Source organism: Rosa chinensis, chromosome 5 (assembly GCF_002994745.2).
Source record: "Rosa chinensis cultivar Old Blush chromosome 5, RchiOBHm-V2, whole genome shotgun sequence".
Lineage (NCBI taxonomy): Eukaryota > Viridiplantae > Streptophyta > Magnoliopsida > Rosales > Rosaceae > Rosa > Rosa chinensis.
The window spans coordinates 51,447,855-51,508,802 of NC_037092.1; the positions used below are offsets into that span (position 1 = coordinate 51,447,855).

At 37.6% G+C, this 60,948-nt stretch overlaps 2 protein-coding genes across 5 annotated transcripts; both read right to left on the reverse strand.

The window, feature by feature from the left end:
• Positions 1-17,873: 17,873 nt before the first annotated feature.
• On the reverse strand, positions 17,874-21,701 carry LOC112164572 (serine--glyoxylate aminotransferase). The gene is made up of 6 exons (XM_024300804.2): positions 21,551-21,701; positions 20,122-20,358; positions 19,467-19,751; positions 18,842-19,208; positions 18,476-18,686; positions 17,874-18,182 (listed from the first exon to the last, which is right to left on the reverse strand). Exons 2-6 carry the CDS (start codon positions 20,324-20,326, stop codon positions 18,045-18,047), a joined length of 1,206 nt encoding a protein of 401 aa, XP_024156572.1. The 5' UTR covers positions 20,327-20,358; positions 21,551-21,701; the 3' UTR covers positions 17,874-18,044.
• Positions 21,702-22,806: 1,105 nt separating this feature from the next.
• On the reverse strand, positions 22,807-40,324 carry LOC112164570 (protein CHROMATIN REMODELING 5). Of its 4 annotated transcripts, none has more exons than XM_024300802.2 (31): positions 40,013-40,324; positions 38,502-39,292; positions 38,247-38,311; positions 37,215-37,643; positions 36,886-37,110; positions 36,605-36,688; positions 35,665-35,724; positions 35,474-35,577; positions 35,158-35,209; positions 34,144-34,207; positions 32,680-32,773; positions 32,481-32,568; positions 32,241-32,375; positions 31,192-31,383; positions 31,026-31,093; positions 30,128-30,221; positions 29,885-30,009; positions 29,730-29,793; positions 28,430-28,642; positions 27,757-27,999; positions 27,543-27,653; positions 27,298-27,384; positions 27,016-27,195; positions 26,731-26,811; positions 26,374-26,610; positions 25,829-25,984; positions 25,532-25,709; positions 25,259-25,440; positions 24,272-24,622; positions 24,085-24,178; positions 22,807-23,767 (listed from the first exon to the last, which is right to left on the reverse strand). In XM_024300802.2, exons 2-31 carry the CDS (start codon positions 39,244-39,246, stop codon positions 23,325-23,327), a joined length of 5,244 nt encoding a protein of 1,747 aa, XP_024156570.1. In that variant the 5' UTR covers positions 39,247-39,292; positions 40,013-40,324; the 3' UTR covers positions 22,807-23,324. The 4 variants fall into 4 exon arrangements, with proteins under 4 accessions (XP_024156570.1, XP_024156569.1, XP_024156568.1 ...); XM_024300801.2 differs by having other exon boundaries at positions 37,215-37,646; XM_024300800.2 differs by having other exon boundaries at positions 38,247-38,314.
• Positions 40,325-60,948: the final 20,624 nt, after the last annotated feature.

The window sequence follows — 60,948 nt, forward strand, 5'->3', positions numbered from 1 at the left end:
TTAAGGCTTACCTTCAGCAATCACTGGCATGGATTCCATCTTATGCTACAAACACGAACACTGAATATGGCCTTCTGTTACTTACCAACTTGCTTCTCAATGGACAGAACAATATGCAAAACGTCGGTAGTAATCAGGGACCAATTCATCTGTATATATAGGAGACTTAACCCTCAAGAAGCTTCCCATTAAAGCTATCCATATCGGTTTAGGTTTCCTAATTAGATTCTTAATGTAACACTTCATTGTAATCTTTCTTGTAGACTAAGAATAGGATTACTTACCTTAATGAATAGATACACTGCTTCATTAAGTTACAAGTATTGATTTACTGTTTGTATCCATGTTAAACTAGGATTGATATTAAGCTAATCATCAATTACTTTATGATGATATGTGTTATGTCCATATTTGATCTTACAAAGTTTGGCCGCCTGATTTATCACTGTGTGTTTGCCTTGACCCTGGTAATTAATTAAGCCGGTCCTATTATTACAATCTTTAACCTAAATGTTGAGTTAATCAATTTAAATTTACAGGAAAAGTTAAAGGGAAAATCGTGCCTATTCCATATAAAGATTGCAAGCAATCGTGTGAAAGTACATGCGCTTGTACACTTGTTTATCCACCTGAGTTGTCACAGTGTATTTGCCTCGACCCCAGCCAACCAGTTCATGACAATGCCATCGACTTTCACAACCACAACTATGGTCCGTACACCTACATAACTAATCAATCTTAATTTCTATTAACATTACATATATGGGATATATGATGTCATAATTAAAATTCTGCAGAGTTAAGCACTGGAAACGACAAAGGCAGCCAACCTCGTACTGTTCATTAAGGAAGGAATGCATTGATTTAATTGTCTTCAGAGACCGGCCGGCCAGCTATGTCCGATCAAAACCGTCTACTTCCACGTACGTACGTAGTGAAGTGTGCATGCAGAGAGGAATTAATGGTTGCCCTCCCCAGATCTAGCTAACACATGCAAAGCTAGCTAAATGCGTTGAAATAAACTTTACCAGTGCTTTCTTTGGATTTGTTCCTTGTGATGTATGCCCTGGTTAATTTTACTTTGCTTTAATCATATGTTCAGGTTTTTTTTTGTTTTCCTCTTACATATCAAAAGAATGTGTACAGGCGTCAATAGATCGTGTCAAGGAAATAAAAAATCGAAATATGCAAACCCAAACCCAATATTCATAAATGTGTCATAGACTTCAAACTTGAACCCAACTCATTTATAGAGTAACCTGTATCACCCATGTAAGTTGTAACCCATTTAGTAAAATAGTCGTACGTGCCAGTATAAATCACATCACATACGTACAAATGAATTCGGATAATATACACGTCTTTTGCTCACATGCAATGTGTAAAAAAGTTTTTTTTTTTATTATTATTAATGAAAGTTATTTGAAGGAAAAAAAAAGGTTATCTGAATTGTGGAATGTTATTGCAGACATAGATTGTCTGAAAAAAATATCAGAAATTTTTTGTTATTTATCATACTACCACTCAATTATTAAAACTTAAAAAAATAATATAAGATCTAAAGATTTTATTGTCTTTTCACAGCCATTTTAGCTAACAAAGTCTCTTCTTTTAAATATAATAATATAGATAACTTATTTTAGGCTAAAATAAACCACACGATATGCCTTCAGAAGAATTGTGACCAAAGATTTACTCACCTAAGGGACTGTAAGAGGGAAATGCATCTTAACCACATGTATTAAATATAAAAGAAAAACTTATAACAACTTATTTTTTTCAGCTGTCAGATCCACTTGTCATTCACAATCTGTTAAAAACTGACTCTTAAGTGAGCAGGCCTTAACAATAGATTTTCTCACATAAGGGACTGTTTTAAGGGACTGTGAAGAACAAATGCATCTTAACCACATGTATTAAATATAGAAGCAAAAATTATAACAACTTAAACTGTGTATTTATTTACAGCCGTTAGATCCACTTGTCCCTCACAATCCATTTTGCTCACCTTAGGGACTGTTTTAAGAGACTGTGAGGGACAAATGCATCTCAACCACATGTATTAAATATAAAAGCATGTAAAAGAAAAATGGGGGAAAAATTGGTCTACTCATTTGATTAGATAGTCCTTTTATATAGGGTGAGGATTACAATGGTAATAGCAATTACAATAATGACAATAATGGATGATTGAAATGTAACCGCTAATTCCCTAATTCCCTCCTCGTCAGTTACTTTGACGAAGACATATAACGTGTTTTTCCTTTAACACTCCCCCTTGTACCAAGTCAAAGACGAAATAGTGTATGAATTGTTGCCTCACTAAAAACCTTGCCAAGTAACAAAAAAAAACCATTGGGAAAAATAGACCTTGGTCGAAGGAAAAGTGCACAACGCACCTATTACATTTGCTGATGACATGTGTGTGTTAGAGCCCCCCTGAAGCCTACACCTCCCCATGATCCTTACATCAGTCAAGGGAACTTGGAAAGTCTTCGCATTCCTATGTTTTTCACATGTTTCTCAAATATGGCCTTAGGCAATGATTTGGTAAAAAAAATCTGTCACATTCTCCTCAGACCTTACTTGATTCATTTGAATCTTGAGGAGAGCATGTTGTTGCTGATTATAGAAAAACTTTGGCGATATGTGTTTGTATTATCACCCTTGATATAACCTAGTTTCATCTGTTCTATGCAAGCTGCATTATCTTCATAAATGCAAGTAGGCTCTTCAGTGGTAGAACTCAAACCACCTGTCGCTCGAATATGTGTAATGATAGCCCTTAACCATATACATTCATGAACCGCCTCATGTAGAGCAATGATCTCAAAGTGGTTCGAGGAGGTAGCCACAAGGGTTTGCTTGGTTGATCTCCAAGATATCGCCATGTTGCCAATGGTAAATACATAACCAGTTTGGGAACGACCCTTATGTGGGTCAAAGAGGTACCCAATATCTGCAAAACCAACCAAAACATTATTTGGGGTTTCGGTGTAGTGTAGTGGGTGGCGTTTTCGCCATCAACATTTCCTTTAGGGATTGCAGTTCCATCTGCAGTCCCTCTTGTCTCTCTGTAGGGAAAGAGCAGTCCCAAGCCAATGGTTCATTTTAGGTATCGAAAAATGTTCTGAATACCATTCTAGTGACGTTGCATTGGCTCTGAGCTAAATCTAGCTAACAAGTTCACTGAGAATGTAATGTTTGGTCGAGCGCACTAGGCTAAGTATAATAATGCGCCTATTGCACTTAGATAGGGAATTTCAGCTCCCAACACCTCTTCGTCATCTTCCTTTGGACGAAATGGGTCTTTCCATGCATCCAAACTTCGACCGATCATGGGGGTGCTAGGAGAATGTGCTTTGTCCATGTTAAATCGCCTGAGCATCTTTTGGACATATGTAAACTGGTGGATTAGTATTCCACAAACTCGGCGTTCTAGTTCAAGGCCTGTCAAATCGAGTTTTTCCAAGATCCTTCATCTCAAATTCAGATTTCAAGTAGCTCGCGGTTTCTCTTGTTTCATCAAGAGTACCTATTATCTTCATATCATCGACATATATAGCTATAATTGCAAATCCGGAACTTGTTTTCTTTATGAATACGCAGGGGCATAATTCATCGTTCTTATATCCCTTCCCAATCAAGTAGTCACTTAGACGGGTATACCACATCCGCTCGGATTGTTTCAATCAGTAAAGTGAGCATTTCAACCTAATTGCAAACGCACTCCGTGGTTTAGAGTCACTTGACTTGGGTACTGTAAGGTCATCAGGCACTTTCATATATATATCTCTAAATCAAGATCCCCATAGAGATATACAGTAACAATATCCATGAGCTGCATTTCCAGTTCTTTGGAAACTACCAAGCTAACTAAGTAGCGAAACGTTATAACGTCAATTACGGGAGATTATGTCTCCTTGTAGTCAATTGCCAGGGCGTTGTGAGAAACCTTGCGCCACAAAGAAAGCCTTGTATCTCAGGACTTCGTTCTTCTCATTACGTATGCTTTCTGACAAAAACCCATTTATGTCCTACATGCTTTATACTTAGTGGGGTTAGCACTACTGGACCAAATACCTGTCTCTTTGCTAGAGAATCTAGTTATGCCTGGATTGCTTCTTTCCATTTAGGTCAATTTTCTCTTTGTTGACATTCTACAACAGAGCATGGTTCGATATCATCGTGCTCTATGATTTCTTGAGCAATAGTCTATGCAAATACATCATCAATATGTATGGAAGATCTTTCCATCAACTCATACACACTCTCATAATCCATTGAGATTTCTTTGTTCTCTGGAATCATTTCAAACATCGGAGTGTCCTCCAGTATTGATTCATGGATATAACTATAATTAGAGACAATCTCATTCATGAGAGGGATCCTCTACATTGATGATTAATGGATCGGTTTGTGCCTTACTCGCCCTCTTCTTCCTTAGGTGAGTGTCATCGAACCAAGTGGCATCCCCCTCTTCCTTTGAGAAGCCATGGCCTCAACTACACCTCCACTAAGTGTGGTTGCAATGCCTCTATCTGCTGCGTCGTGCCCCTTGTTGGGGACTTCTAACCTTGTAGGCACATTTGTAGTTGGTATATGTGATCTGGTCACTTTTGCAATATTAGTAAATGTATCAAGCATCGAATTGCTACGTTCTGAATCGATTATTCTTTTCACTTCACTTTCACATTGTGAAGTGCGGGGATCAAAATGAGACAAAGTGGGGACAAACCACAACAATTCTTGTCGTTCTTTTCGAAAATCTATTTCCTGTCTCCCCTTAACGACAGGAAGATTGTCTCATCAAAGTGACAATCCGTAAATCTAGCAATAAAGAGATCGCCTGTCAAGGGTTCCAAATAACGGATAATGGTTGGAGATTCGTATCCAACATAAATACATAATCGTCTCTGATGACCCATTTTGGTGCACTGTGGGGGCGCAATAGGCACATATACTGCGTAACCAAGTATGGGTAAGTGTGAAATGTTAGGCTCATATCCAGTTACCAACTGGTACGTAGAAAATGGTTGGCTAGCAATGGGTCTTAAATGAATAAGTAAAGCTGCGTAAAATATTGCATAACCTCAAGCAGATATAGGCAGGTTGGTGCACATAACCAATGCTCTAGCCACCATCTGTAGCCTTTTGATGGTGTCTTCTGCGAGACCATTTTGTGTATGCACATAGGGTACAGGATGCTCTACATCGATCCCAATAGACATGCAATAATCATCAAATATTTTCGATGTAAACTCTCCAATGTTATCAAGCCTTATAGACTTGATAGGGTGATCAGGGTAGTGAGCCCTTAAACCTATAATCTATACTAGGAGTTTTGCAAATGCAGCATTTCTTGTGGATAATAATGCGACATGTGACCAGTGTGTCGAACCATCGACCATAACCATAAAGTACTTGAATGGTCCACATTCTGGATGGATAGCTCTATAGATATCTCCTTATATCCTTTGTCAAAATAGAATGTTTTGTTTTGTATCTTTAGCATAGGAAGGTCTCAATCCTATTTTTGCTAAAGAGCAGGCTTTGCAAAACGAGTGATGCGCCTTTGAAATGGTCAATGAGGCATAATGGGAGGGAAGTAGTGCTTCTGGTACTTCAAAAAATAATGGCTGCATTTGAGCAGCACTAGGACCGACACCTTGCAGTGTGGCGGAATTTTGTCTCATTTTATTTTTCACTCGAAAGAAGGGATGTCCGTGTGAGTTCTTTAAAATACGGATCATCATATCACGACCAGGGTGCCTAGGAGGTCAAGCCAAAGCCTGTATGAGTCAGTGTCCCACATTTCATTGTTAGTGACAGCATAGGATTCAATGATCCGAAACCGAAAGTAGTGAGATACAATCCACTAGGTTGACTCATTAGTTTCTCTAAAATGTGCTTCCTTCCACATTTATTAGAGGTAATATAAAGGTATTCGGTTCCATTCTCACAGTGGGTTTATATATGATTACCGTTGGCATGAATATCTTTGAAACTTAACAAGGTTCGATTATGTAATACCCCATACCTCAAAGGTTTTACTAGTTACATTTTACCGTAATTGACCGAAGACTGACTTTTTCTTTAATGCGTTAAATTAGGAAACTTCCTTGTGAATGTCGTAGTGTACATAAAATCGAGTTCGTGGACACGTAGTTTGTTAAAATCAGAGTTTTATCAGGAAAGTTTTGACCAAAAACAGAAATTTACTATTTATAGCTTGGTTATATTAAAAGGGTGAGTTTTTATTTTTGGGAAGAGGAAACAAAACAGAAAAGAAGAGAGAGAACGGGACAAAACCCGAGCCACCCTCCCCTTTTTATTTTTTTTCGCCGCTGCACTCCCTCAGGCGGTTTCGCTGCCGTCCGGCCACCCCAGGACGGGCCGTTCGGCTTGGTGTGATCCTCTCCTCCTTCTCTACTTAGTCATGTAAGTTTTTCCTCTTGGGTACCATGGATTTTTGAGTTTGAAGAGGAATTTCCAGAAATGGGAAAAATTGGATTTTTGCTTTGATCTCCGGTTTCTGACGATTTCCGGCCAAATTCTTTGGGGGCTTTGGTTGTTGGGGAAGTGTTGAACGTGTTCCTAACCTTGTTGCAGCTCGTTTTGATCGGTGGAGGAAGATTTGAAGGTGTTTGAGACTGTGAACAGTAACTGTTGAATTCTTGGGTTCTTGTTTGATTTTTCCGGACATTTCTACTTGAATTTGGTTGTTGTTGCAGGTATAGAAACTGTTAGATTTAATCTATGAATTTTGTGTTAGATTTAAGGTTGTTTGGATAGTGAGTTTCCTCGGAGTTTTGATATTGGATGTGGTTCTAAGGGTGTTAAAATTTTAATCTTGGGTTGAGAACTTGTTGTCATATTTTTTTAGTGATGAGTTGAGATTGTTGAGAGCTTGGAGAAGTAAAATGGGTTTCAAATGTCAAAAGAGAAATTGGAAATTTGGAAGAAAATGTTTTGTTGTAACCTTGTTGGCTAATTGTTGGTGGAGAAATTGGAGAAAGAATTTGGAAATTTTGAAAAGGGAATAATTTTATAATTTGGTGGTTAAGTATAGTTAAGGAGTTGGAATTAAATTGGCCAAGTTGTTGAGCGATCCTTGTGAAGGTTAAAGGTTATTTGAGGATTTTAATCCCAAGTTGTTGTGTGGGATTTTTAGTAGAATTTATGAGTAACGGATATTAATATTCTAGGAAAGGAGTTTAATTCTTATACGATTTTCTTATTGAGGTTATTTATATCCTGTCGTTGGTCACAGGACGTACTAATCCCTTGAGTGAGGAGGACTCGGGTAGGCAGCAGGAGTAGCTGCGAGACTCACCAGTGAGTGGACTTTTATTTTGTTTAAATAATGCATGCAGCATGGAATTAAGTTTTCAGTTGGATTACTATTTGAGTAAATGTGATTTTGTGGAAAGTAAAGGATTTAAAAAGAAAGCAGTTGACAAGGAGGCCAGTTTTGGTGCATGCGTATCTTACCTAGTTGGTAGTCCCTTATAGGTAATAGTCTGGTTGGCAGTCCCTTCCAGACTACGTACAGCCCGGTTGGCAGTCTCATCCGATGCGTCATCTGGTTGGCAGTCCCTTCCAGATGACATGAGGTAGTTAGTTGCCCCTTCTAACTACCTGTGGCTAGTTGGCAGTCCCATCTACCCACCGCCTCCTATTCCGGTTGGCAGTCCCTTCCGATGCGTCATCTGGGTGGCAGTCCCTCCCAGATGGCATGAGATGATTAGGAAGCAGTCCTTCCTAATCATCAAATGAGTTTTCTTGAAAAGGATTGAGTTAGAAATATTGTGGAATCTCGCTGCATGCTGGTTTTGTGAACAAGACAAATGGGGAAGCATTCAATTAATCATTTCATAACTTATTTCAGTTTTGTCCACTCACTCTAACGGTTTTTAAATGTTTTCCCCTAGGCCCTTCGTTTTTCAAATGCCCAGATTTTAGATTTGCCTAGATCGCTTCCAGGACTTGAGGCATAGGAATCAGCGCTTCAGTTTTTTACTGTAGGTTAATACTTAACCTACCTTGTATGATATCGGCTTAGCTATGTAGCACTGCTCTGATAACCTTCTCTTTTGGAGAATGCTAATGCTTCAGAATTTGTTTATCGTGTTGAAATTGTAGTAGTATTCGTACTTTCGGAATGTAACATATGCACTTGGAATGTAAATATTGGGATGTATCTTTGCGTGTGAGTTTAGTTTTAAGCATGTCCAGGTTTTGCAAATTTTTGGGTAGCTCATTTTAGGGGAGGTTCTGCCGATTTTTCGTCAGAATTTCCTTTAAATGGGTCCCGCAGGCTCGTATCCGGGTTTCAAGGTGAAACTTGGGTCGGGTTCTGTCAGATTAGCTTTTGGTGCATACAGAGCTTCTATGACTTTGAACATTGTGCCATTAGGCAGCAAAAAGTTGGCAATTCCTCGCCCTTTTATTACTTGTGATGATCCAATCATCGTAGTCATAGAGGAATTATAGGCTATTAACAATGAATTATTGTCTATTCCTTAATATGGTGTGGGTAGTCCCACTATCAACTAAGCACTCAAGTTCTCCTCAATTCATTCCTACAAGTAAATGGAGGTATTATTAAATAATTTAAAATATATATATATATATATATATATCATATTCTTCAAAATATTTCGATTTAGGTAGAATGATAATCTTTTCATTCTAATAATTTTTCTTGATTTTTCTAGATGTATTGCTTTACATCTTTATAGTGCTACTTCGAACCATATATATGTGTGTGTGTGTGTGTGTGTGTGTGTGTGTGTGTGTGTGTGTGTAGTAAATAAAATCAAATAAATTCAATGCTTCAGAATAAAATCTAAAATTTATTAATAAGTCAACGAGAATCAAATCAAGGTCTTGTTCAGAAATCCAAGTCATCAAACCATTATTTAAATAAACTTTAAGACCAACCAATAGTCTAATTTAAAAAAAAAGAGGCATTATGCCTTTACAACTGTCTTTGGAAAATAAAATAAATAAATAAAGCAGATTAGTCAAAATCTTGAGCATCCATTGACTGAGCAAGATTCTTTTTGCCAATGAAGTCTACAATTGTGAGGTTGACGCCTGGGTCATGGCCTCCTTCTTCCATATAGTGAGCCTCTTGTTCTTTAGACTCCCTATACCTCTTGTAAGTGGTTGCTATTATGTTGCTTGCTTGGTAGTTCTTGTACCAATACCCAATAATTCCACACCTATAGCATGGTACATTGCCAACTCTTTCCTTTTTGACTGAAGGGTTCTTAGGTGCCTTTTGCACCTTGTTTCAATGACCACTAGGGCCAGCACCACCATCTCTACGCCATACATTGGGAGGGCCTCCACGACCCCCATGTCCCTTTCCATGAGGTGCATTGTTTCCACGTGGGTAGGGATCAACACGTCCAACCCCCTTTGCATTGGGTTTCTTTCCACCTTTCACCTTGCCATAATTAGCCTCAAAAAATTTTTTTGTCCCAACAGGACTAACATTGTTGTTCAAAAGAACCTCATTATGTCTCTCAGCCACTTGTAGTAGGTTGATCAGCTTATTGAAGGTTGTGATTCTTTTGTTGTCATACTCAAATCTATACTGGTTCGCTAGTATAAGTGCTGAAGTATGAAAAGTGGAAAGAGTCTTCTAGATCATATCATCTTCTGTGAGTTCCTTTCCACATAAATTGAGACGTGCCTTTAGACGCAATATGTCCTTGTTGAAATCATTGACCCTTTTGTAGTCAAGTGATACGCTCAAAGCAAGCATATAATTTAACCCTATAAAATGTCATCGTTAGTAAATAGTAAATAGGGATCGTTCTATTCTGGGGATTGAGGGTACACATGTCATTGTACAACAAGTAAAGAATTAAAATAAAAACAAAGTATATTATCTACAAAAATAAAATAAAGTATATACAAATTTACAAAATAAAAGGGGGATTTAGGTTTAGGGTTTTTGAAAATTAAAAGAAATAAAACTAAGGAAACACAAAAACACAAGTACAAGAAAGAAACATAAGAAACAAAGATCAAAACCAATTCCACAATCAAATTCGAATCAACCCTACAATTGTTCTTCCAAGTCATGAGAAAGAAGTTGATCATGTGAAACATTTGAAGCAAACAATTTCCCATATTTTACTTTCCTTTACTAATTAATCTAAGTGAAAGCACATAGATCAATCCTATCAAACATGCAATCAAAATCTAGAAAGCTAGCTAATCAAAACATATTCAATGCAATAAACAAAGAGAAAGGTTATCAACTTAAGTGCACAACCTAGTATGAAAAAGTTCACCTATTTGCAATCCTCTTCAATTGAATTCGACCTTTGTCCAAAGACTTTACTACTTGTGATTTAGGTTCACAAAACTATTAGGTAAATCGTTTACCTAAATCTAGCACCAATTACATGCAAATCCTATAAGTGTCGACCCATATAAGATAAACATATAAAAGTTTTCTATCAAGCAAATTCAATTGACCAATCTCACATAAGCAACTTAGAATCACAATCATAAGAATCGAAAATTTCATTCAATCATAAAATTTCAGAATAAAACTTTGTTCAAACATTATTGTCAACTAGAAACAATTCCAACGAAAATCAAATAAGGTTACAAAGAAAGAGGACGAATTACACTGTGAGATGGAGATGGGGATGGAGAATTTGACGTTATGGAGTCTTGAATCTTGGAAGCAAGTCTTTAAGGTGGAGGATGGATGATGATGCTCACGGCTCCTTCTTCTTCTTCTTCTTCCTTGCTTGAAACCGTGGAGATTGCACTAGAGGATGGAGAGACTTGACGTTATAGAGAGAGTATTTTCTGAATTGTGTGATGTGTCTAACGTCAAGCCTAGGGGGGAGTATATATAGGGGATGTGAACTTGGTCTCCAAGCTTCATGAATCTTCTTTTATTTTCCCAAAGATTTATTTTAATAATTCCACACAGCTTCGACCAATCACGTAGCGCCATGTCAGCTTTGTTGTGTCACCCAACCAATCAAAAGCCTTCAAAATAAGTCCCTAATATATTGTTGCCGAAATATATATGGATTGAATCTGATTTTCTTCTTCATTTTCTGCCAAATATCAAGGAATGAACCTAGACAATGGATTTGGGCACATTTTGAACCTTTTCACCCTTAAAACTCTCCATGGCTTTATCTTTAACGTCTCCCCTTGATTTTCTCTTGATTTTCATGACAAAATGCAGATTTTATTCCTTATTTTCATCCAAAATATATTGAGGGGATTTAGGAACGAATCTGGACTTGTTTTGAGCTTTTTCTTGTTGCACAATCCCTTGAAACTCTCCCTATAATATTTCCAACGTTTTTCCTTGATTTCTTCTTGATTTTTCACATTATCTTCATGATTTCCCATGGCAAAATCAGATTTAATTCCTAAAAATATCTCCATTATGTTCAACAACCCAAAATCACTTGGGCTTTTCACCATTTTGCCGAAATCCACATTAATCTTGAAGATTCTTGGGCTTCCATGTGTCATCTTCAATCCATAAGGTCTCCTAGTGCCTCCAGGACTCTTCTCTCAACATCATTTTTCTTCATTATTTCGACCATACTTCCTGGTTGGCTTAAGAGTCTTACTTTGACAAAGTTTCCTTTTCTGAACAGGGTTTCCTGGTTGAAACAGGATTTCCTGGTTGAAACAGAATTTCCTGGCTGGACCAGGAAAACTTCATATCCTCATTTCTACTCATTTGTGTAGCCCTTTGCCTCTTGTCTCAGCTCTCTCCAACGTTCCCTAGCTTTTCTTTCTCCTTTTGAGCTCATTTATTCCAAAGACCTGAAAATAGAAACTATTACTAAAAATAGAAACTTTCTAAAAATCAGAAATGGAAATTTTCCTAAACTAAAATGGAAACTTTCTAAAAATAGGAAATAGAAACTTTCCTAAACCAAAAGGATTTATTTAAGGAAATAACTAAGTAAATATGTGGAAATAACAGTTAAAACGTCGCATTAAAATGCTCATATCATCAAGCAAGCGGATTTCATTCCATGAATGGTCAATTTTGGGAGCAAAGTGTCATGACTGTTCTCAAAACGTCCCATAAGGGCATCCCACAGTTCTTTGGGTGTATTCAACTAAAGGTTCTCCCAGCGTAGGCTAGGATCAATATGTCACCTTAGAAACATTAAGGCACTTGCTTTCACCTTGTTAGACGGTCCATTGTTTTTGGGGTCGGTGGGAGTGTGGATGGTGGCAATGTAGTCTTTTGCCACAAAGGCGGTTTCGACATCGAAAACCCAATGATGGTACTCAAGTCCTTCTGAGTCCAAAATGGCAAATTCAGGTCAAGTTGGATCAGCCATCTACATAAACAAGAGAGAAGATATAAATTATGCAGTCATAAAGACATCTACATGAATTATTTTCCAAGGAAATGAATTAGATTTCAAGACCAAGATTCGTAATGGTCACAATTTTTCGATGCTATGTGAAAATACTTTATCACAGTAATTATGTATTTATAATGCGCATGAATTTTCATTATCAGGGTAAAACTCAATTTATATATAACATGCTAAATAAAACAATTATAGAAGGTAGTAACAATTATAATATAAAGGCATCCATAGGAATAATTATATAAGCGTAAATAAAATTCACGAAACATGCTCAAAATTTCATAATAAAAACATAAACAATAAAATATAAAGCATGCTTAAATATAGTAAACATAAATAAAATTCACATGCTTTAGATTCCACGATTATATATAACATATATAATAATAAGATTTATGAAAAGTGGAATATAAACAAGGCAGCCAAATATATATATATATATATATATATATATATATATATCCAGAGCGAGGCCTCGCTTTGAAATTTCAAAGCGAGGTTAGGGTTTAGGGTCACTTTTCTGTCGCATATTCACATCTCAACCGTTAGTTTCTAGGTACTAATGTATAGATTATCTTTGCAAAATTTCAGCCAAATTGATGGTCGTTAAGGCATTGATAACTGCCTTAAAACTAGTACGGTTCAGGTTGGACAAATTCAGTTCATCCATTTGTTTAAACGAGTTAGATACCTTAAAGACCATCAATTTCGTTGAAATTTTGCATAGATGATCTATACATTAGTACCTAGAAACGGAATGGTTGAGCTGTGAATATGCAACCGAAAAGTGACCCTAAACCCTAACCTCGCTCTGAAATTTCAAAGCGAGGTCTCGCTCTAGATAGGATCTGTGTATATATATATAAAATAAATAAATAAACATACTTGAAGAGAAAAATTTTCTCGGTAAGGCAGAGGCCGTGTGCAAGCAGAGGGGGGACGCGGTGCTGCTGTCGGGTGTTAGTGCCGAGGCTGCGCACGTGGGCCAAGGTGATGTGCGGGGTTTTTTTTTCTTGGCGGGGTTAATAGCGTGTGCGTTTGCAGTGAGGCAACGAGCAGGTCAGTGCTGGGCAGGAGCCGTGCAAGGCAGTGGCTAGGTGAGGTGCAGCAAAAGGGCAGCGGCGCGTTGGGGGAACAGATGGTGCGGTGGACTGTGTGTTGCTGTGTTGCAGGGTGGTGATGCAGGCGCGGGTGTGCTGGTGCAGAGAGGTTGCAGACTAGCAAAGTAGGGCAATGTGCAGGTGTGGGTGATGTGCACGCTGCTTGGGTGCAAGGCAGATGCACGTTGGAGGCTGGGCTGCAAGGTTGAAGGCAGGGTGCTGCTGTGTGTGGGCACTAGGTAGGTAGAGGTGAGGGTTGGTGACAGAAAAAGATTTTTTTTAATTTTTTTGGATTTTTTCTTTTTCTTGGTTATTGGCTCTGAGCGTGCTAATAATGTGTAAAAGTAAAATGGGAAAAAAATGGTTTGCTCATTTCATTAGATAGTCCCTTTATATAGGGGTGAGGATTATTGTAGTACCCAGGAAATTTATTATTATTTTCCGAGGATTTTTCATAATTTAATTAGTGGTTGTTGGATGATTTCGTGGTTTATGGATGAGGCGGAAGTGTTTCAGACGAATTTTTATTCGAAAAGTATGGTTTTAGGGGGGGCGCAAAGGTTGACTTTTCATTCGTTGAGTTTCTCTAAAAACTTCCTTCATGAAAGTCGTAGAGTGCATCAATACGAGTTCGTGGACGTGTGGAATGAGAAAATCGGAGTTCGTATGTGAAAGTTGGCCTGCGGAAGTTTCAGATATTTTTGGAGAACTTTCCATTTTTGGAAGTTACTATTTTTCATTTTGGGAGTTTCCTTTTCCGAAAAGCCAAAACCTCTATTCTCTCTCTTCTTTGCATCAGACCCGACCCGGATGGAACTCGCAGCCGGAGAAGCTCAGATCGTTTCGCCTCCTCCGTGCGCTCCTCCCTATGGCATCCTCTAGCGACGATTTGCACCGTGCACGGCGCTGCAAGGGGGCGATTTGCACCATGCACCGTGCCAAGCTTGTGATCGTTTCAGACCAAGCTTGTTGAGTTCGTAGGAGCCTCCTTTGTCTATCATTGGTGGTACTTTTGATCGATTCATGTTGGAATCAGATTAACTCATTGTGAACAGTGCGTGGGAGCTTGTGATGGCGATAAGCGGCAATTTAGGCTGAGTTGGCCTGAACCCCAGGTATTAAAGTTGCTCTACTTGGTATTCTTGACATTTTGGACGGTTGGATTAATGTGGTTTTAAGTTTTGGCTTGTGGTGGTTATGTAACCGACTATGGTGGCACTTTGGCAGCGTTCCAGCCATATAAGGGACAGTTTCTGGTTTTATATATCATCTACTCGTTGATACGAGTGTTTTGATATATAATACGTAATTTTTGGAGATCGTATGAATATGTTATGATTTTTACGGTTTCTAACCATCTAACTATTCGATCCGTGAGGATTCGAGTGTTCGATCGACTTGTGGTTTTGACATATCGATCGTAGAAGTATTCCGGAGACTTTGGGTAGTCTCAGATGTGGTTTCACCTCGATTGGCGTCACTTTTGTGGTTTTAGTTCAAAACGGGGGTTTCAGACTTTAATCACTTGTGATTCGTGTACTAAGTTGGGACCGTATGTGATTAGGTACTTGACAGAGTTGTGTTGAGCAGATTGGGACAATTGTGCTTATTTTGGTTAGCGTGTGAAGACGCAGCGGAATTCAGAGGTGAGTAAATCTCACGATATTCATTATGAGCATAATTACCATATTGTATTGGAGTTATTAGGTTAACTATGACTATAGTTGGTATTAGTGGCATTCCTGAGTGGATGACTACGTGTGTGTGTGTGTGTGTATTTACATGAAATATATATGTATTGGTGGCTTCGTTGTGATGTGAACAATATTTGAATGAGTTCATTATTGCTCGAGAATGGTGAAATTGTGTATTGAGTTGTAATTGTAGAATTTCATTTGTTGAGATACCATGGGTCTAGTATGACCATCTTAATTGAGATTTAAGATATGGTAGCTTGTGTAGGAATATCTGTGTAATGAATCAATAACATCAGTGTGATGAATCTTAGTGATGATGATCATGTAAGCTTGTATAGGAATATCTGTGTAATGAATCGGTGAAATTTGTGTGATGACTAGTTGGATGATCGCTATCTGTATTATGACAGGCGAAATCTGTGTGATGTTCAGTTGGATGATTGTTATCTGTGTGATGACCGGCGAAATCTGTGTGATGATCAGTAAGATGATTGCTATCTGTGTGATGACCGGTGAAATCTGTGTGATGATCAGTGTGATGACTGCTCTATAGAGGAGTTGAATTGTTATTAAGTTAACAACGATCAAGAGGAATGCTGTGATGGTCGGAGCTACCTATAGATGTCCGAGTATGGGGTTGTGATGATTACTATGACTTGAATTGTTTGTTTTAATGTAACCTCCTGAACTAAAACTATACGCAAGGGTTACTATGAATTGTTTCACTTTGGTTTGAATTATGATTGCCATGTTTTCTTCTTGGTTTTAATTGTTGATGATTTGATTGATCTTAAAGGCCATAGTGGTGACGATTGTGCTCTGTGGTGAGGATAGAAAGGTGATTCATTGTTTTCACCTTTGATGTCATGTTGATGACAAGGCTTCCGGAAGGAAGGAAAGGAGTATGATCTTTGTGACTCACTGTTGTGCATTTAAAAGATTTCCGAACATTACTTGAGGAGTGTCGTTTGACTGGAATTTGTGTAATTGGATGCTAGGTTGAGAATCAGAGCATGTGGTTTTAGTCACGAGTTGACCTACATAAGCATGTTATGGAAGGTTATGAAACATATTGTTGTAGTTGTGAGTTATGTGCTTATCGTAGTTAGGTTGAGGTGACTTAAAAATGTGTTCTATTTTGTGGTTTGAGTTTACCCATACAAGCTTTCATAAGCTTACCGGGTTTGTTGTGTGGCAACCCGGTGCACTATTCGATGGTGTAGGGGTTGATCTTGCAGGTCAGGGAAATCGTGGCTAAAGCTGAGACCTTGTAGCAGCTGATCAGGTAGGAAGCTAATTTTGTGGTTTTACTGTTGTTAAAACTTCTGCTATGTAGTAGGCTCTGAGAAGCGGTTTCTTATTATATTGTTAATGCAATTTAATTGGCAAACTCTGTGTAATGTAATATGTGACTCTAAAGAATGAGTCTGTATTCACATTGTGGGTTCAGGACTGAGTAGTCATATCTGACTGCACATAAGAGAATCGTGAGGACTATATATATATAATATTAAATTCCTCATTTAATTTTGGTTTAAATGTATGAAGTTCAAGTCAATACAGCATCTATTTACTAAAATACCATGTACAGGGATGACCACGCGCTTGTGGAACTTTGTTTCTACATTTTCAAACCTGTCTGGAGAGAGACTTCACCAAATATATGCGAAACTTAAACAAGAGCAGGATGAGGAACCTGGTCCTTCCCACATCAATGGCTCTGCATCTGGTCCTTTTGGCAGAGACAGTGACCCTACTTCCTTCTCCCATCTTGCTGAGAGGCAAAGAGGGTACAAAAGTGTTAATAACCAAACATTTGAACCTCTGAAGGGTTCTGATACAGCTAAATTTGAAGCATGGAAACGAAGGAGAAGAGGGGAGACTGATAGTCCATCTCAAAGACCTTTGAGTAATGGTTCTCGGCCAGCTGATCCAAACTCGATGGGAATTCTTGGTGCAGTAATATGAGCTTTTGGCTGGTTTTGCCCCATAAAATTCTTAACTTTGATATCATTAACCACAGGTTCACAAGCCAACTTACTTGACGTCCAAGGCATTTCAATTCAACAAAAGATTTGGTAGAAGTTCAAAAAACCATGTGGGGAGGCATACCAAGCATCGAGGGATTTGGATTTTGGACTACGAATATAAGAGAAATTTCAATAATGCTAATAGAATTTGGCTCGGAATTGCCGTCGCAAAATCTCCACCAGTGCTAGCTTCTAGCTACTTATGGGATACACTTGAATACTTTAATTTCTTTTCACTTTTAAATTTCAAATAGTGATTAGCCCCGTCCCTCCATCTGGGAAGACTTCGGCTAGCCTCAGCCAGCGTTGGGACCAAGATAAATGGTTTGGGGATGGCTAGTCTGCTGGAGTCAAGTTTAGTATGTTTGATTTAACAAGGCTATACACGATATATGAAATTCTAACAGTATCCACAGTTTGCTTTAGTAATCTCCATTTGAAAATCAAATTGTTGGCAGTAGGTCTTATGAACATAACTCTGTGTATAGACTCACCATACAGAAAACTTTCATAGTATTCACAGCATCCATGCTACAGACCTACTGGCTACTGCCAACAATTTCATTTTAAGATGGACAGTACTAATAGTACACTAAACCAAGAAAATTTTGAGTAAAAGAACATACAGTAGAAACTCAAGCATGGAGTATCAGATATAGGAACATCCAAATTACCATGTATTAATTAATAAGAGAGTTTGAGGAGCCTCAAAAGAGTGCAAGAAGAGGAACAGATGTGCATTATTTACAGAGCATCTTGAAGCAAATTTACAGAACATGGTAAATGAATTACATGGGCAAACATACATAGCAGCAGGCTGAATCAAACCCTGGAAGGGATGAGAGGAATGTTGTTCTGCAAGTATGCAGAAGCAGCTGCTACTCCACTTCCTAGCTTAACCGGGTAGCCCACGTCCCTAAGCACCATCTCAACACCAGCAAGACAACCCAACAATTGCAACTGGAAACAGAAACCAATTAGTGAGAAAAGAATGGGTGCAAGTACATCACATTTGACTTCCCCCTAGAAATCATCACATTATATCAAACTTCCCCATCCTCTTTCAAACAACCAAAAATAAAGAACAATGCGAAAAGAAAAGAAAAATGATAAAAGATTTAGAAGATGTTTCTCTTGCAATACGAACACAGCTCTTGAGAAGACAATAGAATTGGGTGCACTTTACTCACAAGCCTCAATTTAGCTAATCATTTTATGCTTAGAATATGTGATTTGAGAAAAGTTGGCATTACCTCATTCAGATTGCCAAGATGCCCTATTCTGAAAACCTTGCCAGCGATTTTGTTCAGGCCAAGGCCTAAACTCAGATTGTACCTTTTCCATGCCCTTCTCACAATTTCTGTACTGTCAATATATGGAGGAACAAGAACAGCAGTCACTGTGTCACTTACCCATTCTTCTTTTTGGGTGCAGTTCTTCAAGCCCCATGCCTCCACAGCAAGCCTGCGCACAGTTCATAATTGTAAGAAATGTCCAAATATAGCATTTAATACCATTAAGCAACACCAAAGTTGCAGCAACTCATGTTACGAGTATCTGAAATTTCAATACTACATGACATTCAGAGGTGGATGCAATCAGGTAAAACTGGTGCGTACCTTGTTGCTTTGCCCAAACGGCTATGTCTTGCAATCACATTGTCAAGTCCTTCCTCAAACAGAAGATCAAGAGCTGCTCGCAGCCCATATAGCAACTGAATGGAAGGGGTGTATGGCCAATATGTGCCCATCTTATAGAACTTCAAATAATCATTCCAGTCAAAGAAAACTCTTACTGACTTCGCAGTTTTGGATGCCTCGAGAGCTTTGGGGCTTGCACAGACAATCCCTATGCCAGTGGGAAGGGAAAGAGCTTTCTGGGAGCCAGTTAAGGCTACATCTACTCCCCACTCATCCATACGGAAATCCAGAGCACATATGGAAGACACTCCATCAACAAGAAAGAGAGCCGGATGCCTGTAGTGGTCTGAGGTTCAAAGAAAACCATGAGAAGCATGTTTGATGAAGTGGAGGATAATCAATGTATCATATATTCATATTTACAAGAAACTAACAAGATAGGACTTTGTTACTCATATGCAAATTGCAAACATAACAAATGCATGGTTATATTGGAAAGACACCTAAATATCAATACAAATTGATGAGGCAGAATGGTAGCTAACGGATGAAAAAAATGGAAGTATAGTCTCACTTGTGGAATATATCATCTATACATGCTTACCAAGTATTTTTCTCACTGTAGCCAAGTTATTGGTAACTCCAGTTGCCGTTTCATTGTGAACAATGCATACTGCCTTTATAGTGTGCGCAGTGTCTTCGGCAATTTTTGATGCCAGAATGTCAAGGTTGGCACCTTGGCCCCATTCACTTTCCACAACATCGACCTTGAAATTAAGGCGCTGCTGCTGATCAATCCACAGCAAACTGAATTGACCAATCAGGAAAGATACAATCCGATCTCCAGGGGACAATGTGTTTGTAAGTGCACTCTCCCATGCACCAGTACCTAGAGCAACATTATGTACACAAAGCAACTCAGCCATTTACCAAAATCAGGAACATAAAATCACTCCTAGCTTTCCAGTCAGTGTGCGCATCAATCATGGTACACCAGAACAAGAAAACAGTTTGCTATCAGTTTAGAAATTTTGCAGTTCCAAACTTCAATTTTGTACTTGAATCATTGCAATCATGTTTAAATAATTTACTATCTTGTCACTTGCTAAAATAAAAAAGGAAAACCAGAACAACCCTCATTTTATACGCAGCACTACATCTTAAAATGGAATCCAGTGCAATGAAAAATTAAATATGCATCCATAAAGATGTGATCTCTAGAAGGAAAGCTAAACCATCTTCACTATAAATGAACAAACCTGTGGTAGGGATCATAAATGGAGTTCCGGTAGTAGTCTTGAAAATCTTCTTGACATCCTCGAGCAGGACTTTTGTCATTGCTGGAATAGCTGGAGAACGATAGTCCTCATTGTTTCTGTTCATTGCCCGAAGGACGGGTTCCGGGATATTGACCGGCCCTGGAACAAAGAGATGGTTCCTTCCTGGTGCGTAAACATTGTCCATTTTTCCACTCTTGCAGCTTCCACGGCCCTCGGCTGCAGACCCCATGAATCAAAGTTAAAGCAAAGAAAACATCTATCTAACCGAGCCTCACACATGAAAAGTTTACAATAAAAGAACTAAACCACCGCTACCCATTGACCCATACACACTTGCGTAAGTATACCAAGAAATTTGTACTCAGTCATCATTGGATGTAAATCCAACGATGAAGACAAAACAACTGAACTTAAAAATAATTTTTTCCACCATTAGATGTAAATCTAAGGGTGGAAATAATTCTCTTAATCAGTTATTGACTAGGTGAACATTATTGACAGTGACCAAGAGAAATTATGCTCAACCATTGTTAGATGTAAATCCAAGAGTAGGAAAAATTATTTTTAAATTTAGTTGTTTTGTTCTCCACTGTTGAATTGACACCTAAGGATGATTTGAGTATAATATTTTTGGTCGGGTGAACACCGCTGTCTGTTCATACAAAGCTCTCACTTTTACTAGGTTAATGGGTCTCTATATAAAAGAATGCAAAGCCGAGATTCTGAGAACTAGCATGAAGGGATTTGAAGCTTATGGAAACATTGATAGAGTCAATCCTAAACAACTGCTACCAGGAGGTAGGAACACGAGAGGAATAAAGCAATTAATTCAACTTCAATTCTTTTTCCGCACGCAAATGGTGAGGTTTCAGATTTCTGAGAGATTAACTGCTACTTAATTCTTTGAAACCACCCGAGCACATGAGTATCTATATCTATACTACGAGGAAGGAAGCTCATGATATGCAACTCCTTTAGACAATAGTTTCAACAGAGGATCAAGAAACAGGTTAGCAAAAAGGAACAAGCAAGCAATTCTTATTGGCTCAGTGGTAGAAAAAAAAAAAAGAGGGATGAAAAAATAAAGCATACAGAAAAAAGTTATAGCAAATTAACAATTTTCTTCTATGGAGAACAAGAACTGTGTTCCACATGTTCCATTAGAACAAGACAGACACAAAAAGCTAGATATAGGTGGTAAAAGCATAAGAAAACTAAATCAGCAAAATTCAGAATATCTCAGATGGAGCTGTGATTCAATCTGACTATGCAAACAATCAGAGAAAACCTTATACCGTTATACGTGCACCATCAATAAGAGCACAAAACATAAACAGTTAAGCATACAGATATCATATCAATATGAAAAGAGAAAGAGAATAATGAAGAAAGAAGAGAGTGAGCTTACCCTGAAAATATGGAGGACTCCAAGTTGTCCACAACTCTTTGAGCTCAGAAGGAATGCGAGTATTGGACAGTGGAGAAGAGCCAAATTGGGTATTTATATTTCTATATTAAGAGCGCGGGAGAGCCAATCACCCTTCGAGCGTGGGGGCCACATTTTCTGAAACGTGGCAGATAAGAGCACGCCCAGTGCATCCATCCTTCTTGGCATCTTGCAACTCTAGACACACACTACAGTCTAGTCGATCTGCATTGGATTTCCACTTTAAAATCATTTTCTGTATTTTTAAACCTTTTCTTTTATATTTATATATATATATATATATAAATATAAAAGAAAAAGTATATCTTTTCTAGATGAGATACCAAGAATAGCACCAAAAGGGTTCTGCGAACGATTATTTTCAAATTTCTACAAAAAATAACACTTTCATAATCAAATAGTACTATTGTGTAACCCTATTTTTTAATGAATCTGTCATCTTATTTCACTTCAATCCCAAAAAATAATAATAATAATAATAATAATAATAATAAATAAAAAGAAAATGAGGGAAACAAACGAAGAAGCTGAACCAATTTTGGATAATGTGGACTCGTGCAAACAGTTCAAATCGTATGGTGGCAGAATTCCTAGACGATAGAAAAATGGATTATGAGACAAAAAACAGGAAATAATGGTGCATATTAGAAAAAGAAGGCTGAGGTTGAGAAAACATGTATGAAAGATAAAGTGATAAAGGGCTGCACACCACACTAATTTTATAGGAACCATGACCACACAGGCCTTTCCATGCTGCAGTTACCACGTATTGTCTTTCTTGTTTGTGTCTCCCAACCTTGTTTTATCTGCTGAACTGGAACTGTTGGAGGATTTGAATCCTTGTCCTGTTTTTCCTTCTTAGATTTTACTAACAAATTTGTGTCGTGCTCACCCTGCAGGGGGTTTAACGAGGTTTAAGACCAACTCAGAAGTCCAAAACAAACGTATTAGGAATGCCGAAGACACAGAAATGTGATACTAGTGCTAAGAGTAACATCAAACACACAGGAAATAGGCGCAAAATTCCACATATCCTACACTCAAATCTCATAACCATTAAAAACTAAAATTGAAAAGAACGTCAAAATAGAGTAGCAAGTAGCCGAGAACATTCATGTCAACAGATTATGGTCCTGAGCTGGATTTTTCAATTTCTATACTCTTAGTATACTAGTATTTAAATGGCCAACTCAAAAAATTTAACCAACAAAAAAACAGAAAGAAAGAACATTGCCCACTCAATTTGGGAGTGAAGAAAATACCAAAACTTATTTCAAAATTGATAATGTACAATTCCTGAAGGCATAATACAAACAACATACGGTATTTCCTTCTTTTATGTATGTATATACCGAAGAGCGCACAGAAACATTTCTTTTTTCTTTTTATGAGACTGCTCTATATACATGATCATATGCCAGCCGAACTCATATTCAGGAGGGAAGAAAATTTGCAGCACAATTCTTCAATGAGCCTTGCAGATGAGAGACAATCCTCGGCCTCTTTTCCTCCGCACTTTTAGTTTGATCATGCAAAATCCCATTTGGCGGGTAACCTGTTCTGACCATCTCAGATAGCCAAATAGTATCTCCAAAAATTTATTCTCATGGTTGAAAAAAAAAATCCAGAGAATATGCCATAAGTCCCCCTAGGTGACAGCCGATTGCCTCAACTTTTTGATCAGCCATATTTATACCACATTGCAATGTAAATCCTCGATACCTGATCTAAAATCTTATCTTGGTGGTAAACCAGTTTGACGAGTCTTATAAGGCTTTTCATTGACAGAGCGTCTATTTTCAGATGGTCCTGCACCAAGAATTCCCATCGAGTTTGGATCAGCTGGCCGAGAACCATTACTCAAAGGTCTTTGAGATGGACTATCAGTCTCCCCTCTTCTCCTTCGTTTCCACGCTTCAAATTTAGCTGTATCAAAACCCTTCAGAGGTTCAAATGTTTGGTTATTAACACTTTTGTACCCTCTTTGCCTCTCAGCAAGATGGGAGAAGGAAGTAGGGTCACTGTCTCTGCCAAAAGGACCAGATGCAGAGCCATTGACGTGGGAAGGACCAGGTTCCTCATCCTGCTCTTGTTTAAGTTTTGCATATATTTGGTGAAGTCTCTCTCCAGACAGGTTTGAAAATGTAGAAACAAAGTTCCACAAGCGCGTGGTCATCCCTGTACATGGTATTTTAGTAAATAGATGCTGTATTGACTTGAACTTCATACATGTAAACCAAAATTAAATGAGGAATTTAATATTATATGTAGTCCTCACGATTCTCTAATGTGCAGTCAGATATGACTACTCAGTCAAGGCAGACATTTTTCTATATTTTCAAGACAGACCATAATTTGATACATATGCAGTCTAATATTGGCAAGAAACACAATTTAAAAATTACATGCATGCAAGCAGGAGGGAAAGACAGACAGAAAATCAATACTAAGAGAGAGCTGACACAAATAGATCATATTCAGGAAGAAGAACATACTATCCTGTCCATATGGTTCCTCCTCATTGTCCAAAACAATTTGGTCTATCCTTCGTCCAAGAAGCTGTAAATAATTTCGAATTTTTGAAAGCACCTGAAAATAAAATATGGGAATAACAATACCAGCATGAAAATGATGATAAGGAAAATAAATGGCACAAAGAAGACAACGCATACTAAGACATACCTTCTCCTTTGGAAGATTGGCACTAGTCGTCTGCAAACGATGAAGCCGATTCAGGGTTTTAATTTCACTAGTCATCATCTCTTCACACCATTCCATCCATTTCTCTTCCTTAAACTTCTCATATACTTCTTCATCGTCAGACATTTCACCCTCTTCTTTCACTAAAGGTTCAACTCTCTGGGGTTTCAGCGGTTTGTCCTTGTTCATTTGGACATTAAGTCTAGAAGAACCTGCTTTTCCTTTCTTGACCCCAGTGCGAGACACAGAAACAGGGACAGGATTTTCCCTCTCTTTGGAAGCCTTACGACCAACTTTAGCATTTGCGCTCTTTCCCCCAAGAGCTGCAAGTTCCTGGTTACAGACATTTCATTCATCAACTCGTGAACAATGACCCAAAAATGCGAGCAAACACACACTGATGCACAGGCAAATGAACAGATTAACAGGATTAAAGTATCAGGATGCACCAGCCTAACCAGGACTGATGCAAAAATTAAAAAAATTAAAAAAACAAAAATTTTGTAATTTAAAAATCTTTCTTTGTCCATTCATAAATGCTTTCTGCTACATGTACACCAACATTACGATAAATGTCATCCTCATTATCCAGGCCAGACCAACATAAAACAAATAATTGTGAAACAATGATACAAATCATTAGAAGAAGGCATAAATTCCAGGAAACCCATCTACATAAAAATTCAAGGAAAAAAATGTTAAGAGTAAAGTATATTTCTTTTTTTTTTCAAGGAGAAGAACCCATTGAGAAGTTTCAAAGGTTCAAATCAATTTTAGACCTCTATGCGATCTACAATTGGATGCTAAAAAGTTTCACCAAAGCAGACAAAAGAACCGAATCTCTTCCACTAAATTTCCTGGTGGAACTCGACAAGAATTTTCCTCGACTTACATTTGAAAGAATCATGAGCATGTATGGAAGAAATATAGTCCTTCAATACAAAAGTTAGACAATAAGTGATTACATACCATTTCCAAAAGAGCATTAGCACGGTCTCTCAAATTTGGAGCACGGGGTAAGAATGTTTCATGGTGCTGAAGTTCTACAGGAGCAATCTTCTTCATAAGGCCAAGCCTTTCATCTAATCTTATCTTTTCCCAATTACCAAACCCATGGTAGTATATTCCAAGAAGTAACCTTGCATCATCAACTATTAAAAACGAAAAATGTCACATCACCATCATTGTCTTTCAGTGGAGGACAAATGACAAATACATCTGAAGGGAAGAAGTAATACATACTCTGATTCCAGCCACAACCTTTTGACCAGTTTGAAGGTTTGAGGTACATCAGGACACGGAACTGTCCAATGGGGTCTTCATATCGAACAATGCGCTTTGCCAGGAGCTGAAGTTCTTGAACGCGGTTGACCAGATCACTAGCCTTCACAGGGACACCAAAAAAATCAAGCAAGGGTCCCTACAAGTAAAACAAATCTCAACATGTCAGCAGCCAAGAAGTTGTCACTCACAACAGATAAAAATGAAACATAAGCATTCAAGAAAGAAGATGAATGAATAGGTAATCTCTAAGACAACCTTCTGGTCCAAACTCCCCACTTCCACTGCTTCTCTGCATCCATCGATCAATGCATTGAAAAGCTCAACCTGGGCTTCAGGTGAAGCTGCTGCAATTGCGCCACCAACCTCCTCAACTATTAAGCCAATTTGGCTCTCATTCCCAAACTTCATAACCTTATTTCAGATGGAGAACAGAAGTGTTCACTTAATGGAGCCAGAGATGCCAAAGACATTAAAAATACATGCAACTCATGTCAAATGCAAGTATATCATAGTGACATAAGAAATACCTAGCCATCCAAATGCAGAAGTAAATCCCCCTTATTGTGTGGTGTTGTTTGTTGTGTATGTGTGGGTGGGTGGGTGGGTGGTGGGTGGCGGTGTGGTGTGGTGGTTGTGTTTGCATTTTTGTTTTTGTTTTTTTTTTTTCCCTCAAGGGGTAACGAGTAAAGAGTAATAGGTCTTCTTCCTGATCAAACTTTTGAGCGTTGGCCAATGAAAAGATTTATGAGCATGCCCGGCAACCCAAACCTAGATATATGAGTAAATAAATAGAAGCATACCGCACGGGAAAACCGCAATGCATCTCGTTTAGACACATTTCCAGATGACCATCCTCTTACTTGAGCAGATGCTCCGTCGATCATTGGTGCTGATGGAACTGAATGATCTGGTTTGCGCCTTTTCTGGACTCTTTCCTGAGGCTCAGATTCTTTCTTTTTCCTTTTATTGCTCCTATCAGGCTGAGCAGCTTCTGCATAGCTCTTGGTATTCCTTGTAGCGCGAGGAGCAAGAGCATCCTGAAAGGCAAAAAAAATTAAAAAGTTAATCCTTTTATCTAACTATAGGAAATACCATATATGAATTTCACTAACAGCAATAGTAAGGACAAGAAAGAAGATAACAGAACAGTTTCATACTTCAGCTTGGGACACTGCTTCTGGCTTTATCCAACGACTCCAAAAACTCCCATCATCTTCAGCAGTACCAAAATTTGCAACCTGAACATATATCCCAAAAATCAGAAGTTTATTAAAATACTTTAACCTAATTAACTGCTACTATACAGCACCATTCAGATGCAAACAACCGTAAAAACAATAGCACCAATGAATTACAGGCCAGAAGAGGCATATGCATAAAACAACTACACTTCTAAACAAAAAAACAAAAAAGACCATTATGACATAATTGCACAAACTTGCCTTAAAAGCACTCAGCAATTCATGGCCATCCTCTGTAGTTTCCTTCTCTTCAACCTTTTCTGCCCTCTCAAGAATCTCATCAATATCCATACTTAATAGTCCTTTCTTGCTTTCTTCTTCATTTTTCTCTTCTTTAAACAGTTCCTCAGCTCCAAATCTTAAGATAGCAGATAGCTCATTCTGCAATTTAAAAAGCAAACAAGCTAAGAATTCTCCCTTTTTTCAATCAAAAGCCCCTACAGAATCCAAGTTAAAAGCAATTAAATCAAGACATGTCCTTACTTTATCAAATAATGTCCCCTTTTTGGTTTCTTTCTTCTCCAATCTTCCCTCTGCGTTTAACTTTTGAATCACCAAATGGTCTAGCACCTATAGAGCACATGGGAACAAAGGAAAATATCAAATGATTGACCTGAAATGAAGACATTATTTACACACACGTCTAACCACATACTAATTTGTCACAAATGTAAAGATAACCACATACTAAATTGTCACAAATGTAAAGATAACATCACGTAATCTACCATCTTTTTCTTAGCTCGCTCCAAGATATCTTCCTCAACACTCTTGCTTGTTACAAATCTATAGATGTTGACAACTTCCTGTTGCCCAATTCTGTGAGCTCTACTCATTGCCTGTCCAATAATATAGAGAGATGGTTATTTGCTTATCTCTGAACTAAGCCCTGTAGAACTAAGATAATGAATAATATGACCGAGATATCAGTGAAAAATAAACCTGCAAGTCATTTTGAGGATTCCAATCCGAATCAAATATTATAACCGTGTCCGCCGTGGCAAGGTTGATTCCCAAGCCACCTGCCCGTGTTGAAAGAAGGAAGCAAAAATCTTCACTACCAGGTGCATTGAAATGTTCCATAGCCTGGTGACGTAAATCAGCCTTTGTACTTCCATCAAGTCGCTGAAATTGAAACCCTCTATGCGACATATACTCGGCTAGTATGTCCAACATTCTTACCATCTGCAATGAAGAATGTCAGTGATTTAGTATACATGACATCTCTGTATTTACCAACTTTCGATAAAAACATAATCTCAGTCCTCATCTCCTCTAACGTGTAATAAATGTACCATCATATGACACTTAGATTGAATAAATACAACCAATGGACTCATGTGCCTGAGATTGGGCAACTGCTTCAGCGAGATCATGTAATCTATTACCATTTAGACAAGTAACAGCAAGGTCATGTAAACTAAAAATTTCCAATTCTTTATTTAATCCCAAGTGCACTGATAAAAAGATTACAACTGTAGTTTCCTCAAACAAATTTAAGCATTTATAGAAATCCACTAAGCTGACATGGTGAAAATGTGTGCTAACACTATGTCCAGCTGAAAGCTCTGGTAATCTAATATCCAGGGCATAAATATTTGTATTGCCAACAAACCTGGGAAAAGATGAGAACACGGTGTTTCGTCTCATGTAATCTAACAAGAAGCTTATCAAGTATAACCAACTTCCCACTGCTTAAAATAACTCTCTCCAATTTACTGCCATCTTTACTGCTTGAGTCCCCACCATAACCATGGTCAGCACTTTCAAAAAGGAAGGGATGATTACAGCATTTCTTCAACTCTACTACAATATTCAACAATGAAACCTGGAAAGGAAAAAAAAACGAACATGTTATTAATTTCAGCAACTATCCCACAAAACGAATACAATCTGAGCTTCTCTTGACTTAGTATAGAGCATTTCTTAACTATTTCATATCAGACTCGGAAGATGCGGTACCACTGACTTAACAGAATGATTGAATGAACATAGTGATAATTTGTGTCCAATCCGAAGTCAACATTCTGGCCTGGATATCAGCTCATACAAAGCTAAACACTTGTGACTCACTTCAGAAAGAAGACCAGATGCTTGCAGATTTCCAATTTGGTATAGTATGTTTTGAAGGACGCTAAAACCTAAAGCCCAGGTTACGATAAGCAACGAGAGAGCATCCCAACTAATAACAGGAGACTCCAATAATCCTATATATTCAAACATAAACCACCTAGAAAGGAAGCCAAAATGGTTTTTGATTCTCCAGATGGACACTATTCACTTTGAACCACAAGATTAAAAGAGTTACAGTTACCGAGGAGAGAAGCGAAAAAATTTTAGGGAATTGCATAATTTGTTGGTGTTATATGCATCATTTGGTTGGACGGAAAAGAAAGGATTTTGAGAAGCATAGAGAGGGGGGGGGGGGGGGGGGGGAGGACTTGTAGGGAAAGATTGTTTGTCATCATGTTGATGGCTTCTATTTCAGTAGATTTTGGGGGTGCTTTTGTGGAACTGGAAGGCATCATTCAACTAAGTTTGTAATCTACTGTCTGTGGAGTCCTACCATATGTGGACTTCTTGTCCGCAGATTTCTTTATTAAATTTCTTTCTTCTTAAAAAAATCAAAAATCAAAGCATAGTGGTTGTTTGAAAATTGTTTGGGAATGATTTGCAGTCTTTATTCAGAGTTCTGTTATTCCTTATACCAACACTAGATTCTTGGTAAATCTACTCTCCAAGAGTTCCTATAATCTACTCAGCTTTGTACGAGGCAATGTAATTTTCTCTTAGCATCCCATGCTTCCAGGATTCAGTAAACTACTTGAAGATGAACAAAGAAAACTGCAGATATAAACTACTTGGAGAGCAACAAAGAAAACTGCAGATATGTCTCAAAGCCAAAAAATTATAACCTGATTCCCACGAACTCCTTTGTTCAAGTTATGGAAGTTGCGCTCCAAAATCCACTTGTAGTACCTTAATAAATGATCCAGCACCAAAGATGCAAATAGTCAAATGTCTAAGTATTGTACAGTAAAGCCACTTCATTACAAGCTCAATCACTTACTGTTTCTGAAGAGGAGACATTTCAACCCTAAGAATTCGTTCAATTTTTGGAGGTAAAGACTTTTCAACATCCTTAATAACTCTTCGGAGAATGTGAGGCCTCAGTTCCATGTGAAGATTAGCAAGCTAAACATAAACCAAAAACAACATTGATCTCAACATATACAAAACCAAGGTGTAGGAATATCTTCTTTTTGTCAGTCTGAAGATGCAAGATTGTACAAAGAAAACTGCCAAACAGTACCTCAATCTCATTAAATGAACTGAGATTCTTGTAGTTCTGAACAAAATCATCTTTGTTATTGAACTTGTGGGGATCTAGGAAGTGAAGCAGGGCCCTAATATAAAAATTGAAAACTATTAGAAGACAAAAAACTGTATAAACAGACAAGTGGAAAAAGCAGTGCACAATGGCAGTGCCAGTCAAACAAGGCTCTACAGAGAAAAATCTCCGGGTCCCAATGGCGAGATAACGCATCAACAAATTACTAGTCATTTCTAAAATGATTTAATGCAGGCGAAGAAAGAACAATTTGCATTCAGACACACAAATTCCAACCCTCTGACCACCCACCCACAGAAACAGGGGGAAAGATACTTTTAAATCTAAATACTAAGGACATGTATGGACTTTCACAGAGACCGGCACCATTGAATCCAAAGACATAAATTTGCGATCAAAGATGAATATTCATGGTGAGATGAACCACGATTTGAAAAAATAATAATAATAAAAATAAAAAACAGAATGATATTATTAACAAAAAAAAAAAAAAAGGAAGAATTACAAAGTAGACAAGTCATCCACTGAGGAAACTCCTACAATCAACAGCACAAACATAGTGAAAAGTAGATAACTTCTGCATGGCAAAAGAAAGAGCTATTCTTAAAAGCTGAAGAAAACGAAGTACATGACGAAGCCCAATATATAAATAAAACTTCATTATAAATAAGTAGTATTATATTCCTATTTTATGTTGCTTGCAGGAATAATATGTGAGAAATATTGAAAAGGGAATATCCCAGCAAACTTTTGCCCATATACACAGACATACATGAATTAAAATATCAATCGCAAATTACCATCCACTACTCTAGCATGAACAAGCTGGAATATTACAACAAGCAAACAAAATAATTACCATAACTCTTCCACACTGTTCTGCAATGGGGTTCCGGTTATAAGCAACTTGTTTTTTGTGCTAAATTCCTGCCACACAAGGATAAAAATCATAGATATCAGAAGACAAGATTACAAGATAGTTTTCTATACCATGTCTTGAACAATTTATCAATGTGATCGCATACCAAGAGAGTTGTGTACAGCTGAGCCTCACTGTTCTTTAGCCTATGAGCTTCATCCACCATCAGATAATTCCACTTGATCTTGGAAAGAACAGCCTTATCCTTTAGAACCACTTCATATGTTGTCAACAGTGCATTAAATTTTATAGGCCGGCCAACTATTTTCTCATTATTGAATTCATACTGCTGACAAACCTGCAATAAAAAGAAATCAACAAACAGATAAATAATTAATAAAGAAGAAACAAGCATATGGACACCACGTATAGTCCCACCCCTAGGCTTACAGAATGCCTCTGAAAATGAGAATAATAGACAGAGGAAAGTGAGGAAATAATGTTTGCCAAAATAATTTTTCAATCACAAAAATGCATTGACCATGAAGATGCAGGGCAACTATATTGACCCTAACAAAATTAAAAGCAAGTACTCATCTGACCATGGTCACTACACCAGAAGATAAAAATACAGTTACTCCATACACAATGGCAACATTAAAACACATGATGCAATCACTCCACACCAAATACCCCAGCTGATGGAACCACATTCACCATAGCAGCAGACACTTCTATCCAATCTCAACTACCATTAGAAAATGAAGGAAAAAATGTTACCAATACCCTCAACTGCCTCTTTCTTTCAAGTGGCCAAAGTCGAAACAGAAGGGCTTTGCTGTTGACCTCACAAGTATAACTCTCCTGTGAGCAACAGCCCCAAGCAAAAACTTGTACCTTAGGAGGCACTTTAGCCTACCATATAGTTAAAAAAAAACTCAAAGAAGTGCAATCAATAAAAGGAGGGCTGAAGGAGAGAGAGTTCATTTTAAGATCACTCAACTTTGTACAGTAATTAAAGTTCCACATTGAAAGCGGAGAGCTGACCAGCATACTAGCAATGGAAGCATTTATTCAATAGGCACAAGAAACTAGATATGATGAGTACAATTTGGGAGCTTTAACTATTTTTGAACTAACAATGCAAGCAAAATCATATTATCAAACGCAAACCATATATGAACTTTGTGACATGTACAAGAAAGCTCAGTTTACCTCTCGGCTTGCACGGGTACCAACATACACAATAACATTCAGCTCAGGAAGCCATTTCCTAAATTCTTTTGCCCAATTTGACAAAGTAGATAATGGTACAACAACGAGAAATGGCCCATGAATCTGTTGAGCATTCTGCAGCACCCAAAAAAAAAGGTCACATTGCTCCACCATGTTGGTACTGTTAATATGATACATCTAATAAAAGTTACGGTCTCATCAAAGACTACAAATCTTCACCTGTAAAAAACCAAGCATCGAAACTGATTGAACAGTTTTGCCAAGACCCATTTCATCAGCTAAAATGACATTGGTATCATTTCTCCAACTGCCACATGCCAAGAGCCGCTGATTAGGACATTTTGATAGAATGGCATTTTAAGGTATCCACTATCAAACTATACCAGCTCTTTACTTATAAGTAATAAAAAAACCATACCTATTAACAAGAAAATTCAAACCCTCAAGCTGATAATCACGAAGCTTTCCTCCTTTCAACCATTCAGGCTGTTCATCAAGCTTCCTTAGACTTCCTAAGTAATTAAATTAATTAAAACAACAATAATAAATAGTTTTACAAGAGAGCCAAAAAAAATGAAGAAAGAAGTAAAAAAGAGATAAAATTTTCTATTGCTCCATCAACAATAACCACTGATAACAAAGGCTAGATTTGGCAAAAAAAAAAAAAAAATTACAGATCTGTTAAAAAGATATATAAAACAATAGAAACAACTTATTTGATCTAACTATATGCAATACTTTACGTGAAGTGGGATAAAGATAAACTAAAAACAGATGCAAAAAAGTTTTAAATTCGTTTTTGCTCCTCTTTCTTTCCTTGTTCAAATCTGACCTATGTGGACTGTCATAGTCTAATCAAGCAAATTGAATTTGCAATTTAAACTAAATCCCTAGAGTTGGAAGGAAGGAGCCGAATAACTCATACGGATGGGTAGGTCCATAGGGTTATTTAACTTATTGTGGCACATCCAAAGACATGTCTCATATTTTGGTGCTAATAGGTAGCGTCAGTCTAACTGCAATCTGGGAACTTATATTAATTAGATGAAAAGAAGTAGTAAAATGTTGAAAGACAAAAGGACTTGTTGAATTTTTTTGAGCATATTAGTTGCGTTTTTATGGCTCTCCTTTTATAAGTATTTTTCTGAATTGCAATCTATTATTGACTATGGTTCATTTTTATTGAACCGTATGAATTAATTGCAATGTTCTCCCTGTCAGGTTCATCGCTGGTATGCTCCATGAAATGGAAATCACCCATCTTCCTCACTTCTTAAAAGATTCATTCACAAAAAGTGGATAAAGTACAGAACAGTTGACAAGAAATAACTGAGAAAAAACACCTAAATACAACAGCTAATACATCACCACTTCAGACAGAAACAAAAGGTGGGTAAAGTACAGAATGGCTGAGAAATAAGTGAGAGACAAAAACACCTAAATACACCAGCTAAATCATCAACCAGATCAGGCAGAAACAAAAAGCACAGTTAGTGAACCTAACATAAATACTGCTTTCCACTCTGAGAGAATTGCCAAAAAGAAGCTGTTCCTAACATCTGAAGAAACCAAAGCCCATAATTTCCCAGAAACACTCTACCCAAGCTCACATTCTCAAAAATCCTTTGTTCCCCTCCATTTTATTACCGTATCCCCAAAACCAACAAGAAGATATATTCACCATGTGGCAAGAATTGTCACCATTTGAACTACCAAGACCAATTTATTTTTGCTAGGAAATATATCTCATTGCTAAAAGAAGGAGCAATCAAAATCAAGATTAGCTCACAAAATCTGAAAATTTAGGGAAAAAAATAGCTGTCACAACAGCTGTTCACATTGAAGCTTGTTACCATACAAGTTTGAAAACCGAAACACCAACCTTTGCTTTTCTTGCGTTGGAGATCGACCATTTTCCCTTGTACAGCCATTGCAGCCTCACGAGCCTGCTCATAGATTACAATCAACAAGCCTTATTAGAATAAAAATTTATAATCATCTGTACATCTGCATCCAGACTCATAAAGAAATCACCTCCACCGAACTGGCAAACAAATATATTTATATGATAAATTAGAGAATGAGAACGGACATCCTAGAAACACTTTATGAGGAAAAGAACCCCAATGAAATGGCAAAAAGGATAGAATATCTTAACGAACAAATTCCCATAAACAATATATTTTAACGCCTATTCATCAGCCATAAACAAAAGAATACAGAACATTTTTTTCCTAGGAGACTAAAGAAAGCATGTCCATCATCCTATTCAACAAATGTCATTTCAAATTACACACAGCTGTATGAATTCATCATACTCCTTTTTCTTGTTTTTCTTCAAGTGGCTTTCACAATTTGTAAGTCATACATCTAGTGTTTTTTTTTTTTACCCACTCACATGAATTTAACAATGAGACTTCTGTGATCAACAGTAGCATCATTGGTATCAGATTTGAACTCTATATACAAAAGTAAACTTCGGCTACTCTACACTGTATCAGGACACCCTTTTGTTCCCTTTTATTTAACTAGTTTGGGACTCTTCAACAAGGAGAGAAATGTAGACACAAATTCCATGGATGGTAATTCCAAACTTTCCATACCATGTTTTACATAGTATCCGAGTTATATGTAAATTCATAACAAGAATATCAGGTAATTATAACGTATATTCAATGCCAAACATGCATCCTCACACATCAATGTGGTAAGTATATTGGTCTGTACTATAAGCATATCAAGCATGACATATAAGTAAATGTGTACATGTCAAAGCCAGCACAGACCAAAAGATGAAGACCTTGGCCAGCACAACTACACAAGATCATACAACTGCTGTAAAAAAATTAAAGAAAGAAAGAAAAAAACATAGCTGCCAATGTTCATAGGACAATACCTTGAACTCATCAATAGCATCTTGTGCAAATGCAATATCAACGTCCTTCTCCCTAGTATCACATACCACTAAAAAATATAAGATTCCATTACTACCACTAAAATTGAACAAACACCAGAGCACTAAAGAGACAATCCCTACCTAATAAAAGCATTAGTAATGTGTGAGGATTAATAAATGATATATTAAAATTATAGCATCCAAAGCATGTATGAAAGATATAACCATATAGGCCTATAGGAAGCATGGAAAAGGAACAATTGCAACAGCAGTAATAGAAAAAAACATCATTGAACTTCAATCAAACTTTACATACCATGTCGCTTCAGCATAAGACAATCCTTGCCACTTGACAAGATACTCAGGTACTACATCACCTGAGCCATCTTGCTTGATGCGGTCTGCAATTATTCTCTCGACCTGAGAACCCATTAAAAACAATTGAAAGTGAATCTACAAATGTAGTTTGGGGAATACACCAAAAAGAGGTGATGCATGAAAGCAAACCTGACTGTTTTGCTTGATGAGATCCAAGTCCATTTCCCTGCTCACGTCATGAACCTCAATCTAGTAGAATATACAGAAACCCCAGAAACAGAAAATTGATGATCAGTTACTTCACATCAAAATAGAAGTCATTGTAGTAGCAGCTATAAATAATAATAATAATAATTATTATTATTATTATTATTATTATTATATTGTCTAAATATACGGATAATGATATTAATGTCTAAATATACTGAAAATAATAAAAAGCATAATTATCTCATGAAACATTTGCACTGAAATCTCAAATTTAGACAATGATGCCATATAATAGATTCTTTTGAAGCAAAACAACCTGAATGTCAAAAGAGAATTCTAGGGCGGCATCAAATTAGAACTTCCATGTGGACACAGGATAGTTTGCCAATCTTTTACCACATTCCATATTGATGATAACTTTCAACAGAAGTAATAGTAACGCAATGCGCACATATTAAGGAACCAAAGAGCAGCAGTACAAAAGGTATTGACCAAATAAATTTTTTGATGGAATACCTACAGCTTTGTTCTACACCATTTATATTCATTGCCTCGACCAATTTGCATTTCTCACATTTATGACAGCATCATCTAAGAGCAATACAGTTGGTGTATAAAATCTGGCAGGCTTAAGTTTTTTTTTTTTTTTTAATAACTTTATTTCAACAAATACCTGTGTCTTCTTCTCACAACTCTTCATATAGGAACCTTTTTTTTGCTATAAGAATCAGAAATCTTAGAGAAAAGCAGTCCGACAACAAACCACCCCCCCCGGGGAATAACTATGCTAGTATAGTGTTAATAAAATGTGAATGTTTTGACAAAGAAAAGCACACAGACTAACTCTATTCAGCAGACATCACACAACTAACTCTAGCACCTTCTATCTCCTCTATAATAGTAGAAAGGAAAAATGTACCTCTTCACGTGAGATGGTCTTCCTGTACCTGGCATCCTCCATCACCTTTTTAGTGTAGTTTAAAACCTTCTTAAAACCGCTAAGCTGCAAAGGAGAAAACAGATAGAGCATCTTGATAATCAAAGAAAAGCTAAAACAAATAACGAATGTTGGTATAGCAGTTAAATTTTCAAATATAATGTATTCATCATCAGAAAACGTTAAAAAATAAAAGAAGACCACTATTGATTCAAACCAATTTAGAGCTAAAGCATAACAAACAACAAAATTACAAGGCATACACTTTGTAGCTCAGAAAATGATTTCCACTGGCAGTGCAAATGTGACAAGCCTTTCCATTTGATCAAGAATTCTGTATTACTCCAATCTGGCTCAGAGTCAAACAAGTGACTTAACAACAGAGGCTCCGTGGATCTATTATTCCGAATAGCATCTTCAGCCATGCCCTTTGGTTGATGCCAGAGCACCCTTTCAATATAGTCACCATCCTCCTCCTCAATCTCCTCCTAAGAGAGCATATTACAAAATCAGAGAGAATGAAGCATAAGAAAGAACACAATAAGAATGTCTACCACAGTACATGAAAGTAATGTCATGGAGTAGACTGTACCTTTTGCGACTTCTTTTTCTTGCCTTCATCAATTTCATCACTTCCTTCACTTTCAACATATGACACCTTTCGAACAGACCTAGTAGAAGTTCGTACTTCACCATTTCGTCCAGAGACATTTGTTGTCCGGCCATTACTTTTGCGGATATGTGCACCTTTCCTTCTCGTGCTTTTAAAACCCTCATCACTGTCACTCTCAGAGTCCTCTGCTGAGGACTCATCATCATCAAATGATGACTTTCTTCTTCTTTGTCGACTAGATCCATGGTATGATTTGCGTTCTCTTTTAAGTTTAACAGTATGTGCACCTTTACCACGATGCCTACCCTTTGGTTTCTTCGCATAAAAAGAATTATCTTCATCTGAGACGTCAAGTTCATCATCACTGTCATTATCTTCATCAGAATCTTGATCATTCCAATCTTTATCCTGGTGTAGTCAAAGAAAAAGTTCATTAGTGTGCAACAGAAAGCAGCACATTACAATATTAGTCAGAACCCTTGAAAATTCTCCATAACACTGATATGTCTCCCCCAAAGAAACACATGCCCAGCCTTAGAGAGAGAAAGAGAGAGAGAGAGAGAGAGAGAGAACCAAGATATGTAAGTTCATGCTTACAGAAAAGACAGAAGTATGTAGAAAGCATGTAATAAGATTAGCATATTACATGCAAAATTAGTGTATAGATAATATTTTGTAACCTTTCCGCTTAAAGCAAGCCAACAATAACATAATTGTTCTATCAGAGTATTTTTCAAATGGCATTTAAGAAGATTTGATCTTCATGGTTCACTGGCATATGCCTGCACCATTGAAGGTGCGTGTATTATGGTTAGGATATAACTGTCCCTTATCAGTTGCAAGTAAAAGAATATAATTAAAAACCATAAAAATGGCAAAGGCAGAAGACAATAATTGAATTTATCTGACAGATTATCTTGTTATAGTTTTAGTGTAAAAAATCCCAAACACTTTAAGGAAATGAATAAATACTTGCAATATAATTTTCATAAATGTAATTATGATTATAACCTTCTTTGCAGTGCGACCACTTGGAACACCATAATCAGGTTCAAAATCTGCATCATCAGGATCATCTTCTGCAACCAAAAAGACAGCATAAACTCAGAGTTAAGTTCCCACTATGAAGAGTAGTCAAGAACTGCAACATCATCAGAGTATATGTCTATTTAAAATTAGAAGTATTGTATAGCCAGGCATTTGAACCTTATATGGCGCAATATTATAATAAAATAAAGCAAAAGGAAAAATTGCAAAGAAAATTACCATCTTCATCCTCTTCTTCGTAATCAGCATCAGCAGCATCAATATTTTCATTGTCATCTTCGCCATCATCATAATTTCCATTATTATTTGAAAGTTTAGAAGTCCTAAGCATGTGATTGGTGACAGGGGCTGGCTTTGATTGTGGCCTGGAAGTGGACCCAACTGAATGATGAAACCCTCTATAATGCATTGAGTCACTCTGTTCTTCCCCATCCTGCTCATAATATTCATCAGACAACATTTCATCTGCAGGTATATCAGAATGGCCCCGTTGTCCCTTTCGTACTTTAGGTCTGCCATCATCTTCAGAATCTAATCTATCTTCCCTGACATCCGAAGAATTATCTTCAGATCCAACAGCGTTTCTGTACTCAGACCCACTTTTAGTGTCCTGTCCAGAATCGGATCCACCCTGAGGGCACATAGGTTGACAATCCTTCCAAAAGGTTGAACCCCATTTTCCAGCCACAGTCGTCCTCCTCCCAGAAGACTGGGAATTGGACACTCCTGCACCGGCACCCTCATCAGCAGCTGCCTCATTTTGCAACCTACTAGGACCATCTTGTTCATCTTCACTTTGATACTTCACATCCATATTCATATCAAACTCCTTATCACAAGACATTCCATGTGCATCCGCATTCCCTGAGGAGCTGTGAATTCTATCATCACGTGGTCCCTGGCTCTGGTCTTCCAGGAAACTATGTGAAACTGTTTCATTAGAGTAGTTCCTGAAAAAGGCCATCCCTTCACATGGAACTTCTATCAAATCATATAAACGATCACTGCCCCTGTAAAGAGTGAAAAGAAACTTATCAACTACTGCTATTCTTTAAAATTCTCTTGAATGTGAGCTAGCAGCGAAGCAGAAACACCGATAAATTATACTCGAGAAGAGGCAAACAAAGATTACCATCACTATTCTCTTCAAAAGAAAATAAATTACAGCGAAGTGTAGACCAATACAAATTAACAGTCCGCATGGGAACAGTAGCACAGAGACTAAAAATGTGAAGAAAAAAACTAATCTAAGAACAAGAAACAAAAGAAAACGAAGAAGCGTATTGCTCGGACCAGACTCATCCTCCTGAATCAAAATTCCCTGCTTCTTTCTATCCTCACATCTTCTCAGCAACCAAACAAGCAGCATTTAATTCTCATTTGATTACAGATACAGTAAAAACTTTGAAACAACCAGTAGCAGTAAAAATTCGTAACTCAAAGCTTAGTGAGCTGCATAGTAGCCAGACCACGAATTTGAAGCCAAAAGCAATTCAACATTCGACAAAATCCGATCCAACAATTGAAAAACTCATCAATGGCACACGAGCAATCATATAGTCAAATAAAACAGAGGAGGTAATAGATCAAAGCGCGAATTCAAAAACAAACGAACAGAATCAGCCGGCAAAGCCCTTGAAAACTAGTTTGAATAAACCCTAAAACCGGAAACGAGCCCTAAATCCATGCCTAGAAACAGAGGATGTGCGGAGGTGAGCAATCAGGCGCACCTTTTCCACGTGGACTCGCCGGAAAATGGCCCGCCGGGCGAGAAAGGATACGAGTGTTTCAATTTGGTTCGCCGGGTCGGATTATTGGTCGGATTTCGGGGGCTGTAATCGGTGGTCGGCGGCTAAGATGCGCCGGAGATGAAGGCGTCCGATAATCGGAGGCGGAGGGAGGGGGTTTCCGGCGACGGTGACGGTTGGGGAGTTTAGGAGAGGGAATGGGGGGGTAAAAAAATAAAAATTAGAAGAGATATGACAATTCAGGCTTTATTTTTTTGGAGAAACGTGTTTATAGAGCCTCCCTCTCTCTCTCTAAACCAGCTGTTTATTCATTTTAACTTGGCCAATTTGTAGGTTCAATAAGTTACCCAAATAACCAATGAGGTTGCTCCACGCGGCGTGCAGGGGGAATTAAACAGTATCCCCGAGAAAAACACAAATAGGGTTTTCTAGCTTAGGTGCCTACAATAGGGGTTTTGGGGGTTTTTTCTTTCTTTGTTTCGGGATCGAGGACCAATCCAAGACTTGATCGAGCTCTAATTTATTTGTCGGATTTATAAGAATTTTCGAATCTGGCTACTTGGATTTTGGTTCTGCACTGAAGAATCTAATCTTACAAACTCATTTCAGTCATGTTTTCAGCTATTAATAGGTCAGTTTAAGTGGATATATCTAAGGTCGAGTGTGTCATTAAACCTAGATTGGTTTCTTCATCTCATTGTGCTTGTGTATGGGCTACGTAGGTGTAGTTTATGAAACTCTAATATATATTTAATATATGATCGCACTAAGTTATTAATTGTCATACATACAATACTTTGGTTATAAACTTTCGGAATTATATCATCAACAGGTTCTTGGAATATTGGCCCTCATCGATTACCTAGAAAATGACTAATTTCTCACTATGCATTCATTAATAGGGCCCTTAGGATTGTTGAGTGTTTCATAGTGAAACTAAATGTCACGTCCCGATTTTTAAAACAATTAAAAATCAAGATAATCTCACATTTATACCGGACATGAATTGTTCAGCCATCAATACGAAAAACCTGAAGAAAAAAATTTCATTTTAAGCCAAGTACGTACTGATGCCCTGAACACACAATGTCAACAGACTCGCTTCGTAGAGTCATATAATACATTGCACAAGTTTACAAATTAAGTTGTAACAACAAAATAATAAGTAAATACTCTTCATAACTCACTACATAGCGGAAGTCTTAACAACAGTAAAACCACAAAATTAGCTTCCTACCCGTACAGCTGCTACTGGAACTTAGCTTCATCCGCGATTACCCTAACTTGCAAGATTAACCCCTACACTATCGAATAGTGCACCGGATTGCCACACAACAAACCCGATAAGCTTTTTGAAAACTTGTATGAGTAAACTCAAAGACAAAAAAATCACATAACCCACACGAATAACGAGGAAAGTCTTTCAACTCGAAGAAAATAACTCACACCAAAATCACGAGGAACCCACATATTCAATTTAAGAAAGCAACATATACAAATCCCGAGGAAAACCTTTTAACTCAAGGAAAAGAAACACACACCCTGATTCCTTAAAAACCCAATATTCTTTTCCCAAAAGAAACAATACAAGTCACACCGTGACAAAATCATATAAAATATTAACCTAACAAATTAATCTAAAAATCCGGTCCAACCTGGACAATAAAACTCAAAGAAGCAACTCACGCAATGAATCCTTCCAAAACTCAACACCTTTTTCCCAAAATGACAATACAACAAGTCACCCCATGACAAAATCATATAAAATGTTAACCTAACAAATTAAATATGATATTTTGGTCCAACCTGGACAAAAATATGTACCCAGGAGTCCTAAGTAACCTACTTGGATCCATGAGATACGATGGTAGACAGACTATAGCTCTAACTAATCATAACCACTCATCCAGCCAAAGACGTGATTCCTGATATATTGCTTGAGGTCACAACCTGCAACCCCGGATCCTCATACCAACCGACCTTTAGATCGAAACATCAAACGAGTGACACTAGACCTAAAATGTTACCCAAATCTCAAAAGAAGAAATCACAACCTGTGACTTCTAAATCCTCAAATCATCGGTCGTCAGATCAAAACATTTAAAATGCTCACTCTGAACCTGAAAATGTTACCCAAAACTCAAAGGAGAAATCACAATCTGTGACTTCCAAATCTTCAAACACGTTTCAAAACAATAGAAACTATCATTTTCCACAATATATTGTTTCCCAAAAGTTATACCCAAAACAATAAATGAACCCACTCACACATATTGCTTGTGTCACAACAAAATCACCAATACACATATATTTCATGTAAATATTTACGTAGTCATTCACTCAGGAATGCCACTAATACCAACTATAGTTTGTAGGTAAATAAATAACTCTCAAAATGATAAGGTAATTTCGTTCATAAATGAACATTATGATATTACTCACCTCAGAATCCTGCTGTGTCTTCTATAGAATCGAGCTAACACAATCACAACAATCCGTCCAAGATAACTTCGTTATGTATCTAATCACATACGGTCTCAACTCAGTACACGTATGAAACACAAAGCGATTAAAGTTCGAAACCTCTGTTTTGAACTAAAACTCGAAAGTAATGCCAATCAAGATGAAACTTCATCCGAGACCTCCCAAAGTCTCCGGAACACTTCTATGATCAATATGTCCAAACAAAAAGTCGATCCAACAGTCAGATCCTCATGGATTGAAAACCAAGTAAATTGATATCGCTAAAAACCCTAACATGCTCATATGATCTCTAAATGCTATAAACGACATATCAAAACGCTCGTATCGACTAGTAGATGATATTGGTGAAAAATGCTCTAACCATGGCCGGACGCGCCGCCACAAATGGGTGCACGTGCCTGTGCGACGCTGTACCAAACTCAAAACTAGCTCAATCCAACCATCTAACTTGGAGAGCTCAACACAAGGATCAAGTTTAATGCCTAGGGTTTGAGCCAACTGGGTCTAGATCATCGCCGCAAGCTAAAAACCACTACTCACCTTGAGTTGAGGCTCCTCCGGTGAAAATCGTTCAACACCACCACCTAGGATCGAAAGAGGATGCTTCCACGAGCAAAACAAGATCGTTTCGTGCTTAGCCGTCGCTGGAGGAGAGAGTTCTGATCAGGTCCGACGCGGCCAATCTTTGCTGCTCGATCCGCCGCCTTGGACCAGAACCAGAGCAAGTTGCCACAACAGGGAGGACCGCACGTAGGAGGCTGACAAACAGAACTGGGTAGATGTCGTGGCCTTGGTTCGCAAGTGTTCACCAAAAAACTCGGGTGTTAAAATCGGGTTCGGGTCTGGTCAACCAGAAAATAGGGAGAGTTTGGGTTTCTGGAATTTTCTAGAAAAAGTACAAAAATGGAAATTCTCAATTTATGAGAGATATTTCAGGAAACTTCTATTTATAGTAATTTTCAAAAATAGCAGAAACTTTCGCTGACTACGATTTACACATGCCCCATGTCCACAAACTCATATCGACACACTCTACTACTTTCGTGAAGGAAGTTTTCAGAGAAACCCAACGAATAAAAGCCAACCTTTTGATCCCTCGAAAATAAAACGTTTCGAGTAATTATTCGTCCGAAATACTTTTGCATCATCCCCAAACTACGTACTCATCCTAACAACCACTGAATAAATTTCAGAAAAATCCTCGGAAAATAATGACAAATTTCCGAGGTATTACACTAAAGCTTATGTTTATATGAAACAAACATCCTATGATGTTTTAGGTCTACGAACTAGTTGCATCCATAACTTAGAATACACCAAAATATGAAATGATTTACATTCCATCAAGTAGTTTTTTTTTTCTTTTTTCTTTTTACATCTCTAGCTATGAATGGAAATGAAAAAAGAGCTTTGACCAGAGACAATTTCTTAGAAAACAACTAAATAAAAATACCACCAAAAATGTGTCAAATAATCATAATTAACAATTATATTGCAACTTATTTATCTCAACTCGCTCTACTAGGGTTAAGGTTAGGGCTAGGGTTAGTTGTGTAGCAGGAACTCTCAGGGTTCCTATAGCTTTTATGACCTATGAGATTATTTACCAAGCTTTGGTAAAGGATAATGAGGATCGGTGGATCTAGGGAACCTTTGAGTATGAGGGAAATCTTTCATCTCAACCAATGATTTTATTGTTGAGCGTCTCAACATCTGTAGAGTGGTTAACATCGACTCATTCCAGAGTGCAGTTCGGTCAATGTGGAAGCTATCTGGCACGGTGGACATGCAAGCTAGGGCAGACAAGTTACTGTTTATCTTATCCAATGATCGAGCGAGATATATACAGGGTGAAGAAAGGGAACCCTGGTGTTTTCAAATTACCATGATCCCGTTGAATGAGTATGATGATTTCTCGGATATCAAGATGGTATCGCTAGATTTCGTCTGGATTTGGGTCGAGTTGCAAGGAATATTGTTAGCGCTACTTACTATCGATACTCTTCGTCTTGTGGGGGAGATACTCAGACTAGTTCTGCAAGTGGATTAGAGAGGTATCAAAGATGGCGAGGCTAGGGTTTACATCAAACTTTTGATCCATGACCTTGTGCAATTGGAAGATCATGTTAGGTTTTTCCAACTCTACTCTTTAAAATTACATGTTTAACTATAGTGTTTCATTGCCTATTAGTACATGCTTAACTATAACATAAACAACACTTTTATATTACTTGCTGCTCTCTGCTATATTAATACATATACTTGAATCCAATTATAAATTGTACTGTTTCACATTAGCTTATATTGTTTCTTCCATAAGATTGTTCATAATTGAAAGTTTGAGTAGCAGGTCAAAACTAATGACTTAGTCCCTCTCGGTAAGGAAGTTCTAATCAGCATATCCTTTATAGTGAGGGGGTGCAACATAATCTTAGACTTGATGAAGAAATTTGACTCATATGTCAACTCTGTTGTTGGTTACGAAAATCTCTATGTCAAAATCCGATACGGAGATTTTCATCACTAACATATGCCGTTATGTGTATCTGGAGATCTAGTATATTGTACCAGGCTTCATAAGTTTTGCAATATTTTTTTTATAGGGTTTTTGTCTATTTACCCCATTTCTAGGGATTTTTTTCCCACTAACTCCATTAAGTTTTCTTAATTCTCTTTTACCCAATACACTCTAAGGGAGTCTTCCCTAATACCTCATTGAGATTTTTTTTTTGTTTTTAATTTTTTTTAATACCATTGTACCCCTAAACCCTTTGTTACTTAGAGAGAGAGAGAGAAAAAATGGAAGAGAGAGAAACTATAGGAGACTTCGCCGGAGCCCGTCACCGGCCGCCGGATTCCTGCCAACTTTCGCCCGATTCCGGTCGCGGGTTGCCGCCCACCGGAATTTGCTGAAAATCTCACCGGAAATGTTTTTTTGCCCCCAATAGACATCTATTGCCCCCCAATAGACCTCTATTACCCCCTATTGCCCCCCAATAGACGTCTATTGCCCCGATAGTCTATTGTCCCCTAATAGACGACTATCAGCCATATATTGCCCCATAATAGAAGACTATCAGCCATGTATTGCCCCCCAATAGACCTTTATCAGCCATGTATTGCCCTCCAATAGAAGACTATCAGTCATGTATTGCTCCCCAATAGACCTCTATTGCCCCATATTGCCCCTAATAGACGCCTATTGCCCCGATAGTCTACTGCCCCAATACACGTCTATTGCCCCCCAATAGAGGGGAATAAATTAAACCTCTATTGCCCCCCCCCCCAATACACGTCTATTGCACCCCAATACAATTTTCGGTCGCTGGAATATGAACTAGTCTTCTTAAAATTAGACAAATAAAACTTTAATTAGATAAAAAAAACGAGAAAATTACATCAATTCAAAACATCTATTGCCCCCCAATAGACGTCTATTGCTCCCCAATAGATGTTTCGATTATCGAAACGGGGACTAATTTTCCTAAAATTACACAAATAAAACTTTCATTAAAGAAAAAAAGAGGAGATTACATCAATTTAAAACGTCTATTACCCCCCCAATAGATGTCTATTAGCCCCTAATAGACCTTTAACAGGCCTCTATTGCCCTAATAGGAACCTTTTTTTCCTTCCATTTTTCTTTCATTCTGGGCTTCTGCCCCATTTTACCCAAAATAAAAATTAAAAAATTTGAACTAACAGTGAACTTGCTATGATAGCCTTATAGATGTTTAATTGCACTTGTCTAGTGATTTGCGTTAGCGGGTCCGCTACATGCTTACCTCATAGAACAGTTCCTTCTTGGAATCCTATCTAAACCTCTTTACTCATTCACCACCAGTGAGCTCGATATTAGCCATGGCCGCCACTACTGTGAATATGAACCTACGCACTGCCATGGCACGACGACAGCGATGGTGGTAGATCCATGTGGCGACGTGGAGAGAAAGACCCGGAGTCGTGGACAACTGTTCGGCGAAGAGAACGAAGAGGATGACGCCGCAGGACCACACGTCAGCCTTTGGATCTGTCGCACCCGACCCGGTACAGAACCTCCTGCTCCATGTACTCCGGCGTCCCGCAAGACGTGTGGAGGATGCCGTCCTGGAGCTGCTCCGGCAAATCGGAGGGTCCGTAATAGAAAACCTTCAGTTTCCGGTGCCTTCGAGGTTCTGAGGCTTGGCGTTGCCGTGAGCAGCACCGTTTTCGTGGTAGAAGTGGAGGGTCGTGCGATGGGTTACTGAGCTTTCGTAGAGAGAGAGAGAGAGAGAGAGAGAGAGAGAGAGAGAGAGAGAGAGTTAGTTTCAGATCGGGAGGAGAAAGAGAGAGAAAGGGGGGGAGAGAGAGAGAGATTGATGTTGATGGCAGTCATTGTAACTCTTTAATTGGTTTGAGGGCGAAATGGTCTTTTCATGTTAAATTGGGTATGAGGGAACAGAAATCTCTTGCTGGGGTAAGTGGGATAATTTTTCCTTATTTTGGGGCTTTGGGTTAAGGACCCATTTTTATATTTGTAGAGGCACTTTTGATCAGGGTTGTACAGCAGTGAAATCACCATAGCTGAGCCCAAAATCTTGTCCCCTTTGTTTGAGTGAGCGAAGACTAGGCCCAACAAACTTCAAAGGAATAAGAATCCTAGGAAGCTTGCTGTTGTGTTCCTCCCGGTAGCTCAATACTCATTCATGGCAGTGAACTGGTTGTTTGTTACTTTCAATGGAGGGCTTAGTAAGATGTGCGTAGCGTGGGAGCTAAAAAAGCCTGAGTTTCAGAAAGAGAAAAAAAAAAAAAAAAAAAGATCTCAACAGTGATGGCATTTTGGTATAGGTACATAGAATTTAAGATTTGGACAAAAGTTGAATTGGGAAGGATGGAAAAATAAGGATGGATTTGGGAGAGAAGAAACATCTCAGAAGAAGAAGAATGCTAGAGAGCTTGCTAGCATATTCCATTTTGATCTCTCTTTGGTTACAGCAGTAGCTATTTATATTCAATTCCAACAGCTATCTAGAAGAATTAATCATGGTTGGAGGTCACTACTGCTAGGTAAAGAGATGGCTTTCGTTAAATGTGTATTTGATTTTGCGATGTGTTTTGGTTTGTCAGGTTGTGTCTAAGGCTGTGAGATTGTGGAATAGCTTTGGCAGATTTTCTGCCATGATTTAGGCAAGATTTGTTGTTGTAATTTAGACTTTCTGTTACGCATGTGACAGTAAGTTATTATTGTGTAAGAAAGGATGCTTGATTGTTTGGTTTGAGGTTATAAGAGAATTATTGGTAATGAGATATGTAGTTTATGATTGATAAATAAGGCTTAGAAGTTTTGGGTTATCTCTTCTTCACTTACCCATATTAAGAGTGAGGCCGTTGGGCATGAATTTTGGTCCCAAGTCCAAAATTATCAACAAGCCTAAATCTATTAACGAGCCTCATGCAATTATGTTGCCTTCCACACTACAACTATTCTTGTAAGCCCCAAGTGTATGAATGTGGCTTGGGTCCACATGTGTGGCGTGATGGTTGCGGGTGTAATTCGCCTCGAATTTGAGTTGGGCTTAAAGCATGAACTAGGCTTGTTAGCTGGATTTTTGGGTGTTAACAATGTTCCTTCAAGTTTTATAAGATTTATTATATTAAGAATTCATGTGTTTTTTTTTTTTTTGCACTAAAATCTTTTAAAGTCTAGTGTTTAAATCTATTTGATGATGCTGAATACAGAGCACTATGCTGACATATGCATTAATATGCATCCTTTGTAGGCTTTCTTTTAAGGTACAGAGATGTAGCAATGACTTATTGGCAATAGGTGGGATTCATTGTTTGGATATCACACTGTATCTCTATTATGTTTTCTGTACGTTTAGTTTGCTTAGTTTGATTTGATTTCATTACAAACTAAAAGCTCAAGTATTTTGACCCAATTGGTATTTTCAATTGTTGTTTTCAAGTTTTTAGTTTTATTGTATTGTTGATGTTGTTTATGAATAACTCTACCATTATTGGACTTGACAATTGTTTTGCTATATCTTCTAATTTCACAAGTCTTATTTATTTTTTGATATTGGGAGGATTGAAGGATGACATTTTTCATTGACCTCATTGGTGTTTAATATTATTAAAAGCTTCAATTTCTTGTTTTTAGCCTTTTAAATAAAACTTTTCTCAAAAAAAAAAAAAAAGTCTTTCAAATTTAGTTGTGCTAAATGTCAAATATTTCTGTCGTATTTGAATTTTTTTTTTTTTAGAAAAGTTTTATTTAAAAGGCTAAAAACAAGAAATTGAAGCTTTTAATAATATTAAACACCAATGAGGTCAATGAAAAATGTCATCCTTCAATCTAAATGAAGCGACAGAAAACGCGGGAAATAATTAACCCAACGACAGAAATATTAATGTGTTTTCAGACACGTTAAAACTTTGGTTAAATATATTATTTAAAGTTTTATCAATAAGAAATTTAACCAAGAGACAGAAATATATTTAACCAAAGTCATTCTTGTTTTAGCAAAGTTTTAGCAATAATATATTTAACCAAAGTTTAGATTGAAAGATGACATTTTTCATGTTAACCATTTCACGTGTCTGAAAACCCGTTAATATATTTAACCAATGAGGTCAACTAAAGTTTTAGCAATAATATATTTAACCATGCGACAGAAATATATTTAACACGTTAGCGTGAGTGGACAAAAATAAATAAACAAGATCAGCTAAATGAATTAAAGTTTAATACTTTCCCACGTGTTTATCCTTTGAAAACCTTGATGCATGCAACGTTAATAAAACATTTATCTTTAAATCTGAGAATCTCGTAAAAACAAGCCAGCCCAGCTAATTTAAGTAAAATTGAACTAGCTCCGTTAGTCAAAAATAATAAATTAAAAGTATGGGAATATAATAGCCATACGAATGAGCTTCCCAGGCTCGGGTGATAGCCTCTTAGGCTAAAGTACTCTCATACTCCAGTATATACCCCTACGCCACTACATGCGGCGAATAAGATACTTGGCTTCAGAGTTAGCTCCACAAAAGCAGCAACCCAGTGCCACAAAGGTGGACATGCTTCCGAACTACATGCTACCATGATACATAATCACCATCGGTATGGCATAAGAAAAACATTCGAAACCAGTAAATCCATAAGGTTTTCCCAAACTCTCGCAAATGAAATCATGAGTACGATTCCCAAACGCATTAAGAGAATCTCATGATAACTCAATAAATCAATGACGTGTCCCACACATCAAAATAATTTCAAATCAATAATGAATAAGCGAGATCAAATTATAAATCATAAATCAGAAACAAAAGCAAAGCTGAAATCATCGCCAAGACATTCCCAATGCCAAACCGAAAGTCGATAAATAAAGAAAAAGAAATATAATTCCATCGAAAATCTCATTTCAAAAATCTTTCAGAAATCTCAAATCGACGAATAGAAATAATATTCAATTTTCGAAATCATCTTAGAAAATAATTCGCCGAAAATCATCATTGATCATAAATCCAAATCCGAGCATAGCAAACTCATAACCACAAATTATGGCGGCCAAATTATAATCCAAAAGAAATAATGTTCGAAACCATTCATTATGCTAGATAAACAAAACGATAAATAAAAGAATCAATAATTCGAGAATAAATGCATGCGTCATTACTTAAAACAAAAGTCCACTCATAGTACTATTTAGGCAACCACGCATACGTGTTTCTTCGTCGAGCAGTAGCTCAGTACATTACCATTTACACAATTATTAGCAAATTAAATACGATTCTAAAATCAAATCCTCGTAAACTAACTTCTCCATTTCTTCTCGGATTTAACCCAAACTTTACCACTAACATCATTCCATTAGTTTTACAGATTTTAGGATGGATTCGAGAGAAATCCGAGGGTCGGATTCTCGTAACTCGTCAACCGAAATCCCAAATTCTGAAAATTCACGATTGATACAAAACTCCTTGGATTTCTACCAAAAACACATCTACATGTTCTACAACTCACAATTGAATTATTTAGCCAAAAATAGAGACTCAGAACCGGCCCTACGCGCCTCCACGGGCCACTAATAGTAGATGTGTTTAGAGAAGTTACAGAAGAAGAGATTGGATTATAAATTTATAATTTATGTTCTTATAAAAAGTTTTTTTTTTTTTTTTTTTATAGTTTTTTTATATTTTATTAATGTTCTTATAAAAAGTTAAGTAGGTAAAGTTAGAATTAAACTTAAAATTTATTTTGTTATTAAAGGCTGAGAAAGGAAAGTTTGAAATTCCAGTTGGAAATCAATTTATTTCTGTTGGAGTGTTTTAATGGAAAACCTGGTCTAAATAAAATCCTACAAGATAGAGAGAATCTTATCTCTCTTTCTACTACGATCACAGCACACATCACTGAGAACAAACAAAATGAGTGTTTACGAAAAAAGTTGTGTTTTTTTTTGGCACTTTATTGGGCAGTACTTACTACAAAGGAATGACTACTATTGAAGAGATACCACCTGACCATCATCAGCAGGTGCCCCAATCTCGGCCTCTCTGGACGGCTCCCCCGCCAAATTACCACAAAATCAACTGTGATGCGTCATGGAAGGCTCCGCACAAGGCCGGGCTTGGTATTATAATCAGGAATTCCGACGGAGAGCTTCATAGCGGTGCTGCTGCTTCTGCCCACTGCGGCTCCGTAGCGGAAGCGGAAGCGATCGCACTCCTTCATGGGGTTTCTTTAGCAGTCACAATGAACCTGAGGAAGGTAATTATAGAATCAGATGCGAAAGAAGTTATCAGTGACTTGTGTGAAGTGGGTCGAAGGAAAAATTGGAGAATTTACCCGATCCTTGAACAAATCGGTGAGAAGGCTTCGAGTTTTTAGGATTGTAAATGGGAATGGATTCCCCGTGAAGCGAATAGGGCTGCTCATAATGCAGCTTCGCTTGCCAATGGGTTGGTGGGTCCATTGAGATGGGCTACCCAGCCACCACCTTCCCTCACACTGGTTCTAAGGAATGATGGTCTCCCTTGCCCTCCCATGGCGGAGGGGTGATCGGAACTGTTGTCGGTTCCCGATCTTTTTGTTGGTTTTTCTCCTCTTCCTACTTCTTGGGCTGGATCTAGTGGGAGATTAACTTTTATGTTTCGCTTTGTACTCTTCTTGGCTTGTTAAGCTTTGCTGGGCCGTTGGGCTTGTCCCTTAATGAAATTTTTTTCATTAACCCAAAAAAGAAAAGAAAAAAGGAATGACTACTATTATGGAGCAGGAACAAGACTAGGCTCAGTTTCTTTCGTTCAAGGGTTTTGATTCCAATGATATATATATATATATTTAATGTCTTTCTAAAATCTTGGGTGAATCTTTCTGCGTTTGCTACCGTGAGAATATTTTTGTAATGCATGATTTATCGCCTACATGTCGTTTTTTGAGCTTGACTTTGTTGATAGTAATGAGAATTATGGAATTGTATGTAACATCCCGAACCTAAATTTACCCGTTTACTAGTCATTTGGACGGTAACCGACAACTACTTCCACTTTTTACTTTGTTTTGATACTTTTAGTGGCCCTAAAAGTTGACATTTTGTTCGGGTCAAAATTTGCAAAAATTTCCTTCATGAAAGTTGTAGAGGACGTTAAACCGAGTGCGTGCATATGTGGTACGTAAAAATCGGAGTTTGTATGTGAAAGTTATAAGTGAAAAACGGAAGTTACTGTTTATGATAATTTGTCTATAAATAGCCGAGTTACTGTGGTAAGTTTCCATTTTCGGAAACTTACCGAGCTCTCTCTCTTCTCTTTTCCTCTCCGACCTCTTCACCATCTTCCGACCATAACTCCTTCATCCAGCGACTGATTTTGTCGTATAAGAGATGTCGTTGGAAAGCTCTCCTCCTTCTCTTCATTTCTGGGTTCATTTGGTAGCTTAATTTGAACTGTGGAATGTGCAGCAATGAGAAGAAGAGGACGGTCATTGTAGCAAATTGAGGTCAACGCCGGTTTCTTCCAATTTCGGCCACTCCAGACTATCAAGTTAGGTTCTTTGGAAGCGCCTTGGGATGTAGATGATGCTCCCCAAGTATTTTACAGCGATATGACGCAAGAAGGAAGAATCGAAGATTTGAAATTCTAGGTCACTATTCACGAATCGGCTTCAAACTTCTCCTTAATTGTTGAGGTACTTGTACTCATTTTCTGACTTTGTCACAGTTGAGAAAGTTGTTGGGTTTGTTGAGTAGGGGCTGCTGCCAAAATTTGGTGGCCATTGGAGATGGTGGCGGTGGCGGCGGCAGTAGGGCAGTTTTTTAATTACGATTTCTGGCTAGTTAAATCCTAAAAATGTTGTAGAACTTATATTTGAAGTTTGGTGAAGTTTGGATGGATATTGAAGAGGATTGAAGGAGTTGAGATTATGGGATTTGGGATCGAATTTTAATTATCATAAAATTATTTTCCGTCCGGTAATTATTTATGTACGAATGATTGTGTACAGGACGAGGTACCGACCTATCGCTCAATGAGGATCCTTACGCTTGGATACCACGTTAGCCGTATACTGTGAGTGGATTTTTGTTTTCTAAATAATGATGCATGCAGTTGTTTTTCCAAAATAAGTATTTATTTAATTAATGATCATATTATTATGATTTACTTTTGGGAAATTGATATTGATTTATCTTTATTTTGATTTGGGAAATGGATTAGTGATTTAAATTATTGTTTTAAGTTATCAAGCATATTAATTGGATTTGAGTATTCATTACCATCGATTGGAATTTCAAATTGAAGTTTGTTATGCTAGATTTGAATTTGTGATTTATGTGATTTTCGATGAAGTATTTTCCGAGATAATTTCCGGAATTAAATATTGTTTTCATTCTTCAGTTTTTGAATTTCCCAAATGATCTTCGAAAATGAGATTTTCGTTGGGATTCATGAATTCACTTTAACCTCGCATATTGGTTTATGAATTCGAGAATGTTTTGGCGTGCTGGGCCACGTCATTGGAATATTATTTTCTTCTTGTGAGATATTGGGGAAGCCTTACCGATTTTCGATTTTTCGTATATTTTAACCCACCACACCTGGGTCATATTATTTTATTGCTAGCTAGCCTATTAGTACTCCTCCCCACTTGCTATGTGTTTGTGGGTGAGTAGAGCAGAGCATGAGATGCCCAAGAGTGTGGGACACTTCGACCCGAGCCTGGGAGGCTCCCTTTTTAGCGTATGGTGATGACTTCTTCCCCATACTTTACTACTTCCGATTTTTGTATAACCAGCGGGCCTGGTATGTTCTCACGAGTTTCGAGCTTAAAGAAATGTACTTTATAATTGTTGCATGCATCGGTTTTTAATGAAATAAATGTGGGAAAGTATAACTCCTTTTATTTTTGTAATTATTTATTTTTGTCCACTTAGCTAACGTTTTTATCTACTTTCCCCCGGGCCCTTTGGTTTCAAATGCCCAGTCTGCAGAGTAGCTGGTTTGGCATAGTAGGATTCAAGGCATAACATCTGCAGCAGTTGTTTTCATATTGTAGGTTAATCGTGGAACCTACGTGTATTATGAATTATTTCCCTCTTTTAGTTTGCTCTGATAACCTGTGGGACAAATGTTGTAAAGTTTGGGAGTTGCACATGTGTATTTGGTTTTTGTTGTATGATTCGTATTTTTGTTGTAAATTGTGGAGTTATTGTGATTTGGGGAGCAGGGCGGCTCCAGAAGAATAAAGATGGTTTATTAGAAGTGTGAATGTGTGTTACAGGTTTTCGGGTAGTCCATTTTAGGGGTGACTCTGCCGAATTTTTGGTAGAGTTATTCCTAAGGTGGGCCCCACAGGGCTACCTCGGATTTTAGGGTGAAATTCGGAGCGGGTCGTGTCATTGTATTTGTTGTGGGCGTAAAATATTTGTATATCTGTACTACTAGAATTTTTAGTATCATTGACGACTGCTTAATATTTTGTACAAGAGGTGAGGTATGAGTGATGGAAAATGTTTTGCATAATTGAGTTCAAATCTCATATGAACTAGGGTTCTGATGAGTTCGTGTGCACAAAGAATAGGATATCGATTATATCTCTACTGGTGATTCCAAAATGAAGGATATGTTCTTTACAAACTCAAATAACACTTGCCCGGCTACAATCACTAGACATAACTAATGAGAAGTTTGTTTTCAATCTTGACCTCCTTCTTCACTTGAACGATCGCCAATTATCATTCTCCTTTCTTGATAGCTTATCTACTTATCTCAAGAGAGTTTATGCATATGAGAAACACGACCAAGAACACTTAAGCATGGAACAAGTATCCTTGACTCTTATGATCAACAAAACCGATCACAAGCAAGTAAGACTACCAAACTAATTCTTGCGTCTATTCCCTATGACCGTCTGTTTCCACACATATATTAAGGGGCCATGCAATACCCAATCAAACAGAATACAACCCTAATTTGACTTCTACAAGGAAATACTCTTTTGTGTCACATTCTACACCTTTTACAAAGGTTAAAGACTTGCAAGATGATAGGAGCAAAAAAGTGTGACGATATTATTGATTATGTGCCTCATTTTAGCCTTATTTTTCCCTTAGTTTAGTGTTTTGAGTCATTAGGTCATTTTGAGAGTCTTGTAGAGTGTTTGGAGTGAAATAGGAGGAAAAAAAGTAAAATTCATGAAAAATCCTAGCTGGATCAGGATTCCTAACTGTCAACTGTTTTTGCAGTCTTTACATTTTAATTCCCTTTATTTTTTCTAGAAAACTCTGATATTCTCCTGTTTGTTGTAGGAAACATTGCCTGGTGGAACTCTTGGAAACAGCAATGATGGAGTCATAAAATAAAGCATTAAGATATTTGACCAAGCAATGAAGAAGGGAAATAATGGAGAAAGACGTTTTTAGTTGGGGAATAAAGGAGAAAGATGTTTTTAGTTGAGGAATAAAAGAAAAATATGTTTCAACTGGAAAATAAATAAGAGAAAGATGTTTCAGCTTGGAAATTAAAAGAATTGCCCCATTATGAGAGGAGTTAAGGCCTTAAAGGAGATGTTTCAGTTGGAAAATTAAAGGAATTACGATACAATCCCATCCGTCCAATGATGAAGGGTATGATCGACAAAAGCCAACCAATGCTCCCCTATAAATAGGCAACGTTCAGAACATAATTTTCATCACTTCCCAGCCAAGATCATTTCCTGGCCTATCACTTCATTGCCTATCACTTCCTGGCCAAAAACCATTCCAAGACTGCCCAATTCACTCCTTAAACTTCCATCACCTACAAGACCGTGACACCATCCATCCATCAATCTACAAAGCTCTAAGGCGCTGAGTCAAGGACGCTCCACCAGTCCACCACCATAGCAGAGACGAGTTCATCACCGTGTTGCTAAGCCGCTGAGGAAAGCTTCAAAGTGTAACTATGACTCTACTTACAATTTTTATTTCGGTTTTGTGTGTTTCGATTTGCGAGTTGTGTAATTGGAGACACGGAATTTTCAGAATATTTTTATTAATATTTTTGAGATTTTCAGTTTATTATTGATTTAATTTCGAGAATTTTTTTATGATGCATGTTACAATCTTGTGCCCTTTTAAGTGTTTAGGTAATTTTCAGAGTTAGGTTAATAAGTTTGCATGCTAGAATAACGGTGAGAGTTCTTGTGTGTTTGCTTAAATTGCCAAGAGTAATTGTTATTTGTTAAGACGCTGAGTTAAACAAGTAGTAATTAGTTCTAACGGGTGGTAAAAATCATGCTTTAATGATTAAATGATTCTGGAAATTACGTGTTAAATTCTATGTGTAATGGTTAATTTGCACGTGTGAGTTGATTCGAGGGTTAGATAATACTACTAGTTAAGAGAATTACACTGAGTGTTTTCAAAAATTAGTAGTATTAGGCTTGGTAAGGACTTTTCCGATCCAAGCCTACATTAGAATGAATCAGATAAATGGATTAATCCGCTGAGGCTTTTCATTTGAGCTCTTATCTAGTCATTAAAGCTGGGCACATTTTTGTAGCATGTTGAAATGAATTTTCTGTTTTTACACTTAGTAATTTCTGAGTGGTATTGGTCTAGGTTAGGGAAGTCGATCATTGTATGTAGTTTTATTTGTTTTGTTTTTATTTTAAGTAGATTAGGAACCAAATTTGAAAACCCCCATTTTATTCTTTTATTTGTTAATTGACCTTTTTGTGTAGGTGTACCCTACAATCCCCGGACTGAACGATCTCTGCTTATCCTATACTGACAATTACATTTTGCAGGGTTAAATTGTGAGGCTATTTCAGCCGCATCACAAGACTCACCTTCATAACCTAACCCTTCTTTGTTGCCATGAGTTTTACCAAAACCCATCATCTTGGAGACATTTTCAGACCCTATAGAGAACTTGTTGAAGCTTTCCTTGACTTTGAGTAGCTCATCCTGCAATTTCTCATTTTCAAGGGTTAATGAAATATTTAGAGTGGACTAAGCCTTGACTTTAACCTGCAAAACTTTAATTTTGTTAATAAGATCACGATGTTCCTTGTCCCAATCCTTAGACTTGACATCACCCTACAAAACTTTAATCTTACAAACAAGGTCAGTATGTTCTTCATCCCATTCTTTTAAAGAAGTTTCAAATTTTTGCTCAATCTTTTCTTTTTCCACTCTCAATGATTCAATTTTTTTTTCAAGTTTGTAATTTTTTCGAAGAACAATTTTTGAGGCATTATACAATTGTTTACACTTTTCATTTGTTTCTTCATCAAGAGTATCATCTTCAAAGTCAGAATCATCGGATAAATCAATATTAAGAGAGGAAATAAGAGCAAAATTGACCTCTTCACCATCTGATTGAGACCCTTCATCACCATCACTCCATGTGGTCTTTAAAGCCTTGTTGCCACAATCGGCAGTGAGATGTCCAATTCCACCACACTTAAAGCATTTAGGTTTGTTAGGAAATTTTTTTGAAGAGTTTCCAAAGGAGTTTGGTTTTTCAGAAATTTTTTGAACTCTTTTGTCAACAACGATAAATCCACATAATCATCATCAACATCATCTTTCTTTTTAACAGAAGAGAAAGCAACAGTTTTTACCGTTTTCTCAGGCTTGATCCTCATCTCAAAGGTTTTGAGATTACCAATCAGTTCATCGAGAGAATAGGTGTCCAGGTCTTGAGCTTCCTCTATAGCTGTCTATTTGGATTGAAACTGTCACGCCCCTGATTTTTAACACAAATAAAAATCGACATATAATCCTATAATTATACATGCGTGATGGTTCAGCCATCAATACAAAATACCTGGAAAACTTTTCTTTTTAAACCATGTATATACCGATGTCCTGAACCCACTAATCAATACAGAGTCGCTCCGCAGAGTCATATATTACACAAGTCTACAAATTAAATTGCCGCAATAAAATAATAAGTAAATGCTTCTCAGAGCTTACTACAAGCGGAAGTCTTAACGACGGTAAAGTCACAAAATTTGCTTCCTACCCTCATGCTGCCAACACGCAACGTCAGCTTCAGCCACAATTATCATGACCTGCAGGATGAACCCTTACACCATTGAGTAGGGCACCGGGTTGCCACACAACAAACCTGGTAAGCTTATGAAAGCTTGTATGAGTAAACTCAAAACCACAAAACAGAAATACATTCTTAAGTCACCCCAACCAAAACATGATATGCACATATCTCACACCTACAACCATCAAATCCATATCCTTCCATATCATGCTTACATAAGTCAACTAGTGACTAAAACCTCATGCTCAGATTCTCAACCTAGCGTCCAATTACACAAATTCAGTCAAACAAAACTTCCTCAAGCAATGTTTGATGCCATTCTAACGCACTACGAATTCCAAATCATACTCATTCCCTCCCCACTAGAAGCCTTTGTTATCAACATGACATCAAATGTGAAAAATCAATGACTCACCTTCCTATCCTCACCACAGAGTATAATTCGTCACCACTATGGCTCTTAAGATAAATCAAACCATCAATCAATAAAAATCAAGAAGCAACAAGGCAATCACATTTCAAGACAAGCAAAACAATTCCTGGTAACCCCTGCATATAGTTTAGTTCAGAATGTCACATTAAGTCAAGCAAATAAAGTCATAATAGTCATCGTAACCCCACACTCTGACGTCCGTAGGTAACCGTGACCATCACCGCAGTCTTCTCAATCATTGTTAACTTAATAACAATTCAGCTCCGCTACTGAGCAGTCATCACACTGATCATCGCACAGATTCCACCGATCATAAACAGATAACCATGATCCTACTGATCATCATCACACGGATTCCAAGGGTCATCACACAGATAGAAATTGTCCAATTGATCATCACACAGAATTCGTCAGTCATCACACATATAGTAATCATCACAAAGATTCATCACACTGATTTCAACGATTTATTACACAAATATTCCTACACAAGCTTTACATGGCAATCAGCACCAATATTCATCACACTGATTTCAACGATTCCTTACACAAATATTCCTACACAAGCTTTACATGGCAATCATCACCAAGATTCATCACACTGATTTCAACGATTCATTACACAAATATTCCTATATAAGCTACCATATCTTAAATCACCAATTAAGATGGTCGTACTAGACCCATGGTATCTCAACAAATGAAGATCTATTATCACGATTCAATACTCAATTTCACTATTTCCAACGATACTAAACTCAGTACGTCCTATGCTGCCCATATCACAACAATTGCACCAATACATATATTTCACGTAAATATATATATATATATATATATGTAGTCATTCACTCAGGAATGTCACTAATAACAACTATAGTTTGCAGTTAATAAATAACTCTCAAAACTATAAAGGTATCCCGTTCGTAAATGAACTTTGTGAGATTACTCACCTCAAAATTCCCGCTGCGTCTTCACACCACTAGATTACTTACAGAACGCACTTTGTCAAGCATCTGGGGTTCAAGCCAACTCGGCCTAGATCGCCGCCTATCACTGCCACAAGCCACCGTGAACTGTTCACCTTGAGTTGATCCAATTCCGATGTGAATCGATCCAAACAAACACCACAGATCGATTAGGGAGGCTCCTACGAACTCAACCAAGAAAACTTGACGCCACGACGTCGCTGGAGCTAGGATTTCCCACCAGGTTTGACTGCACCAAGTTTCGCCGTCTTCTAGCGCCGCACACGGTGAGAATCGACGCTAGAGGATGCCACAGGGAGGAGCGCACAGAGGAGGCGAAATGATCTGGGCTCGTCTGGTGGTCTGCCTTCACCGGAGCTGCGAGTTCCGACCGGGTAGGAAAACCGGGTTTGGGTCGAGTCTGACGCAAAGAAGAGAGAGAACAGAGGTTATGGTTTCCGAAAATGGAAGCCCTAATGAAAATAGGAAATTTCCCGAAAAGGAAGCTTCTATTTATAGTGGTTTCCAAAAATATCCATAACTTCCACATACGAACTCCGATTTTTGTGTTCCGTATGTCCACGAACTCGTATCGACGCGCTCTACAACTTTCGCAAAAGAAGTTTTTGGAAAATCTCAACGTATTAAAAGTTTTTGGAAAATCTCAACCTTGAACCCCCCTAAATCCACACTTTTCGAATAAAAATTCGTCCGGAACACTTCCGCTCTGTCCACTAGCCACAAAACAATCTCCAATAATCATAAATTAGATTCTAGAAAATCCTCAGAAAATAAATACGAATTTCCGAGGCATCACAGAAACTTTGATGAAAGAGACCTAAGAATTTTCTTGACTATTCGATGCTCTTCAAAATGATCACCAAGACTGTGATACTGACTTGTCATATTCAGAAGACGAGCGTGAAAGTCATCTATTGATTCATCCTCCCCCATTTGCATGTTCTCAAACTCCAAGACAAGTCTCTGAAGCTTCTGACCTCTAACCTTTTTATTTCCTTCATAAGTGACCTGAAGAAGATCCCATGCTTGTTTAGCGGTGTCACAATGACTAATTCTCACCCTCTCCTTCTTGGATAAAGCAGTGTATAAGGAATTATGTGCCTTGAAATTACAACTTCTATTACGAACCTCCTCTTCTGTCTATTCCTTCCTAGGCTTAAGAACTCTTGCAGATGTCCCTTCTACTTTCTTTGAGTCTTCAACCTTGGTTGGGTGTTCCCATCCAGTCTCAACTATATTCCACATATTTTCATCCTGAGAGTAAATGAATGCCCTCATCATGATCTTCCATTGTGAGTAATCTTCACCATCAAACAAAGGGGGGCAGTTTATCGAACTTGAGGCTCTGTTATATTCACGTTCCATCATGTCCTCGGATCTACTAAAAAGCTTTAGAACATGGTCTGATTCCAAATGAAAATAAAGGAACAGAACGTGTTTTCTGGAAAACGGGGATTGATAGGCACGTTGCAATCTCTACTGGGCAGAAC

Coding starts and splice junctions, on each gene's coding strand:
- LOC112164572 (XM_024300804.2), bottom strand. CDS start 20,326: ATGGACAATGTTTACGCACCAGGAAGGAACCATCTCTTTGTTCCAGGG. Junction 19,209..19,466: donor TACAGTGAGAAAAATACTTG/GTAAGCATGTAT, acceptor TTTGAACCTCAG/ACCACTACAGGCATCCGGCT. Junction 18,183..18,475: donor ATCTTGGCAATCTGAATGAG/GTAATGCCAACT, acceptor TTCTGTTTCCAG/TTGCAATTGTTGGGTTGTCT.
- LOC112164570 (XM_024300799.2), bottom strand. CDS start 39,246: ATGGCCTTTTTCAGGAACTACTCTAATGAAACAGTTTCACATAGTTTC. Junction 38,315..38,501: donor CGAAGAAGAGGATGAAGATG/GTAATTTTCTTT, acceptor TTTTGGTTGCAG/AAGATGATCCTGATGATGCA. Junction 37,111..37,214: donor AGAAAAAGAAGTCGCAAAAG/GTACAGTCTACT, acceptor ATGCTCTCTTAG/GAGGAGATTGAGGAGGAGGA.